Source organism: Anas acuta, chromosome 1, assembly GCF_963932015.1.
Source record: "Anas acuta chromosome 1, bAnaAcu1.1, whole genome shotgun sequence".
Classification (NCBI taxonomy): domain Eukaryota; kingdom Metazoa; phylum Chordata; class Aves; order Anseriformes; family Anatidae; genus Anas; species Anas acuta.
Window position 1 is genome coordinate 154,176,959 of NC_088979.1, and position 72,089 is coordinate 154,249,047.

Consider the following 72,089-nt stretch of genomic DNA (forward strand, 5'->3'; position numbering starts at 1 on the left):
ATAGAGGAATAAATATTTTTTAATACGGTAGCTAAACACTGAAATAGTTTTCCTGGTGATGCAATGAATTCTGTATCATCTGCACTCTTTAAATAAAGCTAGACCATTTTCTACAAAATGCTGTTGCTCAGATGGTAGAGGCTGGATATATTGCTTATCAGCTTAAAGTCTACAGTTTCTGCAAGCAGGTCAAGCTACAATGATTCCTTGTAGACTTGAAATCTGTTCTAATTCTCAAGACAGTTATTAAGTGGGATGGATAGGTTGAAAAAGCAAATGCCAAGAAGACTGAGCTAGGCACTAATTTACAGTGAGGTGTTTGCAAAGGTGAAAAAGACAAATACAGATTTGTTTGCTAAGCACAGGTATCTACAGCCAAACAAAACCTGTGGATTCTGTGCATGAATAGTGATTTTCTTGTGCATACATGTATTATTCTGACCACTGTATTGTAAGGGAAAGATATACTAGAAAGCTTTTGGAGAAAAACAACAAATCCAAAGGATAGTGATTCTTTTGTGTTTTTTAATTACTATTATTTTTTATTACAATATTTGAGTTTGATTATGTACATTGCATATCTAGATAGTAATTGTGAAGTAAAGGAACATTTTAGTAAATGGTTACAAATTACAAGGAAAATGAATGCAACATAGTTCAGGGTACTCATCAACCCATTCTGTATAATTACCTCCCATACCAACCTGTAAAAATAGGTTAACTAGAATTTCAGCATGTCCAGTGTTGTCTGGTAGATTCCCAATATCTTCAATTTTCATAATTCATTTGAAATTGGAGATTGAAAATTGGATTTGAAATTGAAATTGTTGGAGAAATGGATCCAACAAAAGGGTAAAGCCCTTATCACCAACCATGTTGCACATACAGTCCCATATCACTTGTTATGAGTCTATACATTTATAGTCATGGACCTAGATTTAGGCTGAAAGTTTCCCTGATTTTTTGGAGATATTTACAGGACATTTTGAGTAGCTATGGAAGAAATCAATCATAGGTGTGTGCAGCTCTGAATAACTAGCACAATATTTTTTCCTGACCTTTTAGTCAATAAGAAGCTGACTTTTACACAGTTGCTAACAGCATCAGTAGAAACCAGCGAAAATAAGGTGTCTGCCATTAAACATAAAGCAGATTTAAATTAAACAGTTTGCTCTAACAGACTGTTGTGGTTGGCACCATACAAATGGTTTCTCACTTTCCAAGCTATATCTTCCATCAGAGTAAGCATGTGTTCTTTTTATATTAATAAAAATGATCTGGTTCAGAAAGTAAAGCTGATTAATGATTAGCCATTGTTCCATACTATACCATGTGGTTCCTACTGTGCTTCAATTTAAATGTAGGCTTTACTGATAACAACTTTGTTCCACTTCCCACAAAGCTTGCTTTTGCACAGTAGGAATAGCAAGGAAAACTGCCAGAGGAAAGCCAAACTTTTCACGTGGCACCTGTGTACACAAGAGCTGCACGCCACAGGTCAGACACAGAGCAAAACAAGTTGATCAGTACAGTTCACCATTTCTTTTAAGGACAGTGTGTCTCATGGAAGATCAGTGTCTGAAGTCCTACTGGGTCTTTCTTAACCTCCTGTTATGTAGTTCTTAGTTTTTAAAGAATGAGTATAATCAGGCCATCAACAAATAAGTGATAGTTTTTCACAGTTCATATTAGGGCTGTTCAGATTTCAGAGTTGGATGTAGTGTGTGTTAGTTGATATTGTCTATTCTCAACCTACTTGGTCTAGCCAACTAAAATCTCACCTTTTCTGGATGATGTTTATAAGCAGTTTATTTGTTGTCTCCATGATGGAGTAGAGGTTTGTTCCTCTCTGCAAAATTGAGGATGATGGCTCAAATGTTCATAAAGCTTTTGTTAAATGGATTTTGGATGGTCTCATAAGAATAGGCAAAGCTGAACACTGATCAGGATGTATTGTATGAAAATATGGAGAAGTGTTTAAGGTTTTTTGAAGGTTTAATTCAAATTATTTATTATGTCTCCTGTTATACATGAAGAAAAAAGTCCTTTCCAAATATGAAAACAGAACATTTTTATATCAAATCATTCATCTTCCTCCACAAAAACAAAAAGCTATTCTGCTTTCTTAGAAAAGTTGCAAAATAGACCTTGCAGTCAGTTTAGGGAAAATTGAGTTTTGCTCATAGCAATATGTGACCTCCTGCTAAGTATACATTTCTTTGCTGCAGCAGAGAGAATGAAATCTCTTTCCATTTTATGCTCAGCTATTGAAATAAATGGTGTCGTGGTTTAACCCGGCCGGCAGCTAAACACCACGCAGCCGTTCACTCACCCTCCCCCCTCCCTCTCTGGGACGGGGGAGAGAAATGGAAAGCGAAGCCCGTGAGTTGAGATAAAAACAGTTTAATAAGACAGGAAAATAATAATAATAATACAATGATGATAATAGGACTACTACTAATAATGTGTACAAACAAGTGATGCACAATGCAATTGCTCACCACCCGCTGACCGATGCCCAGCCTAACCCCAAGCAGTCCGGTCCCCTCCCCCGCCATCCACCCCTATATATTGTTTAGCATGACGTCAGATGGTATGGAATACCCCTTTGGCTAGTTTGGGTCACCTGTCCTGGGTCTGTCCCCTCCCAGCTCTTACTGCACCCCCAGCCTGCCTGTTGGCAGGACAGAGCAAGAAGCTGAGATGTCCTTGGCTTGGTATAAGCACTGCTCTGCAACAATTAAAACATCGGGGTGTTATCAGCACTCTTCTCATCCTAAGCCAAAACATAGCATTCTACCAGCTACTAGGAAGAAAATTAACTCTGTTCTAACTGAAACCAGGACAAATGGCTTCAAATTTCTCAAGGTTCTTGTTCACCTTTATAAATATGTCTCCTTCCATATATTAAAATGAAATTCATTTTCTGTATATAGAGAAAAGATATTGAAGATACATTGATAACTGGCTTTTTCCGTATATTGAGAGGTTCCTCTAAGCCCTTGTTACTTGACAGAATGACTACAGCATTGAATGTAATTTTTCTCTCTTTAACTTATTGGGTTAGCAGTATTATAAATTTTCAGGAGCTACATGGCTATGCTGTAGTCTCTGTGTCCATGAGTACGACATTTCCACAGATCAGAAGTCTGATTTAAAGAAAATGCATAGACAGCAGCAAAGACAAGCTGCAGTATCTTCTGTGGTTCATGGTGAATTTGAACCACAACTTCTGACTCCCTTTATTTTGCGTGGGTGGTCATTTGACAAGTTATTCGCAAGGATATTACTAATACATTGAAACTTTTATTTGAAGTCCAGGCCTAACAGTCAGAATGAAATCATTCCAAGAACAAACATTTTATGATGACAGGGAAAACTTACTTTCAAATGAAATTTAGCCTCATGAAATCCACAGCTCTGGCAAATGTCTTGGATTGGCTGACCTACCCATCACTGACAGTTTCTGCAGTGGGTTGAGAGAAGAACTATCAACAAAACACTTAATTCCCGTGAGCATCAAAACATCACAGTTGCCAAAAATAGCCTTGTTTTTATGACTGTAGAACCTGCCAGAGTCTAAATAGGACTATTAGCCACAATATTGTGGAGAAAACAACTGCTTTGATATGGTGAAAAGATTAATACACATAGTTCCCCATGATGTGATAGTCCTAATAAGAAAATCAGGCCTGATATGGTCTGTGGTTACCTGAGAAGAGCTACTCTAACAGAGGTTCCAACATCTGCACATGTGGTAACTGTGGCCATGCTATTTCAATAAATAGAAAAAGTATTATGCTGGCATCAGTCTACATGTGGTAGAATTTTTCTAAGAAAGAGAAATATATCTTCTCATTACAAATAGAATCAAACCTTAGTATGAGTTACAAAATATGATGTTCTCACCCTGTCTTCTGGAATGGTTTTACCAGAAATAGCTGGGAAAATAAATAAATAAATCTGGAAATTTCAGTACCAACTGAACATTTTTCTTCCACAAAATTTCTAAACTACCAACTTTAGTTTGTCTTTTTTTTTTTTTTTTTTTTTTTTCAGAATGTTTATGAAATTCCAAGTCCTCCTTGAAACCATTAACATTTTTTTCTGTAGTTTTCTGGAACTTCCCCTGCATTCCCCTCACTCTAGTCATATGTAATGTTGACTAAATCAAACCTACAGTAAGACTGCCAAATTATGCTGTTAAACTGCTTGAGAACTTCAGCTAATGCCCCCGGCGGATGTTTTTCAAGTTCCCTTTCTGTATGGGGCACCATTATGCATTGTACTGTCCAATCCACTTTACACTTGATTACCTCAAGCCTGTTTCCACAAAACTGAAGTATTATGCATCAGTCTGTATTGAATGAGCAGGATGCACACTTACGCTTCAGAAATAAATGGGTATACGTGCTGCCCAGAATATAGTGCTCCATACTAACATAATGGAGAAAATGAATCAGTGTCATAGACAACTCAAGCATTTCTGTCATTGAGAGAGGTGGTTTTCATAGGGATTGACTGACCTGTCAGTGTACTACCTATCTGTTCTGTCTTCATTGATTTATTGCAAAAGAGGTGTGTTTCATAGATTGAAAACAGTGTTCTTAGCAGCAAATCTTTGGCCCAGAAGCACTTTAACAGTATTTGGTGAGGGGAGGAAAGACAAAACACTTTGTCCTTTAATAAACTAATTTACAAGATACGAAAAGGTACTTTTGTTAACAAATCTATTAATCTCAGCTTTTATTTTACTATATGGTTTTGAATTTATGAGCAAGCTTTTGATTGAAATCTTAAAATTTATGTTAATTTCCTTCTGCCTATGAAGGGGAATAATATATTCTGCAGAGCAAATCATTATTGTTGTTGCAATGACAGGATTTGTGGTTGTGCTAGTCCACTCTCATTGTAGTAATATTGGTAGAAAATTGGAACTGTTCATCAGTGATTCCTGTGCTTACAAAAATGATTTCTATCCTGACTAGCCACAGCCTAATTAACAAAATGTTAAAAGAAACGTATACACAATTACAGAAAAACAAAGCTAGTTTCCTTCAGAGACAGAGATCATATATTCATTTATTCACGTGGCCTAGCACGTATCTAGCTTAAGATATAAGCACCCTGAGTATTACCTGAGATCCCAGGCTTCAAAAAGTCTGTGTTACACTAAATTAGACAGTGGTGAATGTTGGCCAGGGAAAGCAAAAATCAAAGTTATCCCTGTTGCCCGTGGGCCCCTCCAAATCTAACAGTGGCTGTAAGAAATGTAGCACTTTATCTCTACTGATGACAGCATAACTTTCCTCCATCAAGTGCAGCTGGACCCCTTTATCCATTACTGAGAAGAATTTAAATCTTAAAATAGAAAACATTTATTAAACATTATCTTATCTATATTATATATTATATATTATATATTATATATTATATATTATATATTATATATTATATATTATATATTATATATTATATATTATATATTACATATTACATATTACATATTACATATTATATATTATATATTATATTTATATTTATATTTATATAAATATAAATATTATCCTGTCCTGTGTTCAATGTGTCAGTAAAAAAATCACAGTAATGGTAAAATATGGTTTGCTATACATTTATATTTTAAGGATAAAATAACAGATATCAAGAGAGATGAATCAAAACATTTCACACAAGAAATCCATGTCAAAGTTAGATTTACAATTGCCTAATTCTGTACTTGAAACTTAAGAAATTATTTTTCATATTGTAAAGGGAAATTTTCTGCCAGTTATTTATAATAATTGATTGTATATGCTTGTGTTATGGTTTAACCCTGGCAGGCAGTTACGTACCACACAACCACTCGTTTGGTCTCCCCAGGTAGGATGGGGGAGAGAATCAGAAAGATAAAAGAGTGAGAGCTCGCAGGCTGAGACAAGGACAATTTACTAGGTAAAGCAAAAGCCATGTATGCAAGCTAAGTAAAACAAAGCATTCATTCCCTGCTTTCCATTATCAGGCAGGTGTTCCGCCACTTTCACGAAAGAATGTATAATGGTTTCTTGGGAAGACAAATGCCATCACTCCAAACGTTCCCCCTGTCCTTCTTTACCTTGGCTTTTATTGCTGAGCATGATGCCATAAGGTTTAGGACATCCCTTTGGTCAGCCTGGGCCAGCTGTCCTGGCTGTGTCCTCTCCCAGCTCCTGGTACGCCTTCAGCTTCCTTGCAGGCAAGGCAGCAAGAGAAGGTGAAGAGTCCTTTGCTCTGTGCAAGCGCTCCTCTGTAACAACTAGAACATGAGTGTGTTTTTACCACAGTTTTAATCAAAAATCCCAAACACAGCTTTGTGTGCACCTCTACAAAGAAAATTAACTCCATCTCAGCTAAAACCATGACAGCTTCATGAAGACAGCATCCAAGGAAGCCATGTGTAGGTTGTGCAACCGTCTTTGTGCTGCACTGTATTTTCCAGCAGCACTCACAACTCTCATTCTGACAAGGGCAGCATCAACAGAGGAGTGGCTGGCAGGTCGAGGTAGGTGATTGTGCCCCTCCACTTAGCCCTTGAGGCCCCACTTGGAGTTCTGTATCCAGGCCTGGGGTTTCCAACACAAGCAGGTTGTGGATCTGTTAAAGCAGGTCCAGAGGAGGGCCACAAAGATGATCAGAGGGCTGGAGCACCTCTCCAATTAATAAAGTCTGAGAGAGAGAGCTGGGGCTGTTCAGCCTGAAGAAGAGAAGGCTCCGGGGTAACCTTATTGCAACTTTTCAATACTTAAAGGGGTCTTATAAAAAAAGATGGAGAGCAACTTGTTGCTCAGTCAAATAATAGGAAAAGGGGGAATGGTTTTAAACTAAAAGAGGAGAGATCTAGATTATCTGCTCAGAGGAAATTCTTCCCTCAGGAGGTGGTGAGGCCCTGGAACAGGTTGCCCAGAAGAGCTGTAAGCCCCTCCACTGGAGGTGTTCAAATCCAAGTTGGATGAGGCCCTGGGCAACCTGATCTACCGGGTGGCATCTCTGCTTATGGCAGGGGGATTGGAACTAGATGATTTTTAAGGTCCCTTCCAACCCCAGCCATTCTATGATTCAAGACTGACAGTGCCCTAACTTCCGTAGGCTGGTACTCTACCCTTTCCAGGGAGAGTGTGTTTGATGGAAAGGAGGAGCACCTCGTAGAAAATGCACAATGTTTTATGCATTGGGAGAATCCTCACTCATGTTGTCTGGGAGGCTTTTAAATCAGTATCAGGCATGAAGGACACATAACAAAAATGAAAATCTCACAGATTTGATAGCAAATCCAGGCTCTTTAGAATAAGTTCACAAACCTATTTTTATTCCTATCCTGTCTAAAAAGGTAGAGATGAAAATTGAGGAAGGTGAGGAAATATCACTTATGCAACCACTTACAAATCACACTCTTCTTCCCTCCCATGTTGCATGTAGTTTAGGCCAACATTTTTTGTTTATTTGATTTTACAAATGGAATATTTTTTTCTTAATTGCACCTACTAGTGAGTAGGTACAAGAAAGGAAGGAAGAAAGCACTTGCCAATGCAGATGAATTCTTTCTAATACTGTTGATGATGCAGCTACATTAGTTCAAGACTAGGCTGTCAGCCTAAATTAGGAGCCAGAGCACTGAAAATAAACAATATACTGGCACATTCTGCACAGTTTGGTACAAATATATGGCATGTGAGCCAGGATGCATAGTACATGAAAGATTCAGAAATGAAAATCTTCATCCTTAATGGTTGCATAGGGACACGTTTTCCAGGGTTAAGCTGCATGACACCCACTAATTAAACAGAAGTTTAACGCTTAAATCTCCTGTCCCAGTTTCAGTACTTCCCTCATGGCAGTGTACATAGGTGTATATCTAAGAACATTATATTTTCCCCTTAAGACTTTCAGTTAAAAAAAGAAGGGGTTAATTTGCTTGGTTTATTAAGTAACACTTGACTCACCTTAACATCATGCAAGAAATAAAACAATGAATTTATAGATGAATTATTTATTTTCTCAGTAGGAAGGATTTCCTCCTGTGTTTTGTCTGTTGAAAGAAAAAAAAAAAAAAAAGAAAAGGTAGAGGAATGTAACCAAGTGTCTTATCTGGAATCTCATTTTGTTGCTGTTGCATTTTTCTCAATTTTTCTACAATTGTAAATCATTGGGACTTAGGGAGATGCATGTTGGGGGGGACAGAGTGTAGCTACCCCATGAGAGTTACTTCTGACACAAAAAGCAGTGTTCAAAACTTCTGAGATGTGCTGAGGTTCTCTTGGCTTTTGTTCCATTTGCATGTAAGAGTTGCATCTAAGTCTCACTAATGCTGAGCAGAGTACTAATTTCTCCTTGCTATTTTGAGGGAACAATATATATCTCACACTCTGCTTATAGCATTGCTTGCTAGGCCAGATTGTGAATGGTAAGCTACAATCCTTTATTAAAATAGGCTGTTTGTGTGTAGGGACTGATCTTCCTTATGTGCATGTGTGTGGCATGGAGTATTTCTGGTTTCATACTGCTTTCCATAATGGAGTTCATAACATAGCCAGGATCCTGAGACGTACCAGAAGTATGAATGCATACTTACAAAATGACCCACATTCCTGATACTCACAAAGGTTAATAACACTGGATTTTTTTTTTGTTTACTTCTTTAATAATTAAACTAAAGCAAATATATTCATATTTGATCCCCATTTTTCCTCTGCATTTTAATTTTCATAGTTTTACCCCATCGTACACCTTTCATTTGTTGATGTTGTTCAGATGCAAATATTTTTGGAGTACCAGTCAAGATATTGCATTATTTTACATAATATAGCTATAGTGGGCCTATCCCATTTCATCTGAAAGTTTACATACATAATTTTTAATGTTGCTAGTGTAGGATTTCTCATTGCCTAAAGTGATCACTATATCTCAATCCCAGTGACTTTCCGGCTATTTCTGTACTTTCCAAGGAAAGCCTGTTACTGAGGAGCTGATTCCGTCCACAATGTTAAAAGAGAAACCTTCTGCCCAGTAACTGGTCCTGATGTTTCAAGACAGGGTATGCTTATGCCTATGAGCAATATACTTGGAAATTTTTTCAAATCTTCCATCTGAAGAAACTGAGCTGTCTACCATAACTACAAACCCTTCTGTATTTTTTCTTGATGTTGTGTCTTCAAGTAATATCTTCTGCACATTATATAGTATAAAAATAATTATGCATATAGCCAGCAAGGACACTGAAGTGTTACATTTTCATTATGCATCTTTCTTCATTTTCAGACACAGTCTGAAAATCTGTTGCACCACATGCTTAGTTTCTGAAGTATTTTGCCTGGACAACACTCAAAACTTTTTATATATTTGCAAATGCACTAAAAGTAAAATCTAAAATCTAACTTAGATACATTTGTATTGTCCCTGAAGAAATCATAGAATCACAGAATAAAGTTGGAAGGGACTCACAAGGATCAGTGAGTCCAACTCCTGGCTCCACACAGGACCACCCAAAAAACAGACCATGTGTCTGAGATCATCGTCCAAATGCTTCTTGAACTCCAGCAGGCTCAGTGCAGTGACCACTGCCCTGGGGAGCCTGTCTCAGTGCCCGACCACCCTCTTGGTGAAGAACCTTTCCTTAACACCCAGCCTGACCCTCCCCTGTCCCAGCTCCATGCCATTTTCTCAGATCCTGTCACTGTCCCCAGAGAGCAGAGCTCAGCACCTGCCCTTCCACTCCCCTCGTGAGGAAGCTGCAGGCTGCCATGAGGCCTCAGTCTCCTCTGCTCTGGGCTGAAGAAGTCTCAAAGGCACAGAAGCAGACTGTCCCCCTGTGCCGTAAGAAAAGCCGATGGGGAAGAAGACCAGTGTGACCGAACAGGAAACTTTTGCCAAGTCTCTCTGAGAAAAGGAGAGTTTATGTCCAGTGGAAGAAGGGACAGGCAACTCTCAGAGAGTAGAGGTATGCAAGTTGCTATCATAAGCAGGGAAAATATCAGAAAGGCTCAAACAGAACATGAGCTCAACCTGGCCAACATAAAAAATGTTTTCACAAACATATTAACAGAAAGAGGAGCGCCAAGGAGAATCTCCATCCTTTACTGGATGTTGTGGGGAACATGATTACTAAGAAAAAGAAAAAGGCTGAGATTCTCAATACCTTTTTTACATGTCTTTAATAGTCAGACCACTTATTCTTCGGGTACTCAGCCTCTTGACCTGGAAGCCTGGGATGGAAAGCAGAAGAAACCCCCCACAGTTCAGTTGGAAACAATTAGAGACCTGCTGCACCACCTGGACAAGTCCATGGGACCAGATAGGATCCATCCAAGGGTGCTGTTGGAGCTGGCGGATGTGATTGCTGGGCCACTTGCCATTATCTCTAAGTGGTCATGGTCACCCATAGAGGTCCTGGATGACTGGGAGACTTGCTAATGTGACACCCATCTATGAGAACGATTGTAAGGAGGACCCAGGGAACTACAGGCCTGACCTCAGTGCCAGGTGATGGAACAGGTCATCTTGAATGCAATCATGCAGCATTTGGGGGACAAGCAGGGGAACAGGCCTAATCAGCGTGGGTGCATGAAAGGCAAGTCCTGTCTGACCAACCTCATCTCCTTCTATGTCCGGGTGACCCACCTGGTGGACGAGGAAAAACCTGTTGACATAGTCTACATAGACTTCAGGAAGACCTTTGATACGGTCTCCCATAGTATTCTCCTGGTGAAGCTGGCAGCCCATGGCTTGGACAGGTACTCACTTTTCTGGGTTAAAAACTGACTGGACGGCCAGACCCAGATTGTGGTGGTGAATGGATTGAAATCCAGCAGGTGACTGGTCACCAGTGGTATTCCCCAGGGGTCGGTGTTGGAGCCCATCCTCTCCAGGAGGATGAGAGAATTGAAGAGGGAAACTCAGTAAGTTTGCACACGACACCAAGCTGGGGGGGAAGAATTGATTTGCTGGAGGGTGGGAAGGCCCTGCAGAAGGACCTGGACATGCTGGGTCGATAGGCAGAGGGCAATGGGATGATGTTCAACATGGATAAGTGCCAGGTCCTGCACTTTGGCCATGACAACCCCATGCAGTGCTACAGGCTTGGGGGAGAGAGGCTCGAAAGCTGTGCAGAGGAGAGCATTTCAGGTGATGCTCACCTGAAATGAACCAGCAGTGTGCCCAGGTAGGCAAGAAGACCAACAGCATCCTGGTTTGTATCAGAATAATGTAGCCAGCAGTACCAGGGAAGTGATCGTCCCCTTGTATTTTGCTCTGGTGAAGCCACACCTCAAGTACTGTGTTCAGTTTTGGGCCTGTCACTACAAGAAGGACATTGAGGCCCTGGAGTGTGTACAGAGGAGGGCTACGAAGATGGTGAAGGACCTGGAATACAAGTCCTGTGAGGAGTGGCTGAGGGACCTAGGGTTGTTTAGTCTGGAGGAGGGGAGGCTCAGGCAACCTTATTGCTCTCTCTACCTGAAAGGAAGTTGTAGGGAGCAGGGGGTCAACCTCTTTTTGCACATAACGAGTGATAAGATGAGAAGGAATAGCCTAAAGTTGTACCAGTGGAGGTTCAGGCTGGAAATTAGCAGACATTTCTTCCTAGAATGTGTTGCTAAGCATTGGAATGGGTTTCCTGGGGAGATGGTGGAGTCATCATCCCTGTAGGTGTTTGAGGAACATTTGGACACAGTGTTTAGCAATATGCTTTCATGGGTTACAGTGGTAGTTGGGGGATGGTTGGACCAGATGATCTTGAAGGTCTTTTCCAACCTTAATGATTTTGTGATTCTATAATTCTAAGAAGCTAAGTGAATTCAGATTCTCTTTAAATGTCTTGCCCTCTAGACCCTCTGCCATGTTTTCAGCCTTCCTTTGGACACTCTCTAACAGTTTTATGTACTTCTTATATTGTGATGCCAAAAACTGTTCACAGTGCTTGAGATGAGGCTGCACCAGCACAAAGTAGAACAGGACAACCACTTCCCTGTCAAGGGAAAGCTAGCAATGCTGTCCTTGAGGCACCCCAGAATATGGTTGGCCCTTTTAGCTGTCAGGGCACACTGTTGACTCTCATTTTGCCATCATTTTGCTCTTTGATATCACAATATTCCCAAAGAAGGTGCTTGGGCTTCAAAATATTACAGAGGATGAGAATTAGATCCCAGGGTCCTTAAACCAGCCAGTGCAGAGAGATGAAGCATGTATACACAGGTGTGATCTGGACCAGATTCATTGTATTCACCTGTACAAAAAATTCCTGGTACAAAAAAAGATTGGGATCTCCTGGAAAGAGTCCATCAGAAGGCCACAAAGATGATACAGGACCTGGAGTATCTCCCCTATGAGGAAAGGCAGAAAGACCTGGATCTGTTCAGCCTTGAGAAAAGAAGACTGAGAGGGAATCTTATCAATGTTTATAAATACCTGAAGTGTGGGAGACTGAGGGATATGGCCAACCTCTTTTCAGTGGTCTGTGGGCACAGGACAAGGGGCAATGGCCATAAAATGGAGCACAAGAAGTTCCACACCAATATAAGAAAGAACTTTTCACAGTGAGGGTGGCGGGGCACTGGAATAGGCTGCCCAGGGAAGTTGTGGAGTCTCCTTGTTCCGGAGATATTCAAGACCCATCTGGACACCTACCTGTGCAATTTGCTCTAGGGAACCTGCTTTGGCAGGGGGGTAGACCCAAAGATCTCTGGAGGTCCCTTCCAACCCCTATTCAGTGATTCTGTGATTCTGTAACCTTGTGCAGCTTTTTCTTAAGCATTTTCAGTCCAGCATAGCAGCACAGGTTTAGTTTCTCTGCATTCAGGATTCAAAGGCAATTAAGTAATCCAGTGCAGATAGTTACAATGTAATTTACATGTGACTGATAAATTCTGCTATGTGCCTTCTGCAAATTCCAGATACTTCACTGAACTGTTCAATGAGTTTTGAAGGCTGGTTATTGTGCAATAGGGAAATGATAGATGTGAACAGATAGATAAAAAGTTATCCTTAATAATAGAAAGGAAAGTCTGTGGAAAGAAGTATATGAATTTCAATTCAGTCCATTCTGTGGATTTTGTCTGTTTGTTGTTTGGAAGAACTTATGATCTAATGTCACTGGCTCTTTTTTATACAGATAGGAGCACATATATCTGTACATTATGTGATGGCTAATTTTCAGCTACCTGACACCAATAAATTATGTAAAACTATTACAGAACTATTGATATTTTTGCTAATGTTTTATTGTCTATATCACAGTTTGCACTGTTGAAATTTAAATTCCATGTTTCTTTCTTCAGTGCCAGTGCAAGTTTAAGCAATTTCTCTCAGCCTTTCCTTTCTGTCTCCACACCACCAAATCCATTGTGCCAGCACAGCTGTTTGTGCAGTCTGTGCTGAAATGGGAACCATCTGAGAAATCCTGGGGCAGCAGAGAGGAATCAAGAAAATCAAAAGGAAGCTTATAACAATGTGAGAAATAAATTGTATGAGCAACTAACCTTGTGTCGGGACTTCTACAGTGTATATGGAGGCCTTGTTAAACTGACCCTAGAGGATCTGAGGTCTGGGGAAGATTTTATAGTTTTCCATGAAGTTTCAAAATGTGTCTCAAGAACCCTCTTATTTCTCTAATTCAAAATCCCTCTCTTTAGTACCTTTTAGCCATTGGCCACTTGTAAGACTCTTTATGGAATAATCCATAAACTTACTTGAAAATAAATCTTCTTGATGAGTAAAAATAGATCCTTAAGTGCCAATTGTTCCATCCCTCTTTTGCTGTTCTTTGAGGCAGTTAGCTGACTTGTAGCTAAATGTGTATGTACATGCTTATGCATATATATATATACGTATATACACATATATATTGCTTACATTTTTGCAAGCCACTTCATTTTTGTGTCACATAAGCAGGATTTCTATGTTTTAGCTGCCTAAGGGGGGGAGACCATTTGTGACATATTCATTAAATGTAACATCAGCTATTATACACTATTTTTAATTCAAAATATACTTTTGTTGAACAAAGATCTAAACACTCAGTTTCCATAAAGACCCACAGACATAAATGTCTCAACTGTCTGATTTGGCAGTTTCTCCAGTGTGCCTCAGTTTCTCCTTTTTTGAGAACAAGGGGTTCCTTCATAGCTAAGTCCCCACAAAAAATAAATAAATTAAATAAATAAATAAATATGTTGACCATTTATAGATCTATACTTTTGGAACACTTCACTGACCAGATGCATTGCATATGGGAGACTGGGTATCTGGTTTCCATTCCAGGGACCAGGCAGTAAAATGTGTATCATTTAGGTGCTTTAAGTTTTTGGCTAATTTCAAGTCTATGAGTAATGACTGGGACTATTCATATCCTTGACACTAGGCAATGCTCAGGAGATTTACTACAACGTTAAATTGCAGTAATGCAGCAGTCTCCAACTCAGAGCTTTTAGTCACAAACCCTCTTTTTTTTTTTTCACCTCATCTCCTCATAGAGTTTTCTGTGCTTTTAAGTATTTATTTTTCTCTGTAAACCTTAAATTTATCACACAGTTTACCTGCTATCTTACCCTGATAGTTCTGTCTTCAATTCAGACAGCTAAAATAAAATAATTTTGGAAGCCTGCATTTCTTTAGCATCTTTCTCAGACTATCTCAAAGTACTTTATGAAAAATAACCAAGCTTTTCATTATGCCAAAGGCACTGCTGTACTTAAACAGAAACTGATTTTGCCATAGCCCAAGTCTTTCTTCTCCTGTCCGGATTCATTCCTCCTCTCTCACTCCTCATATGCTAACATAACTTCAAACACCTTTGATTACTATCTCACTTTAACAACTGTACCTAACTGTGGGTTGTATCTTCTAAAGATTTGATTACTCTCTACTTCGCATAGACATCAAATCCTGTTTTCTTCCTGAAGTACTTCTTTTTTTTTTTCCTTTTTTTTCTATAGCTCTTCATCTTTCTGATCACCTGCTACCTATTCAGTTTACTCTTTGTCAGTCATTGAGCGACCCTTATTTCCACTGTATATTTTTCATTCCTTTTATTCTTTCTTCTTTTAATGAGCTCTATTTCAATTCCACCTCCTCACTACTCTTTTGTTTACACTTTTTCTTAATTCCTTTTTCTTTGAACTGTAAACCTGATCTTCCTTTGCATGTATTTCCTTTTTGCTCTAATCAGAAATATGAAAATCAATTAGACTTACTTTAAAGCAAATTTCTTTTTTTTTTCTTTCTGCACCATTTTTCACTAATCTGCTCTACTTTTAGTTAGAGTGTCTCTTACCCTAGAACTTTTAGGGATGGAAAACAGTCTTATTTTTCCACCTGTAGAGATTGGATTGGATATAAGATATACAGAGGGCATCTCAAAAAATAAAAGAAAAAAAAAGGGGGGGGGGGGAGAATGTCTACACCCATTTTTTTTCTCTAACATCTTCATGTTAATATCATTTAACACCATAATTCAAAGACGTGGGCATGGGAGCTCACATTGCCATTCTGTGTGTGTCATTGGGAAAAAGTCAGCTACAAAGACATCTGTTGATGCTCATTTGAGACAAGAGTGTCTTAGTTCATGCTTTTGCTCATTTACTGTAAAGTAATGATGCTATAGCACAGATGAAAGACATAGTGGTTCTGCCTTTACCAAAAGATTTAAACAGCAGCCCGAGACATGTTTTAGCAGCAACACTACTTTTAAAACACACCAGATGTTAGTGTTAGATGCTAGCTTTCTTCAGAAGCAGTTACAAGCTCAAGTGACTCTATCAGCTATCAGCTGCTGTCCTATCTCGGGGGACTGTCCCTTACTCCCTCTGCTTTACAGTGCATCTTTCAGCATTTACTGTTGAAGGCAGAGAGAAACCTAATAATATAATTGCCAGTTTTAGTAATCTTATAGTCTGAGATTATCATATACCACTAATTAATTTGCTAAAATCAGAAATTAGAATGGCTAGTAAAAGGATGCTTCAAAAGGCATGTTAAAAATTACTGATTTCCAAATATTGAATCAAGAAGTTGCTTGCTCCCAGGACCTAAAACTGTACTGCTAGACAGAGAGATATGAACAGCACATTGTTGTTTCCATTAACATTAAAGATTTGTCATCTTTCATTTCTGGATATATATATAGAGAGAGAAATATATATATATATATAATATATATATATGAAGGCAGTTGAAGGTCCAGAAGATTACTGAAGTTGTGACTTTTGGTGAGAGACCATGGTCATTCTGAAGAGTACTCTGTTTTAGTAGAAAATAAAAATGCATCATTCTCCCCTTTTAAAAACTCCGAACATGCCACTTTGCCAGCACATATGAAATGCGAGCACCATCCAGTGGCAATGTCGGTAAATCACATCTGATATGTTCTATTTCCTCCCTTCCATTTACGCCCCCTCCCCCCCCCTCTTTTTTTTTCCTTTTTTTTTTCCTCTCATCCATTATTATCACAAATATAAATTAATCCTGCCCAGAATGATAAAATCACTCTTATGCCAGGGTGATGATTCATCAGTTTGTATCAGCTGTCAACATCAGTTAACTTGTATCAGCTGCTCCCTAAGAACAGGGTTATGATTGTTCAGATTTTTTTTTCTTCTCTGCATGACACTCTGTAAGGTATCAATAAAACTTTGGTATATCAGGAAAGACTAGAACTAGACATCAAAACTGTATAATCTCTGTTCCACAACTCACCAAATTTGAGAACTTCTTGAAAAATATGGAGGTAATGACATGGCCTTCATTTGAATCATACTGATTCTGCCTGATTTTATTATCTTCCATTGAGGAAAATCAGATCTCATAAAGCATATTTGTTTCAGAAACCTTAAGCCTTCTGCAATAAATTGTATTGGTAATGTTATTTTCGTCTTCTACATGGATGATTTTTTCTTAGGCTGTTTCTGATTGTGTAAGACACAAATTGGAGTTTCTTTAATTTTAAGCAAGAGTGCCTTTTGTAATGATCTTTTTCTTAACAAAAGGTACACTAATTGTGATTATGATCATCATGACATACAGACATTCTGTCTTATAAAGTGATAAATATTTGAAACGTCTCTTTCCTGCCCTCTACATCTCTTTTACTTCTTTTTATCCATAAGGTCAACAAGTAGCAATTTGCACCCAAATTAGAAGTATGAAAGGACTGTGAATTCCTTTGGATTTAATAGCAATTTTACATACAATTTCATACCATACTTCAACATTATTTTCATCAATATACAAGGATGCGGGTGTTACATTTTATAGTGATTTCTAATGTTATTAAACCTCCAAACCTAGCTTTTTGGATTGGTCCTGTTTCTTTATGGAGCAGATAATGAATTTATTTTTAACCCATCAGACTAAACAAGATTGCAAGGAACTTCTGCGCTTCTGATTGTTCAGTCATGGACAAGATCAAACCATGAATCAAATATCTGGAAGTAGAAGGGATATATATCATCCTAAAGACAAAAAAAAAAAAAAAGTTGTACTTTGGTTTAGGGTTTTCTTCCTAAGCATTTGTTTGGCATATTTTTTTTCACATTTCCATACTCGAAATTATACATTTGAAACCCACAGTAGCAGTGTTGGAAAAGAGTATTTCCCATGGGCAAGCAGAAGGCACTTACCTCTAGGGTCACCAGCAGTGTAGAAAGCAACCTACATCAACCTTCACAATTTTTCTTCCATATCAAAGGGCAAGATTTGGGCAATACATGATAAAGAGTAATCAGAGCTATGTAAGAAATCTGTTTCAGTTTTTGGCCTCTGAAATAGTTAAACTGGAGTCATGGAAAGTAGAACAGTGAGAAAGCCTTACCTGGTTATGATTCTGAGACTTGCATTTACCTCAGATTAAGTAATTTGTTTATTGGTCTGATGCTGGAACAATGCAACTAAGTTCTGCCGTTTGCTTATTACAGGTAGCAGTCAGAATTTACATCTAAAGACCTTTGAGGTACAGAATAAACTACCTTCTAACTTTCAGAGTATCATGTCAATTTACAATGATACATCAACTATTGTGTTCATAGTAAAGTCCATGTCCAATAGTTAAATAAAAAGAGGACAGTCTGATTTACCACATTTGTTTTCAGATTCTTTAAGCACCTCACCTTAGTTGGTAAATGTAATTCAGGCTGTGTTCTAGGAAGTGGCAAAGGAAATTACAGAGAATGCCTTGTCAATCTATTTATTAATAGGTTAAAATGTAATGCCATACAGTTCTTAACAATTACTGACTGAAAAAAATTATCTGCATAAAACAGAAGCAAAAAACAGGAGAGTAATTAAAAAAAGCCATCTTGCTTTAACTTTTGAAACAATTACATACAGAATAATATACATATTTACATTACAAGTATATTATATAAATATAATATATATGTAATCTTGTAACCACAATAAATATCAAGTTCATTTTTAGGCACACAGAATAGAAAAAAATGCAGAATCTGCACAATCCTTAAGATTCTTGGAGTGACTCACTCTTACATTGTTTTCACACTGAAAAAGCAAATATTTTACACAAAATATACAGACAGTTTATGCAGTCCCCAGTGAACAGGGAATCTTTCTTTACCTTCCCATAAGTCTACTCCTTGATTTTCTAATACTACTGTTCTATACAGCTATTACATAAGAAAATAGTTTGCAGGTTTCTTTTTTACTCAGCTAATAGCCTAAGTAATTATCAGTGCTAACAAAATAAATACAGCATATCTACATAGGGTATATACAAATGTGTGCACAACATGGGTTTGGTGAACTACTTCAGAGCTCACTTTTAATACTGGGGAGTTAACTTGAAAGCAGAAACAATACAAAACAAACAAACAAAAAAGGATTTTCAATGATATTACCTCAGAAATATTACATCATTTGAGTGAGACCTGGGCTTCAGTGATAGAAAGCTTAAAATTTAGAAATTAATTAAAAAAACTAATTCTCAGCTATGCTAGCAGATGTAGGCTGCCATTGATTTTTCATTTATTCCCTTCAGTGCAAATGAAAACCCACAGAACTAATCCAAAAGGAGTTTTCTCAACCTGTACGGTCAGTCATGGTATCTTAAAGACTGCCACTACAGAGCACCTGAGAGCACCCTAGTAAGTGAAGCTGATCACCTCTCTTAGGAAAGCCATGATCAGCAAGAAGAAAAACAGAGAACATTTTTTCTGTAGTTACAAGTCGGATTCTGGCATATCAGGCATATCTGCCATTAGGTATCCAATACCATAGCGTCCATTTGGAGCAGTATCCAGAGTTGGTGATCCAGTCTGTTTTCGATATATGTTTTTCCCAAAATTTGGAGATGGCACTTCACTTGGACTCTTCCCATGAATCAGACTTGTATTATCTCCCTCCAGATTAACAGGCTCCTTTATTATCCGGCCCCTTTTGTATGATACGGATGCCAAGCTACCAGAGCTGTCATCAATAAGGTTGCAGCGACGCACTATGAAGACTATTGGGACTGGCAGTATGGCCAGTACCATCAGAGATATACAGACAATCATTCCCCATGTTGGATAGCTGTGGAACTCTTCTGTAGCCTGAGCAAGACAAGAGAAAAAGACTATTAATACATTTTTACTTTAAAAAGAGAAAATCTGCGGTCCTTACCAAGGCCTGCAGTTTTCAAACACATGCTCATCTTCATGTTATCTTGCACTCACAATGTAGGCACTACTTCAGATCTCAAAGTTGAACAATCATAGAAATAGATGATTGCTGTCTTCCTGACAGTGAGCAGGACCAAAATGCCAACCCAAAGTTTCTGAGATGCTCAGAGCACTGAAGCAGAGCCCAAATCAGGATTTTCACATCAGACCTTGAGCTACAGCTTGTTTGTAATTGTTCCATGATCCTTTAAAAGGTGTTTAGAACATATTCTAGACACAAGACAACATCACAGCAGTGCATAGTGGCATCTGTAACTATATCTGCAAAGTTCTGTAGGCTAACAGCTAGCGTAGGCAGGGACTGTCTCAGATCACCTTGCAGGATTGTTCTACTTCATGTAAGCTTCATGTAAAATAAAATGCATTTACTGGGACAATGACTCTACCTCACAAGCATGCTTCTGTTGCAAGCATGAATCTCTGGAGAGCAAACTTAGTTTGTCTAATAGCTCAATTAACATTTAATTTTATACAGGAAAAGGAGCAGCCCAAGCCTGTGAGGTAGAGGCATGCTGAACTCAAAATTTGGACTGTTGGGGTATTCATTTAAGATGATCACAGGACAGATTCAAATCCGCATTCCAAATAAGGGACAGCAGACACTACCTGCCTCCAAGTAGGAAAAATTATGACGTGGCTAATCTTAGTATAATCCCATCAATAAAAATGATGGGATATCTGAAATGATTTATTCATCATTATTACCAACTGCTTTCTGCAATGAAATAAAATTTAAAGAAAGTCAACAAAATCTCTCGTCCTTAAGAACATCTCCAACATATAACAAACTAAAACTCGCAAAAAAAACAAACAAACAAACACACACATAAATTCATGTCAAGCAGTTATATTTTAAAGCAAAAGAAGTACTTTAAAGTTAAAAAGATAGTTAAGCACCATGTCATTATTTCTAATGATTTGAATTTGCAATCATAATTTTTTGTCTTTTCATGTACTTCTGAAATACTTCATGTATGATCATTGTGATAGTGATGGCATCTGTTACATACATACCATGTCTTCAATCCATGCATTGTAGCCAGGAGGACTTAATCCCATTTGGACAATGCTAGCTACCAGCAAACATAACAATACTGAAGGTGAAACATACTTCCACATGTAGTAATAATACTGACTTGGAGAAAAACCAAGCATGTCTTTTAGATCCTCCATAAATCTGTGAAGGGAATAAAAGGTTATTGTTACTCAGTACACTTAAATTTCAAGTAATATAGTTGACACAGAGCACCTAATTTGAAGGGACATGCTGACAAAATTTATGTATACAAATGGCTGCACTTTAGCTGACTTAATGGGCTGACAAATGGATCTTCTATAACCAGTTCTGAACAGATGAACAGAAGGAATTACTCCACAGTGCTGTGAGTTAGTAAACTAGCTTTGACTTCTAAAGAATCAGACTTAAATCCTAATACAATTGGAAGTAAAATACAGAGTTGTGATGTCCTTCTATTCAATAACAGTTTTGAGTCCAAGTTTAATGCCCAATCCAACTTACAATGCTAGACTTCTGAAAAGAAAATGGAAACTGAAGGCATCTTGAGGTGCATTAAATGCATAATGCTCTACTCTGCGCTGGTGAGGCCTCACCTCGAGTACTGTGTGCAGTTCTGGGCACCACAGTATAAAAAGGACATGAAACTGTTGGAGAGTGTCCAGAGGAGGGCTACGAAGATGGTGAAAGGCCTGGAGGGGAAGACGTACGAAGAACGGCTGAGGGCACTGGGCCTGTTCAGCCTGGAGAAGAGGAGGCTGAGGGGAGACCTCATCGCAGTCTACAACTTCCTCGTAAGGGGGTGTCGAGAGGCAGGAGACCTTTTCTCCATTAACACCAGTGACAGGACCCGCGGGAACGGGGTTAAGCTGAGGCAGGGGAAATTTAGGCTTGACATCAGGAGGGGGTTCTTCACAGAGAGGGTGGTTGCACACTGGAACAGGCTCCCCAGGGAAGTGGTCACTGCACCGAGCCTGACTGAATTTAAGAAGAGATTGGACTGTGCACTTAGTCACATGGTCTGAACTTTTGGGTAGACCTGTGCGGTGTCAAGAGTTGGACTTGATGATCCTTAAGGGTCCCTTCCAACTCAGGATATTCTATGATTCTGATTCTATAATTTTAGTTCTGGATCTTCCTGGATGAGTAGAGTGAAACTGAAATATCCATAACTTTCCTGTCCAATGAGATTACATTTTCAGACATTCCCTTGAAACACAGGTTCACCGAATTTGTGAATTCAAGTGATATTATGTGTTAAAATTTTCTCAAGAATAATCTTTCTTGTAGATGCAATCAGCAAAGCAAAATTGGAAGACCAAGCTACCTTCTGTTAGCTTCCATTAACGAGGTTGAGTGGTACCAGAAATACATAAAGATAGCTTGCGTTTTATGAAAGACTACACTGCAAAGATTCTTAACAATTGAGCCTTCTCCTCTATTCTGAATAGTGGATACTTCAACTACTTGAGGACTCTGCTAAGTGTGATTACAATTCAGAAAACTGCACATATCCTTTTTATTATTTTTTTTAAAGCAATATGGATATCAACATTATTTGAAGATACTTATTAGAAGATAGTGATGGAAAAATCATCACATCTGTCACATTCAAAGATCATTTAGAAGAGGATGATCTTGGAAGCTGCACCTCCTGTTCCATATTGTAAAGGCTGCACTCCCCTTCTATTCTGTGAGACCACAGGGCCCCATTTGTATGCAGAGGGAGACTGCATAGAGATCTCCCTTCTCCCAAGAACATCTACCCCTTCCTCCCACAAGAACAGTTTGCTGCAAAAAAGATCTGAGAAATCAGTCTGCCCCACCTCCTCACCTCACAGATTGTACAAGAATCCTTGCTCTCTTTCTGCTTTTGCCCTGACACTTTTACAGAGGCTAACACAGACTTAAGCTCCTGTGCCACCTCACATGAAAGGCCTTATGCTGCAATGAGAAGACACGAGTAGTTTAGGTACTCCAGGCAGTAGAGAACAAATGAAATTACAGAGGCAGACCAGACTACCTACTATGTTGATGCAAGTAGAAGTCATGGATATAGCCTATGACTGTTTCTATTTTTATGTGGAGGTATAAGAAAAAGGAGACACTAATTCTGAGGTAGAACAAACCTAGCCATAGCTACAATTCACCTACTCTTTCTTGGCCATACTGTCAACATGAGCAATAGAAAGCAGTAAGACTACTCTGTTGAACATCTGCCAGGCAAAAGATGATACCAGTCCTCTGCTCCTTCTCAGAAGCAGAAGCCAATGGGAGCATGTATTGGACCAAATTTAGCATGTGGGCTGCTTGCTGGACAATGCTAGAAAGATATTTAAACTCACCTCTAATTTACAGGATTCTTTTTCATATCTTTCTATATTGTCTAATGAGTTGTTTGCTAAGGTATGTGTCATCACGTTTGAGCACATATAAAAAACAGCACATATCATCAATTTTGCAGGATTAATTTTGAACCTATATGTGTGTTGCATTGTAAAAAAAAAAAACACACACACAAAAAAACTTTATATATAAGCTCTGGTTTGCATCATATAAGCCACTGAAATAAAACTGCAAAGTTTTTAATCTGCCTCCTTGTGCCTCAAAATTGCAAATTATGAGCTGAACAAAACTCCTATTTTTGTATTGCTGATGGAGGAGTACATTGTTCCAGAGCCAGAAGAAAAAGGGAGAATATTTTTATAGCTAACTCTTTTGGAGTGTGCACTAGTCCTGATTCTGTTTTAACTTCCTTGTGATCCCACTTTCTTTTGAAATTTGTGCATGGAAAATGTTCTTATAGCAATAAACATGTTTCGAAAGCAGTTACACATGTAAAGTCACTGTCAAATAAACACTCAAAAATTTTTTGAACCACATAGTTTGGGGTATTCTATCCTTTGTTTACATTGCACTGAAACATATTGTTAAAAAGAAGCTGAATTTACAAATGGTTTGAGCTCTCTATAGAGAGCACACAGCCTTTTCTTTCTGCTCTCTCCAGCTCTTCACCCAATGAAACATAAATCTGTTCTCTTCATTTTCGAAGTCTTTCACCATACTTCACTTCTTCACCCTACTAATCCTCTGTCATAAGCTACCAAGCTCCTTTAACTTCACTTATTTCAGTGTTTATCTCCCACTTACCTTACACTTTCAATCAGGTATCTTCAGAAGCATTGTCCCCCATCTATAGGTGATGTATTCCATAAATCTCTGGTTCCATTTCCTTATTTTTTTTCTGTGAATTTTATGCAAAATTTGATATCTGCTGCTTTGCAATACCAGGGTTCATGATGTTAACTGATAATTATCTAACATTTTATGCCTTCCTGGCTGCAAGGATCCACATGTTGCCTTTTTTTCTACCCTTCGGCTGTAATCCCTTTCCATGCTTTTTTTTTTTTTCCTTCTTTTATTTTATTTTCTTTCTTTTTTCTTTTCCTATTCGATCAGAGATTTTAATATTACTTATACACAAATCTTTATCTATGAGTATCCCCCATGGGAGCTACTACAGCTAATAACAATGTGAGGTTGTTCATTCTGGCAGTTTTTGCAAACAAGAATGCTGGGTTCATGAAGAAGAATATTCTGGAGAAATTTATACATCAGAAGAAATGAAGGAATACTCCACAGAAATAATCAGGTGGTCATTAGGCACAAGAAATCTGTTAGCTGATTATTGTGTTCTGCCAGAACATCTGAAAATATCAAGCAACGGCCCTCTGATACAGAAGCAAAGTATTACCATATTTTAGCTACTCCTAAACACCAAGTTCATCACTAGTAAATTGGTGATTCTTGGAGTGTCTACCTCTCTGCACAGTGGAACTCTATTTGATTAGACAATAGCACCTTGATGCCAAGGCCACTTGTATCATCTTTTGTTTGCATGAGTAAAAACATCTACATGGTATTTTGTATGTGTCCAATTATAGACTTACACACTTGGCCTTGGTAGAAATTCTGTATTAATGAGTATGTAGTCCAGACACTATTTGCATAGACCAGAAAAAATGTCTAGAATCCATATGATTATATTTTCCTATATTGTTTTTCATTATAGCAAGGGACTAGTTGATTACTCAGATTGAACAGATGAAAAGTCAAAGAAAAAATACCCATTTATGTCACCCTTTATACATATGAAAGAATCACCAATGTTTAAATTACTGCAACATACTAATATAGCATGCTTTATCTGTGGATAACATGAGTTATTTTTGATACAAGCACCTCTATTCCTTAAAAGTGTAGCACTTAGTGAACACATTCTGTTGATCTCTGTCATATGATGTAAATAAATTAGAGACATGATGCTCTTTACTCTTCTCTTCAGTTATCACTGATAGAAGGTTACTTAATTTTATTGCCAAATGTGCTGCTTCCATGTAAGTTTTGATCCTGTTCTTTGCTATCATTTCCTCTATTTCCTCTCTCACAACAAATGCAAAGAACAATTAGCTGCTACAACATCAGAAGCTAAATCTAGATAATAAATTGAAACTTTCTTATTTTACTTTGTTCCTCTCTCAGGCAAAATACTGCAGATCTGTTCAAAATGCTCCTCCTTATCTGCTGCTTAGACTGCTGTTATTACTCCTTGAAATCCTTCTCTTGGTGTCCTTTCCATATATAAATTACTCTTACCCATCCAGACTCCTTTCTAGCTCTATTTTATCTCTTTTTTGCCTCATTCTCCTTTTTGTGGGCCTGTTGTAGTTTATTCTCTGAGCTTCACTACACTGTCCTGATGCATTATGCCTTCTTCCTAAGGTTCTAACCTGTTCTTAAAGGAAGACTTGATTCAAGTCCAGATTGACAAACTTTGACTCCCTTATCATACCAAGAATAACACCTTTACAGTTGCACAAACCAGCAAAGATAAATTCCTGTTTTCATCCTTAATTCCTACTGCTTTCATTTTGGTTTGCTTTCTTCCCTATCTCTGTGTAACAGTCAGTTTGCAAGGCTCTCTTTAGATTGGGATATCTTTCTATTGGCTTGAATTTGTGTGTATATACAAAATAATTGGTGCTATAAAATTATAATAACAATAAATATTGTATTGAATACTGTTGATGTAGACAGGGAAATAGATTTCCTTCACTTACTTTTCTATTCCATAAATGCGGGTAACTGCAATGTTCTCCAAAATGACCACAATAAGCAGGGGCAGAGTAGCTGAGTAGTCATCAAACATCGTGACAAAATAATTTCCAGAGCGCTGCACAAAGATCAGGCCAATAAAAAATGCCACCGAGCAGCAGATGACTGGAATGAAGAATTGTAAACTGTAATAATTACAATTTTCACAGAAAAAGAGGAAATGAAAAGAGAGTTTGATATAGCAAAGTTGTACTTTAACACATTATTTCATATAATGAAAGTTGTTATCACTTTCCTTATTTTTTGGTGGCAATTTTGAGAATATTAGGAATCCTACCTCTCCCTTATGAAACAGAAATGTCATGAAACCAGAAGTAGTTACTGTAATTACTGTATTACAGCAGGCTCCATTAAGCAGCACAGATTCATCAAAGGACTATATCTCAATAAACATTTCACTTAATGTGACTGCAAGGCTAAAATAAAGAAAACTGTTGAGCATCTTATTATTTGATCACTAGATGACCTACACAATCAATCTCAATATAACTTTTTTTTTCCTACTAAATCCATCAAGAATAGGTTTGAATGCTTAAGCAGCTATAAAACAAGTCAAATTTCAATAAATTGTGAAATCAGCTGTAGGCCGAGCAAAACTGATTCTCCCACTTGAAGTGCCCTTTTCTTCTTTTCCACTGAGAACTAAGGTTAAGGCTGCACCTACACAGTCTAAAATTAGGTGAGCTAAATCCAAGCAAAAGTATAAAATACTCTTACAAATAATATAGTCATTGTATTAATTCCAGCTATTTGTAATTGATTAAAACAACAAAAGGAAGACAGTGACACTTTTTTAAATATTGTGGTATAATATGATCACTTTTTTCAACACAGATAAAATCTCCACGATGTTTGTCTCATTAATTACATTAATTACACTGAGTTTTTTTATTAACCCTGAGAAAAGAATTTTAGAACTGTATATAAGCAAATTTAGAAATCCTTGTTATTTTTATGTTCTCCAATCACGTCATACCACCCACACAAAAAACATGCACCTTCAGTTGTAAACTACACTCTGGTAGGTACACTTTTCAGCACGTATACATGCAAACTCCAATTTGGAATACTGGAGCACAAAATTAACTTTAAGCGTATGACTTGGTTTCCCTGAAAACTGAAGTGGAACTATAGTGAAAAAAGTTGCAAATGTAATACAGTACTTCTATAAAATGACAATTTGTGGTTTTTAATCACAAACTATAGTGCAAGCATAATTCTTATTAAGTCCCACAGATATTATATGAAGCTTAACACAGGCATTCCAGTATAAAAATAAATTATAAAAACATTATCACACAGAATCACAGAATTGTCTAGGTTGGAAAAAACCTCAATATCATCTAGTCCAACCTCTGGCCTAACACTAACAAGTCCTCCACTAAACCATATCAATAAGTTCAACATCTAAATGTCTTTTAAAAACCTCCAGGGATGGTGACTCCACCACTTCCCTGGGCAGCCCATTCCAATGCCCTCTCAGTAAAGAAGCTCTTCTTAATATCCAACCTAAAACACCCCTGGCACAACTTTAGCCCATTCCCCCTCATCCTGTCACCAGGCATGTGGGAGAATAGACCAACCCCACCTCGCTACAGCCTCCTTTAATGTACTTATAAGGAGTGAAAAGGTTGCCCCTGAGCCGCCTTTTCTCCAGGCTGAACAAGCCCAGCTCCCTCAGCCGCTCCTCATAGGACTTGTTCTCCAGACCCCTCACCAGCTTTGTCGCCCTTCTCTGGACTTGCTCGAGCACCTCCATATCCTTCTTGTACTGAGGGGCCCAAAACTGAACACAGTACTCGATGTGTGGCCTCACCAGAGCCGAGTACAGGGGGACAATCACTTCCCTAGACCTGCTGACCACACTGCTTCTTATACAAGCCAGGATGCTGTTGGCCTTCTTAGCCACCTGAGCACACTGCTGGCTCATATTCAGCAGACTATCCACCAATACTCCACAGGTCCTTCTCTGCCTGGCAGCTTTCCAACCACTCATCTCCCAGCCTGTAGCTCTGCTTGGGGTTATTGCGCCCCAGGTTCAGGACCTTGCACTTGGCCTTGTTGAACTTCATACAGTTGACCTCAGCCCATCGGTGCAGCCTATCCAGATCCTCCTGCAGAGCCTTCCTACCCTTGAGCAGATCAACACATGCACTTAACTTGGTGTCATCTGCGAACTTACTGAGGGTGCACTCAATGCCCTCATCTAGATCATCGATGAAGATATTAAAGAGGACCGGCCCCAGCACCGAGCCCTGGGGACCACCACTAGCGACCGGCCTCCAGCTGGATTTGACTCCATTCACCATGACTCTTTGTGCCCGGCTATCCAGCCAGTTTTTAACCCAACGAAGCATACACCAGTCCAAGCCACGAGCAGACAGTTTCTTGAGGAGAATGCTGTGGGAAACAGTGTCAAAAGCCTTGCTGAAATCAAGGTAGACCACATCCACAGCCTTTCCCTCATCCACCAAACACATCACTTTGTCATAGAAGGAGATCAGGTTCGTCAAGCAGGATCTGCCTTTCATAAACCCATGCTGACTGGGCCTGATCACCTGGTTGCCCTGTAAGTGCCGCGTGATGACACTCAAGACAATCTGCTCCATGAGCTTCCCTGGTAGTGAGGTCAAACTGACAGGCCTATAGCTTCCCGGGTCTGCCCTCCGGCCCTTCTTGTAGATGGGTGTCACGTTTGCTAGCCACCAGTCGACTGGGACCTCCCCCGACAGCCAGGACTGCTGATAAATGATGGTAAGCGGCTTCGCCAGCTCCTCCACCAGTTCTCTCAGTATCCTCGGGTGGATCCCATCTGGCCCCATCGACTTGCGTACATCCAAGTGTTGTAGCAGGTCGCCAAACATTTCTTCATGGATAGTGAGGGCCACATTCTGCTCCCCATCCCCTTCCACCAGTTCAGGGTACCGCGTATCCAGAGAGCAACTGGTTTTGCTGCTAAAGACTGAGGCGAAGAAGGCATTAAGCACCTCCGCCTTTTCCTCATCTTTTGTAACTAATTTCCTCCCCACATCCAGTAAAGGATGGAGATTCTCCTTAATCCTCCATTTTGCATTGATGTATTTGTAAAAACATTTTTTGTTGTCTTTGACAGCAGTAGCCAGATTGAGCTCCAGATGAGCTTTGGCCTTTCTAATTTTGTCCCTGCACTGCCTCGCAACATCCTTATAGTCCTCCCGAATGGCCCGCCCTCTTTTCCAAAGACCGTGAACCCTCTTTTTCCTGCTAAGCTCAAGCTGCAACTCTCTGTTCAGCCAGGCTGGTCTTCTTCCCCGCGGCTTGTCTTTGGGCACGTGGGGACAAACCGTTCCTGCGCCATTAAGATTTCCTTCTTGAAGAGCGTCCAGCCTTCCCGGACTCCTCTGCCCTTCAGAACCGCCTCCCAAGGGACTCTACCAACCAGTGTCCTGAACAGTTCCAAGTCAGCCCTCCGGAAGTCCAATACAGCGGTTTTACTGGTCCCCTTCCTGGCTTCTCCAAGAATGGAGAACTCTACCATTTCATGGTCACTCTGCCCAAGCCAGTTTCCAACCACCGTATCTCCCACCAGTCCTTCTCTGTTTGTGAAGAGAAGGTCTAGTGGGGCACCTCCCCTGGTAGGCTCACTAGCCAGCTTTGTCAGGAAGCTATCTTCCACACTCTCCAGAAACCTCCTAGACTGCTTTCTCTGGGCTGTGTTATGTTATGTTTTAATCCTTTGAGTACAACTAACTGAAGTAGTAAAAATCATGCATATATAACACAAAAATAGTAGCAGAGAAAAGCGGTTCTTGTATATTTCTTTATATCTTCTTTATATTTTATAAGAAGATATTTTCATTTATATCTTCATTTTATCTTTACATCTTTATATTTTATCTTCTTAATATATTTTTTTTCAAATTCCATAAAAAGGAATTACTATACTATTCCAGAGTAATAACTGTATAACATAGTATTTGCATATATACTTAGCCCTATATATATATATATATATATATACATATATATATATATATATATATATATACATATATATTTGCATATATACTTATAGCCCTAAAATTTCTGAACGCCACTTTGGTTTTTCAATATGAATTTAAAAACATATTAAAAAAAAAAAAAGTGCTCAATAGTTTAAGACTCAAGAAAAATCAGCTGTTTAATCTTTAGAAACAATTTTATTCTTAGACCAAGCAAAGCAAAAAATAAAAAGTAAAGTTAAAATTTTTATATATATCCATGCGTTCAGTTAATTACCTATTACCTAAGAACTCAGCAGTCAGAAAAGTGTTCTGCTGTACCAGGGATTAACTCTTAGAAAACACACTATTTCCACCATAGAGCTAGAAAATATTAAAACAGTTTATAATTTTCTATCCCTCTTGTCATAGCTATTGATACAAAATCCAAACCTACCATTATACCAAGTGCCCTGCAGCTGAAAATTTTCAGAAACCTAACTTTCATATTTTATGCTTATTTCATATTTCAAAAAGAAACTGCTACAAGACAATCATAAATACATGAACAAGCTGTACCTCACATGATTTCAGGCATTAGAAAAAGGAAAAGAAAAAAATCCTTGTTTAAGACCCTTTACATGTTCAACAGAAAAAAAATATATATATATATAAATAAATATGTATATATATATATAAATAAATATAATATATATATATAAATAATATAAATATATATATATTGTTCTGGAAAGCAACTGGAGTAATTGCACTTATTTTTAATATAATAAACATTTCATCATATTTTAAGATTCCATTTAGCTTTATTGAAATAGTTTGTCATGATTTACAAATCATGACATTTTTAATCATTCCTTTGGCTTTGTTTCCCTGATCTGTGACACAGGCTAGAATGGAAAGTATTCTGGAAGAGCTCAGAACAGCTTAACATAAAGAAAATTCTAACAGAATTATTTAATTCTTCATTAAATTGAAGAAGAGTTGAAGAACTGAAGAATTCCCACTCTTGTAGCATTCAGAAATGTGCATGGACGTACAGTGATTTCCTTGTCTGTTAAATGTAAGTACTGAAAACTTTCATGTCAAAATAAAATAAATAACCAAACAAACAAACATACAAACTTCATACTCCCTGAAACAATTTTAAGCTTACTGCTCTGTTGAGAAAAGAAACGCTGTGAAACTCACCAGTAAGAATTTCTTTCCTAACTTTGAAGGTATCAACAATGGGTGTGATGATGCCTTCAATGGTTCCAAACATACTTCCTAGTCCCAAATTCACCAACATGAGAAAGAACATGACTGACCAGAAGGGAGAAGCAGGAAAGTGGGTCATTGCTTCTGTAAAGGCAATAAAAGCTAAACCAGTTCCTTGAACAGCCTGTCAGTGAGAAAGTAAAATAAATAAAAATCACATTATAATTCACACAGTGTATTTTTTTTTTTTTTTTTTTTTTAGAGTGACAGTTTGACTTCATGTTTGTCAACTGATTAAATCTTGAAGGGAGAGTTAGCTGCTATCTAACATATGATTCTCCCATCCATGCAAACTTAATTAGTATGGACATACTGGATTTGGCTGTACATTGATTGATATTAACAATATATTTTTTTGCTCTTTCACTGATAATTTTGCACAGAGCTATTATACTAGATGGCTATAAAACACAGTCTAGTCTCTCCTGTTAGTATATAAAGGATTTCATTTCTATACTTATTTGCTTCAGATTAAAAAGGTTAGAAACGGTACTGAACTTTTAAATGTCTAAGTTGCCAATTTGATATTTTAGCTTCAGATGCTGATGCAACTTCACAGAGGTCAGTGTTTAAAACTGGAAGTCCCTCCAAAGTGAAGTTCAAAAAATTTCTTTTACAGATCTGGTTTATAATAAAGATTTTAAATATGATAATGTTAATTAAAAATATGTAATAAAAATAACTTTTCATTTCCAATAAAATCATATTTATATTTAGCAATGATATCTTGACATTGAAAGATGTCATAGTTTGAGATGTTGAATAAATATATCTCTATTTAGACTTTGAAAAAATGCCTTTGGTGAAACAGAACTTTAAAATTGTATTGCCTCTTAAGGAGCAATGTTATGATCAAAATACACTAGAAAGTGGACTGTATTAAGACATCAGACACAGAAGTGCTCTCATCAGCTCCAGTGAGAATCATGTTTTCGTATCAATCTCTATAGGTACACAGTATTAATAGTCTGTGTGGGTATACACCACAGTTTATTTTGGACTTGCAAATATTCCTCCATTCATAATCTTTGTAATTAATACATACTTATCACTCTCACCTTGTCAAGTTCATCCTCAATTTGACAAGATTTCAGACCAAGAGAATCAAATTCTTCTTCCTTAACTTTCTGAATAATGTCATAAACTAAATTGTAATCTTCTGCTGTAATGCTTGAGAAATTGATATGATGTGGAATCATATCCTGGCTCAGATTGCCTGTTTTCAAAAGTTTTAAAATCTTCTCTGAATTTCTGTGAAATACAACAAAATAGAGAAATCAAACGTGATGATCTGTGTGCATTCATAAATTAAATTTTCCATTAAAGTAGTAATTAAAAATGGATATTCATACTGGATAACACATTTTTCATTTATGATATTGGCTTTGAAGCCCAGAACTGCAAACACCACCAAGGTTGCCAGCACAGAAGTGAAAAAATTGATGAAGGACACCAGTACAGCATCAAAATGGCAGTTGTTGTCTCTCTTGTTGTAGCTTGAAAAGGCAATGACTCCACCAAATCCGAGCCCTAAGGCAAAGAACACCTGAGTAGCAGCTTCTCTCCAGACCTTGGGCTCCAGCATTATTTCAAGCTGTTTGAAATTAGATACAATAGATGTCAGCTACAAAATGCATTTCTATTACATGAAAAGAACACAAAAACATGAAGACAACCTATATCATAAAATGCTAACACTCCACTACGAATATATTTTCATTGTGATAAAGCTGAATGTGACACCTAAAATTGGGTGCACTTATGGGCCAGAATTTCCATTGATTTTATGCAATATAATCCTTAAAAAGAAACATGCTATACAGTAAGTTCCAAAAAAATGAGATACTAACGGATCTATATGATAATTTAACTTGCAGCTAGTTACACAATGAAATCAGAGAACATCTGTTTGGGGTGTTTTTTGGTACTCTCTTTTCTTACACTACCTGTACTGATGGACATTAGAATTAAGATTTATTTTGGGACGGCCAACCCTTTTATAAATGTAATATGTATGTTGAAAGTTGTTTTGGTTGTTGCTACCTTTTTGTTTTGTTAAAAAAAAAAAAAAAAAAAAGGTGACTATGACATACATACACATGTTTATATGGAATTCTACTACAGTTCATGCAAATATGTAAAGAAAAATGCAACATGTAAAACAAATGTTGGCCACCAGAATCTGCACAGTGCAGAAATCAAATCTCCCTTAAGCTAGATGCCTTGAAATTATCAAGTAAAATGAGTGATATGTTTGAGGGACAACTAAGCCTTTCATCTAAAAGCTTAAATGTTAACTTTATAAAATTGCTCTTCAGATGACCAGACTTCAAGAAATATCTTTTAAATTATGAGTCATCATCTACCTATTTAAGATATTTCTCAAGTCTGCACTATAACAAAGAAGTGCATGAAAAACTTCAACATTAGACTGTCGGAAGTTAATCCAGGGCCTCCAGTCGTTTAACAGTAAAAGACTTACTTCTGGAAATATGACTTTTTTTTTTCTGTAACCCAAACCTTATTGAAAAGTGTAAATCTAAAAAGCATGAGAATGCTAGCATCAAAAGACTGTCTCACTCTAAGAATAAAAAAGTCTGCTACTGTGATAGATAATAGACACCTTCTTTAACCTTTGACATATACAGCTAAAATACATTTGAAATAAATACTTTTATTAGAGTAAACTTATTCCCGACATATTTATTTTTTATAATGACATTGTACATATATCCGTTACACCTACTTTAACCTGCCTGTTAACCTACCTGTATCAAACAGTCATGTTAGAGTTTTTCCACTAGAGGGAGCTAGAGGAATAGTTTTAATTTCAAGGAATCTGTAAATGGTTTTTAAAAAACACTTTTCACTTTCTTCAAAATATTGTTTAGTATCATCAAAGGTATTACGCTCTCAGATAAACATTGCCTAGTGTTTCAAAGCAAAATTGTAACTGATTTGTTATTGTAAGATATTAACTATGAAATTTAGGGAGCTCTGTATTTAAGCTATATACAGCCCTATATTTTAATTTCATTAATTCACTGGTCTTTTCATACACTTTTCTTTATTTATTTTCTTTCATTAAGGCTGTTATTTTGAATTTCTGCTTTGGTCAACAGCCATGCCCAAGAGAGAAATTTGTTCCTTCTTCATTAACCCTGTGCTCTCACACCTGTACCAGCATGTGCCAGTCCTCTGCTGTGCTAACACAACTGTTTTGTGGAAATGTGTTGTGATCTATTTGTTGAACTAACAGAGGCTAAATCAAAGACCCTCTCCTATCTATCAACATGGATTATTTTCAACCCAGATCACTTTACCAGTCCATTTTAGTCTACCTGGAGCAAGTGGAAATTACAACAGTCTAAATTCTTTCAGGTAGTTTTCAGTGAACCTAAGGTCCAAACTATTGTTCAAGTACAGAAATATATAGAGAGGAGATTGTAATAAAATTATAATAAAAATATTTTTTAAGGCTTATATCTATACATACTCTATCTGACTTATAGACTTCCTAACCTCAAATTTAAACCACAACTTTTTGAGAAATACAACCAATGGCAGCGAGGGGGATTTCTTTCAAGATTATCTGAACATTTTAAACAATTTAACAATTTTAGGATTAAACTACAAAATGAGCATCAACTGCAACTTATTTTAGGAATAACTCATGGAAGACGAAATAGTTGAAGGATGCACGGTTTATATTAAAGAGGAGTTTCAGTATACCCTCTCGGTATCTAGTGGTATCTAGGGGTTCTAGTTAAAGAAAGTTTTAATACTGTCATTGAGAAACCAAATTATAACATCTAAAGGTATGTATTCCACCTCAGCTATAGAATTCATCTTTGTCTATAAGCACTGCATTTCTCTGTTCCTCAAATTTCCTCAACTTTGACTGAGCAGCCTACAAATTCCTGCAGAACCAGAACTCTGTAAAGCAATGATAAGCAAGTTAAGTTTATTTCTAAATAAATGAGCAACCTTTTCAATAAGGACAAATTAATTATGTAAATCCATGACAGCATTTGAGGTAATGCATTTCACTTTGATGTCCCAGAAAAAAAGCATTCAGAGAAGGCTCTGAGGAGGCCCCACTGCAGCTTTTTATTAATTAAAGGGGGCTCATAAAAAAGATGGAGAGCAACTTTTTGCTTGGGCAGATGAGGGGGAATTGCAAGGGGAAGTGGTTTTAAAATAAAAGAGGGGAGATTTAGATTAGATATTGCAAGGAAATTCTTCCCTCAGAGGGTTGTGAAGCACTGGAACAGGTTGCCCAGAAAAGCTGTGGATGTCCCATCCCTGGATGTGTTGAAGACCAGATTGGATGAAGTACTGGGCAAACTGATCTACTGGGTGGATCTACCTATCCATGGCTGGGGGTTGGAACTAGGTGGTCTTTGAGGTACTTTCCAACCCAAGCAGTTCTATGATTCTGTGATTCTTTGATTCTATGATTCACTTCTCTTTTAAGCATTTGGCCAACTTATGGAGCTTTCTAAACATCTTAATTCTTAAAAATAGCACTTTTAGTTGCTTAGCTTTGCAAAGGCAGCCAACTCTGGGAAGGTTAAGTCCACACATACATCCTTGGAACATTTTTGAGCCTTTGGACCTTATGGCTTGATATTGTGTCGCTGAGGTCAACAGCAATTATGCCAGACACAAAAATGGTCAATCTTCTATGAAGGCAATAAGCTTATCTGAGAGCACTCATAAATGGTCAAGTTGGCACTTAAAGTTTAAACACACTTCAAACAGAAATTAAGAACATACCTTAGGTGTGAACATGTGACGAATTCCATCCAGTGACCCATTAAGGAGCAATCCTCTGATCAGAAAGCATAGAAGTACCACATAAGGAAAAAGGGAACTAAAGTACATGATCTGAAATACATTAAGAAGAAATTTAAAATGACACCCATTAACTTTATTTTCAAGAGTCTCATTCTCTATCCTGTATCTTTTGGAAATATGTCTGAACTGAAAACTCTATATTCTCAGAAATATATAAAACATGTTCCATTCACCTCATCTCTTCGGAAGAGAGCAAGATTACATGACTGTACTAGAAAAAAATAAAAATCATACTGTATTAAAATGCTACAGTTGCCATTGTGTTGACTGATTAACAAACTATAAGCCTTCCAGGGAAGATCAGTGTGAATTCAATGAGAATATGAGAATAACAGAAGTAGACTGTTTTAGAAATGTTTCTCTTTACACTTAGATTCAAGTACATAGTATGGTAAAGATGCAGCATGAACAGAAATTCAGGAAGGAATGAGGGAGGGAAGAAGGGAGGAAGGGAGGGAGGGAGGGAGGGAAGAAGGGAGAGAGGGAGGGAGGAAGGAAGGAAATATGGGTATATTCTCCAATGTACAGAAGCGATTCAAGATGTCATAGGTTTGAATCATAAAAACAAGAAAGCAATATTGCTTTGACTACCAGAAAGACAAAGAGAGGAAACACGAAATTAATAATCAAATATGATCTTTCATTCTCCGTCATTGAAAAGCACGCTTATTCTGTGGTTTAAAGTTTATGTAAAATAATTCTCTTGCTAAAGCTGCAATTTGTTTCTTTAACTGAAATACACTAAAAAGGCCACAGAAAGTTCTACCTCAGCTAAAAAATTCCTAATAGCAAAGAATTTTGTAGGTGTCGGGAATTAACAACAGATTAGTCTTCATCTGAAAATCCCACTGAGATCAACAGAGCTAGCAAATCATTCACTAGCCAACCTATCTGTCAGTATGAACAGGAAAGAAGACTAAGTCATGTACTCAGATCCAAAGGGATGGTTAACCATTAGTCAAAAGAAACAATCCAGAATTCTGAAAAGAAGCTGTGATGATGAATGTCATCATGATGATGATGAATCATCATCATCAATGAATGATGATGATGAAGCTGTGAAGGATGAATGACAATGACATTAACAATAAAAAGCAAATGACAGTGAATTTTGATGGCCTGGGTGCACTGCAATCACAGTGAGAGTATAGATATACATGGAAACTTAATTCCTTAGATATTCAGAAGCATGCAAGCTCATGCTGCATTAACAGTTCAACAATGCTGAGGTGCAGTTAATTGCAACTGTTATGCTGGTAAGAACAAAAATTATTCTTCTTCACATCTCAATTCCCACTAAATTAATATTGTTCCCATGAAAATTACTACAATTTTAATGCTTAACTACTAAGAGAGTAGAGGTTATACAAATACTGGGGTGCGTCACAGCTTCCATCTTACTCCTACACATTTCATGAAAGAGCAGACAGAGAGTGCAGTGAACAAAAATGTAGTGAAGTAGATCTTAAATGTTTCAAAGGAAAACACTGTCATTTAGGTAAACAGCATACGCACTTTGCCAGAAGACTGAATGCCTTTGATCATGGCTAGGCATACCATGACCCAGGCAGCCAGCAAGCAGATAGTCATCTTCCAGTTTAAACCCCCACTCTCTGAAAGCGAGCTGGAAATATTCAGTGCTTCTCTGTACCAGTAATAAGTTGTTGCAGAACTTTTTTCACACTCTGGCTCCACAACTGTCAAGAGACATTAGCAAGTAAAGAATGGGTTCAGGACAGAGCTATTTTACCAACACTTTTTAGCATGGTTATATTAATTCCCAATACTTGCAATTGTCCTACCATCATTTACTTAGAAACTGAATTCACAGAGTCCTAGGACGTTCTCTAAAAGAAAAAGAAACTGCTATTGGTTAAAAGCCCTGGATATAGCTTTTTCAAACACTTTAACGCATTCCTCTGCATGTGGTCAATCCAAGTCCTAGGCAGAATTTATCTATGAATTAAGTACTAAATAATAGGAAGAGCTAGATAAACACATACATTTATTTTTTTACACGTAAGAATAGATTTTCGATATAAAAAAACTGTGACTTACATACTATGAAAACTCTCTGAATTCGAAAGTTGGATTATTTTAATTTTGGAAAAAAAAAAAAGAAAAAAAAATATTAAAAACTTTCTCAATTGTGTCTGCTTTAATATGACACTCAAATCAATTGGAATGTAATTACAAATGCAAAATCAATAAAATAATGATATCAAAGTGATGAGAAAAGGAGAAAATGGCTCCTACACAGCTATGTGCAAATGAAAGTTTCTTTCTGTTCCAAAAGTGATTTTTTTCATTATACTAAAATTCTGCCTTGTTCATGTTAACAGCTTAAGACATTTTGTGCATCTAGACATGTAGCACATAGAAATAGAACAAAATCTTCAAAGAATATACATATACATATTTTAATAATTTATCTTTATTTGACAACAAATCATATCTTTAAGATAGGTCCTAAGTCAAGGTAATTAATGAAAAGAATGGAGAAATAAAGCAATTTTAAGAAACTTAACACAGTTGTCAGGTCTTCTCCAAAATAAAATGTCAAAAGTGATAGGATGTTATCAAATGTAATGTTTTTCTGTGTTTTAGCTTAGTTTAAATGATCTCTGCTATAGTTCAGTTGAGACTTTATGTCTTATGATTTGGGCAGGGTAAGAGAATGTAATCAGACAAAAACTGTGGCTTCATTAATGGACAATAGCTTGTGGAATACAGTCAATTTAACAGAGTAACAGCATTCACAAATACTGACTATTTGTTTCAGATAACTGAAGCAAACAACTCTGGGAAAGACTATTTAAAAACACTGTACAACTTTCCAAATGTCCCTGGTTAGGTTCTTCATTAAAAGGGGAAAAATACAAAATAAAAATTTAAGATCCAATATAAAAAGAAATGAAAATAATAACAAGAATATTTCAAGAGCATATTTCAAATGCGAAGTGTGCAAATATTATGAGATAACTAAAACTAAGGCATGTGGAACTTCTCCTGCTGTTGCATAATATGTCATATTATTGCAACAAACAATGATTCTATTGCTACCGGTTTACAAAGCAAACAGTGCTTTTATTATATGCATTTCACTGTCGTTTACAATTTTCCATCTTCTGCTTTTTTTTGGTAATGCAATGCTTCCTGCTTTCTCACGAGGAAGTATACTAAACTAAATGAAATGGAGATGCATACTAAATGAAATGGAGAAATACCCTTCTTGAACCTTTGCTTTTTGTCAAGTAAGCATGAAAAACAGTATCAAAATCAGAAAAAGAAAAATTAAAAATAAAAATAAAAGTAAAACTAAAAACTAGATTTTTCTTCCTGCAACACACTAAGTAACACATAATTTTATTACTCTTTAAAATCTTGTTCACAGTGATGTTCCTTTCAAAATATAGTATATATATTAGATGAGTTTGTTTTAAATTTTTCCAAATATCATACAGTGAAATCTTATTAAAATTCAATATCAGTTTTGTATACAAAAATTTCTCTTTGATTCTCTTCAGTTATGTTAATAACAACCAACTATGTGTGTATATATATTTATATATATATATATATTTTTAAAGAGAGAGTTCTGAAAGCAGACTTTTAATTCATATTTTTTTCTCCAGTAAACCTTTATGGAAATCCAGTGAAATTCAGCAGAAAGACTTGCTTTTACTTAATGAGTAGATTTGTATTTGGATGATTTTTAAAACATTAATATATTACAGACTTACAGGTATGCGATGTATTTTTAACTAAAGGACACTGGTCCCATGGTAATGGGTGCTGAAAAGACTGGGAAAAGTAAAACAGACTCCATCCAATAATGACATTGTAGTACAGGGCCACAAAGAAGCATACCTATAAAAAAGAAAAAAAAAAAAAAAAGACATAACAAAGAAGTTACATTTAATAACTACATTTGTAAATTCAAACAAACAAACACGTACTGAATTTACTTTTACATATTTCTGCTCATCAGACACTGAACCTATTTTTCATTAAAATAAGAACTTAATGGTTTCTATCATTACAGTGTCTAATGTCAATTTGTTACACTTTCAGTTTTCCCTGTATTTATCATGAGACACCTATATTCCTACAGGCTATTTTTCTCCCAGATGTCTAAGGTGTTCCATAGTTCTTAATTTCAAAAATACAAAAATACTAGTTAACGGGTTTTACAAATATCCATATAACCATTTTAATGTGCTAATATAAGTTTTAGTATCTTCCAAAAACATTGTACATTGACCCTGAAGCCCAGCTACAGATCACTGTCCATTTCTTGCAGCAAAACAGTTCGGATCACACAGATTGGACATAAATCATACAGTTAAGGTAAAAAACTTACTACACAGCTTGCAAATCCAATTCCTCCAAGTTTGGGGCTGATATAATTCCATACACCAATACTCCCTCGGCGGATTCTCTGCCCCACAGAAAGCTCCAAGAAAAAGAGTGGAATCCCTATGACCAGTAGCAAGATTAAGTATGGCACAAGATAGGCACCTACAAAAGGAACAAAGTAGAAATCAGAGACAGTGTAGGAAGAGTCACAATCTAACACAACTCATATGAGACCATCTAATATCTTTAAGTTTGAGCTAGTGTCATTCATGATGAAGCTCTCTCTACTGCATGCAAAGTGTAATTTTAACTGGATCTTGGCCACAAATCTTGTAAAATAAGAAAAACACAGAGATATCTTATTTCTAAAGCACTGTAATATTTTGAGGCAAACTTTACTAAAAGTGAGTCATTACCTAATCTAGTTGTTTGCTTGCATGAAAATTTGGGCATATTCACAAATGTTTTAGGTCAAACTTTCAGGAGCTAAATCAACATTTCCTAAAGAAACTCTAAATCTGGGTTTGTAACAGACCAGCCAGACTGAATTTATAAGGGAAATACAGAGCATACTGTGCTGTTACAACACTCTGAATTACATCCAATCTTCAGCACAGTTTCAGAAGACTGTAGTGTTCCTCTCACCACGTGCACCTAAGATGCTCGAAAAGGGGATTTCCCAGTGTGCAGAACAGTGATATTATTCAGCTAAGCAAAGAACTGTATGGGCTCATTTATACCAGGCTCCAGACAAATACCAGAGACATGAGGTGGAAATGAAATGGTGTACTGTAGATCCAGATAGCCCCCTTCCTGTACTCACAAGCTCTTCTTAAAGACATTTGAAAACACAACTCTTACTTCATCTTTGGACATATATAAGTGAAACAAATCCCCTTTTCAATGTTGTATTTCCAGGAAGTGGTTATATACTATTCTAATCTCCATTTATTTCAGCAAAACTACTTCCAAGCAAAATATATCCATATGCTAAGTGCACTGGCAGTTCAGAACCAAACTTGATCCTTTCTGATGAGGAGTATTTAGGACTAGAGCTAACACAACATTTTGACATGAGCGATTAGCAATATGGCACCTAATTTTCACGTAAGTGACAATTACGCTGCAATATAGGGAGGGTACTATGCTGTCCACCCAGCTCAAAGGGCCTAAGTCTGTTGATCACAACCATTGTAAGAGAAGCACAAGAGGTGCAGACTGTAACATGTCAAAGCAAGACTACAAATTGTTAACCCAGAGACAGCTATGAAGTTGTCCAATCAGCCTATTCACCTCTGCGATGAGAGAGAAGCTGAGCACAGTTCAGAAGCTGATTTTGGATTTATCTTCCTCCAGCTAAGTCCTACTTTAAGTTCCTTTACTCAATGCCACCTTTCTAGTTTTGTTTTTTTCATGAATCTATCAAAATACACTGAAATTTACATATCCTTGGTAGGTGGCTTATTCTCATGGAATAGGCTTTATTTAAGAAAATTTAAAATTTTGTAAACTGTGCAGAGGCCTCAGATTTTCTGGTGCCATCTGCTCCTATTTAAGTCCATTTGCTGTTTTGCTCTTCATGAAATATTCATGAACTGGACATCAGTTTTGCTTATAAAGATTTTATAAAGATCCAAAGCATGGAGTAACTTAAGTCTTGATCCTAAGAAAAATAAGGAAGAAGAGAAGAGGAAGAAAATCTAAGAAAAATTACTGATGGACCAGAAAAAAAAAACTATTGATCTTATTTACCCTAGAGTCTATACACTATTGTTAGCAATGAAGTAGCTTCTTGAGATTTATTTGCATGACAATGCAATGATAATGCTTGATCAGCATTTGTTCAAGAAATTATGTTCTGAACAAAGTACTGATTTTGACAATACAACGCTACCTCACAGAGACAAATACTATGTTGTATCTACCTATATCAGTACAGTATATACTGTCTATTTAAGTATGCAATTATAATTATTATTTGTCCTGCAACAGCGGCTACATTCTCAATCAGTACTCTGGCATCTCTTCTGGTTCATCTTGTATGTGCACATAATGGAATGAACACAAAGGACTTACTTTTAACAATGCAAAAAGAGACAAGAGAGACAGATATAAATGTGATGAAAACTGAGAAACAGAGTAACAACATTCCCAAATGAGGATGACTATCTGTCTAAAAATATATCAGACATATAATACCATTAAGTATCCTTGATTTATCACCATCATTCCCCAAAATTGTCTGTGAGACAGAACTGTATTGTTAATTCACAATGTAAACAAAATACAGAAGCTTAGGCATCACTAGCTCTCAAAATGTGTATAATTCACTGAAAACCAACATTTTTTAAAATAGTGTAACACTACTGTAAATTATACCTGATGCCTTAATTAGATAGGTGTTTCATGGCTAGCTAGAGAAAAGCCTAAACATCTCAAAAAATTGGGGCCTAAATGACTTACCCAGTATCCCACTGGATGACTGCACTAGAGCAGGAACTGAACCCAGCTCTTCAGTGTCCCAGTCCACAACCTTAATCACAAGGCTGCAAAGTTAAGCACATGTTTAAAGACTGGGCTGATGTGGGTGCTTTAAGGTGCAGTATCAACTTAAGTAGCAAGATTTATCCATTAAATTCAACTAAATTAGTTAAATAAATGTGGTGTTATATCCACATTACACTATACATTACACAACCCTGTAATTCAATCTGGATGGCCAGCAGAGATTATCCCTATACTACAGAGATTGTGCAGAGGACCTGACACACTGGCCCCTCTGATCACTCAAACCTGCTGAGCTCCCTTCCAATCTTGTATCCCTCCCCAAAAGAAGGACATAATGGACAATGGTGCACATCTGGCTTTCAATACAATGCGGATTAGACACAGCTAGAATATACAGCTGTGTATCAAAGCTTCAGAATGTTTCTGTGTCCTGTAATTCATGTGGAACCACAGAATCTCTGAGCAAGTATTTTGTTTCAGCCTTCTCTTGAAGCAAGACATACTTCAATAACCTGTAAGATATCTTTACTTCATGATAAAACAGAATTACTATGGAAACAGTTCAGCATGTCTCTTATTTGCCAGTCCATGAAAATGTGTCCTTGGAGTAGCAGTATTGAATAAGGATCATTTTTATTTGAATTAGAACAATAAATTATACATGCTGGCCTTGAACAGCCTACTAAAATTAGTTACATACATATTGTCTGCCACATCTGCCAAATAAACTATTTATTGTGGTTACAATTCTGTAGTACAATATCCCCAGATTTGCTTTCTACAGTTTAAAAATTCTTCTACTGTAAAGTCACTTTTTTGGCATATTTTGGCCTTAAACATTGACTTTTATATATATATATATATATATATATATATATATATAAAATATTTTCATCTCAATAAGAAATAAAATATATAAAAAATATAACTCATACTTCTTCACTAGAATTAACAGCAAAAATACAAATTATTTATTGATTTCAGGAAACAGGGAGTACTGTGCACAACACAGCTTTTTTGTTGTTGTTGTTATTTGTTTGTTTGTCTGTTTGTTTTTGATTTTTCAACAAAATACCAAAGGTTTACACTGAATTTATTCACAATTACAAAACGCTAATGGCTCTTATCAGGATAACTCTAATAAAAGGTTTTAGGTTTTATCAGTATATTTATAGTCTATCCAGCTGATAGGATGGAGTTCCTGTCAGTAGTCTTTCACAGTTTTAATATGTTCACATGTGCTTACTTACAAAACTGTGCCTAAAGGATGAAAATCCTCTTGCCAATCAACTTTAAAGAAGAATTAGGCTTCCAAAATAAAAATCAGACATCTTCAGTGCACTGAATAAGGTACAATGGAATTTCGTGAGTCTGATACTATAGGGTGAATGAGAATTCAAAAACTAATATTGAAGATCACAATGAATTCTAGCCACTGATTATAGATTATTGATCTACATCTAAATAACAAAGTCACAGAGTCCATAATCAGTGTTGGAAAGACATGAGTATACTTGTTTTGCTCCCATTCACTAAAATTAGACAAGACTAGCACCTAGTCACTACTTAGTCTTTAAGCATTTATATATTGTTTCCTCAGTATTTCTTAGAAATAGCTGCTTTGGTTTTATAAGCCCACAGAACTTAACCACTCAGACTGATGGTATTTCAGTGTAAAATCCAGACTACATCACTATAGAACATCCTGATATAATTGCATGTGTCAATCTTTTCAAAATGTATTAGCAAGGTAATCCTCTATAGATTTATTCATGCTACTCACACCTTTATCTGTTTATCATCATTTACTAGTTCTTTTGTTTTCTTATACTACAGAAATATTAAAACAACTGATCTTAACAAAATAAAATAAAATAAAATAAAATAAAATAAAATAAAATAAAATAAAATAAAATAAAATAAAATAAAATAAAATAAAATAAAATAAAATAAAATAAAATAAAATAAAAATAAGTCAATTAAGTTAATGCCCATGAAATTACAAAACAAAATATATTTCGTTTACTTCTAATATGTGAATGTACCATTTGAGTTCAACTTTTTACTTTAACCAAACAGAATAAATATTTCTTTTGCTTGAAAAAGGTGGAAGTTGTGCAAGCTACTCACAAGATGATTGCAATGAACAGCACAAAAATATAGGTCTACTTTGTCACTATTTGTTAACCTCATTGTTTGACTGAGTAGACCTGATCCTTATTTTTCAGGCTCACTGTTAATCACAGGAAACTGAGGCAGCTTTGAATCTACAGCATGCTAATATAGATGAAGGCCAGGATCACTTGTCCACATGAAGGCACAAGAGATATCACAGCTTAATGGAGAAACAGTTAGGAAGGGAAGAGTCATCCCAGTTTTGAGGTCAGTCGATGTATTAGAAAGTCATCCAATAACAAATAAAGTACACTAGCAGAGAACAAAATAGGGATCAAAAAACAAGTGAGTGTGTTAATCATCAGGAAAAGGTCTTCCTGCTCCCCTCTTCCAGTTTATCTTCAGTGTCTTGCTCTTCTGTCAACTTCCTGAACTTCAGTATTCCTCCCTCATCCAGAACAGCCCAAATGCGATTAGGACACATTCATAAAGATGAAATGTGGATTGAACCACTTCAGATTCCACTGAATCCAAAGACTGACAAGCACCAAAACCAATGAAAGGAGGCAACAGGACTGAGTGCATGAGCAAACTGGACAGAGTGTATGAGGAAGAACTGTCCTGTGTGGTGCTAACAGATGTTATATCTGTTCTTCTACTTCATATAACTTCTCTCTGACTCTGTAATTAAATATTGTAAGACAAAGACTTGTATCAGTGTCTAAAAAACAATGATTTGTTATCATACTGTGTTAATTATTGCCCTTCTATTCACACTGGCTTCAGCTCCAGATGATTTAAAGAATGGTGTGTTCTCTGAATTCACTGAAACTTTGCTCATTTTCACCAGCATGTGATATTGTCCACCCTGAGTAGTCAATTTTCTATTGGAATTATTACAAAAAATATTTTATTATTAAATTTTGCTCAAAGAGAACATGGACTAAAATACAAAAATAAAAATACAAATAAATAAATAAATAAAAAGCTATAATTATATATTATTTTTACTTTCTAACTTGACATTTATTCTTGAAATTCTGTTTTGAAGTTGTTATACAGGAACTGCGCCTATCTGTAAAAGCATTTGTCTTCATATAGGAACAAATTAGTGGCATAGTGTAAAAATAATTAATATCAAAAACTTTTAAATTTAAGTATACTCATTTCCAATGCAAATCACCTTTGTGAGGCATTCAGAAAGAAACAGATTTTTAATCTATTAGTCTGCAAAGAGTGAAAGAGGGGCATTAAGTGCTAGACGGGGGTTAGGCACTGCCTACCAGGGAGAAGAGGGACCTACGGGGAGGATAAAGTTGAAGGAGACATAAGTCTATAGTCAGTTCCTCAAAACTTTATTGAACACTTTCAGCCCCCCTCACTCACAGATCCTAGAACTCCTTTCGGTGCTCTCTTATCCCAAGTCAAGCAAATGAGAACCCTGAAGGGCTCTCAGTCTCTTCCCATCCTTTTTCTTTCTTTTAATACTTGCTGTATTCCAGCTACATCCCAGATTAGAGTGAAGTTCATCACAGGTGCATACCAGCCTCTTTGGTCACCTCTTACAATAAACCTTTTCTGGGAGAGCCAAGCGTGAAAGCCAGCAAGGAGCTGCCCAGTCTAGTTGTAACTTAAATAAGCATAAAAATAACATTAAATGCTTATGAATTTGTATGAATTAAGACAACAGGAAGGACTGTTAAAGGATTTCCAAAAAGAAAGTGGAGGAAACTTGTTTTCATGCTACAGACCAGAACTAAAACTAGAGATTGGAAAGGTATTTATAGATGTTCAAATAGTGTAGCATTGTACCAATAAAGAAGTTACATTTAAACCAAACACAGATACTTCACTGAAGCGGAATATAGTTCTGATGTCAATAGTGTTGGCACAACACAGACCATAGCCACAAACAAGGAAAATCTCTACAGTAAGCAGGGTGGTAGACACCAAATATTGTCTCCACAAAATCCCCTAATAGTATACATCCATTCAAGCTAACTTTTCTGTGTCTGTTCTATGTTTATTTTGTTGTTTATGTTTCGTTAGTTTGAAAAAAAAAATAAGGAAAAAAAATAAGATTACTACATGGTTAAGTTTACCTTTGTTTACTGGCTTTGGAATACTTACTATTAGAATAAATTTGTGAAGGAAAATCTTTAATGAGTAACTATGTTTCATTTCCTTCTTTTTGTTTTAAGCTTGGAGTGCATTTATTGTTTTTTCCACTATTTATTAGACTCATCTTGCCTGATGGTATTTGCCAGATAAAAGTTGTTTAAAGATAGGGAAGAAAATGAAAAATGTTTGAACATGATTAAAGGTGGAGACATTACCATATACTCCTCTGAAGCAGTTGTATTAAAAATCCCCGTTAAGTTCACATTATCCTCAGAGACTTCAACAGGAATTTACAGTAAAGCTTCCTCAGCAAAAGGCTACAAAACAGTTCTGATACTGATATTTTGAATGGGTTGTATAAAAACACTAATTTTGCTTGGAATGAAACATATATAATAACATTCCTTTAGCAGAACACTGTAACCTCAAGTAAAATTTGTGTAGTTTTTTTTACCATGTGTCTGAACTTCTCCCTCCTTCCTTCCCCTTCTCCCCTTATTCATTTACACATCTGTGAGAATTATCTGTCCATCTACATGCTCCAGCGTATATGCTTCAATGTTTTGTATCATCTTTTCTATCCTGCATTATAGTTAACTTGAAAGCCAAAGTTTTCACTCAAATGATCACTTGCTTTCCACTGAAGCTTGTAAATTGCTAAAATGATGCAAAACTACTGTTAAAAGCAAAATGCCTCCTTGTTCTGGCCATGTGTAGAAAACATTGCATCTCCACAAACCATTCTACACAACATAGTTCCTGAAATCACTGTGCACATAAAATGATTGCATATTTATTTTTTCAAGTTTGATTAATGAAATACCTGACTCCCTTAACGGTTTTTGTTGTTGTTGTTTTTAAAATGTGAAATTATAATTACTTTTAATACATTTATATTTGACCTGAATTAAATTTGCATTCACTGTCAAAGTAACTTTAAAAGCTCCTGATAATATGAATCCAATAGTCTAAGGAACTTACCAACATACCTTTTTCTGTTGGTTTGAAGCAAAATTCAATGCACTAACTATATTAAATGCAGACTTTCAGAAAGAACACAAATATCCAAAACAAATCACTGTAATGCATTAGTCTTGAGCTACATCCTTACACCACACTTAGAATGAAAGGATATAGAATATAAGTATTTTAATAGCTACAACTGTAACTAGAATTAGTTTGTTTTGAAACAATTTAACAAACGGAACAAGTAGTAGTGGTCAAGTCTATAGTGTCTAGTAGACTAGAGGAGGTTGTCATTCAGTGACAATAAGTTTTTTGAGAAACTACATTCAACTTCTGTTTTCTCAGTTAACATCACTGTTACAGATGGAAAAAAAAAAAAAAGGTTTCACACAAACCATTAAATCAACCATTAATGATGTTCTCTCCAGAATAAAGGAGAAACAAAAACGAAGTTAAATGAGAGTGAAAAAATCTTACAACAGCTATAAAAGAAATTAGATTTTATCCTGGAGAAAGAAGATGTGAAAGTAAAACCTCAATTTCTACTGTTTAAATTGAATGAGAGAACATATAGAGAATTATACTCTGATTAGGCTTATTTCTATTTCTCAGTTACATCAGTTTTGCCATTCAACCACTGAAATCCAGCATGAATAAAATGTTACTCTTTATTTTCTGTTCTGTAACACAGATTCAGTTTTTGTATAAGGAAAAGCAACAGTTTTGTTTCAAATTCAGCTAAGTAGTTGGCTAGAATAGGATGAACATGAATGTAGCATTAATGTAGTATTAATGTAGTAGGGTACAGTACAGCATAGGATAAAACATTAAACCTGGAGGAAAGCCTCCAGTCAACTACTTCATTCTACATTCATGACCATAGAGCTAATAAATAAAATGCTTGATTTTATTACTTTAAGTGAAAGATAACTTATTTAGGAAAATAGAACCATGTAACAGAACAAACAGATACATTTTCTTAATGTAAATTTTATTATCTATATAATTAATTATCTATAAAAAATGGCCTAGGAGCTAAAGGCAATTAAAAAGCAAAACTGTGAAGCTTAGTACTGCTAAATACTAAAGACTGAATACTGCTTTGCTCTTTAAAGTGGATGCATATTTAATGGCTTGATTTATTGTGCAAGTACAATGCAGAACATTTTAGCACGATAACCAGGTCCTAAATAATGCAACCCCTCCCGAAAGACCTAGTATGGTTTTGCTTAACCCCTGGTTAAATTCATTTCAAAAACTGTAAGAAACGTTCTGCCCTGAAATCTAAGAAGAATCTGCTACTTACTTCAGCCGATATGTCTCTAAATAAAAAGAATATGCTTTATTCCTCGTAGGCTCTGGCATAAATTAAAAGAAAAATCTGACAAGCCATAGCAGGTTCTACTGTGATTATCCGTGTTAACCTTGAAATCTTAAAGGTTAGCTTCATCACTTAGCTACTGCTATCACAAGACTTACCTCCACCATTTTTCTGACACAGATATGGGAATCGCCACACATTCCCAAGTCCCACAGAAAATCCAACTTGTGCCAGAATATATTGGAGTTTGCTGTTCCAAGCTGGTCTTTCATCTTCCACATCTGAGCCTTCTTCAACATCTACATCTTTTTCTTCCTGATCATCAACCATAAGCTCACTCTTCTTAAAGGCATCATCTGAAGAGTCTTCATTAGAGAGAAGGTCCTTAACAGACTCAATGACCTCATCGTCTAGTTCTCTTTTCACTACCTTGCTGTTCTTAGGCATTTGTACTCTAAGAAAAATACAGAAGTTCAATTGAAACAGGTGGAGAAGCACTGAAGAAAGCTCTCCCTCTGCTTGGACAAAAATCTTGAAGAAATAGATTTATGATGTAGACTGAGTCCTTGATAGTAGGAAATCAGAATAAGCACTTCTGTTCCTGATTGTTTGTCCTATTGAAAGTATCTGTGGAAGAATAATAATAGTAACAATAAAAGAATATTATTATACCATGCAGAAGAAAATTAAGAAATTATATGCTCTGTTTTACCTATTTCTGCTTATCTCTGATTTGAGGACAAAAAGAGAAGAAAGGAATATTAAACTACTTTCAAATTGTAAGACTTAAGTTCACATATTGGTCTTAAATACTTGTATAGAATGCATTTCATTCACTTGAGGGCTTTGTTTAGACTGATAGACTAACTTTTCATATTTCGATCTGGCAGCATAACCAGATTCTTCTTAGTAGGCACATTTGGGACATGCACCTCATATAAAATTTAGGAACCCAGTTCCATTCTTTCCTGACAATATCTCTACTTTAGCTGTTGAGTTTATTAAAAATATAGTTTAAACAAAGTATATTAAATTTTGGGAGCCATTTCTGAAAATCGTACTTCAATTAAGATTTTAATGTATAGTATGAACCCAGTACTTCAAAACCAAGGGAGACTTTTTCTCCCATATTCTTTTTCTAGGAATATATGATCACAATCATTTTACAATGAGGGAGGCTCATCTCTTCAAAGCTTTGATGTTTTAGGTAGTTTCTTGGAAATATGAAATAATTAACCATACATAATCATCTGAGGAACTGTAACCAAACACATTTAAAAAGCATACTGTTTCAAATGTGCATGTACAGACCAAAAAAAAAATCACTATTCACATAAGACAAAACTAATATGTGTAAAGCCATCTGCACAATTAAGAGTCTTAAAAGGGATTTAGATTATGTGTTAAGCTTCTTCAAAACCCTAAAGTGAGAATAGATTTACATGAGGAGTGTAACCAAAACTCCTAACTGATGAGAATCAAAAATTAGTTACAGGATACCTGGGAACTTTCAGGTGTTGCTTATGGACTTGCTGCATCATCTTGTCTGTAGAATGAAGACAGTACCCTATGCTGAACTCATACATAGCTGAGAACTCTATATGTTACTGGACTAATAGCACAATAATTGATTATCATAAGTGATCAATATCTCATGAGATCAAGCACCTCAAGGCTGCTTGAGAGTCCAGTGACAGATCACACAGAAAGAAGTTAAGCCACTGGAATGCAGCCCGCACCTTATCCGGAAGATACTTCAGAAAAGCAGAACTAAAATCTTTGTCAACAAAAGTATCACCAACCTCATGGCTGACAAGACAATTACCTTTCCAATAATTTCCTAGCATTTTGAAACTAAACTTCACTCCAGTTGCATACTGCAATCCTTTCTAACCTCCTCCCATTTATTCCCTAGACTTGTAGTCACTGCCATGTCACTTTTCTTCTGCTTCCCATTACTGTCTCCTCTCACCATCTACACCTCTGGCACACCACCTTACGTCCTGTTCTAGTCACTGTTCAGTAGTTGTGACTGAAATATTTAAGTAGAACCAGGATACAGACACTAGTAATGCAGTTGAAACATTTATAATAACTAATAATACAGTTGAAGCATTTAAATAATCCTAATGGAGCTTTGGGACTCTTGTACTTCAACTACTTCTAGTCACATTCCAAACTTTTCCTTTCCTTTTGAACCGCCAATGTAAATTTCTTCAGCTTCACAGTTGCAGTAATTAGTAATAAACTCTGGGATTGCAAGTGAAAATGAAACAAGTATTTAATACAAAAGTTGCATTGGTGAACCTACATCGGTATTTGTCTGTATGTCTGAAATCCTTTTCTAACTGTAAGCAACAAATGGTATTTACAGTCTGAAAGACCAGCTATTTATCATAACTTATTAAAATACTTTAAAAGGCCTATAATGTTTTAGATATAGTGACTTGCAGGGCAGCAATATGATTTATCTGCTGCTCTCACAGATGAGTCACTGCATTGCTATACTTCACAATAAACTGAAATAAAAAATATCAAGCCCTAGCAATATTAATTTGCATTTCATTAACTTTCCATTAAGCAGGCTGTTATCAATAGCAATATTGCAGATAAATCATAAAAAAATTGCAGATAAATCATAAAAAAACGCTCAAGTTGTGTCTGGATATGAATGCCCTTGAGTAAAGGCTCAATAAGGAGATATCTAGTTAAGTTATTCACCGGCAGAGCTGGCTAACCAGGAATCACTGAATGAGCTTTGTTTTGTAACATACTATTGAACATTAGCACTTCTACCTATAAAATACTATTTTAGCTTCCCACATACTTTGGCTCTAGTCAAGTACAGAACTGAAGTTCTTCATTAGCATCAAGTAGTAATTAGGAAATATCATGCCAAATTCTGTTAAATTGTTCTTTCAGTTCCAGTTCTAGCTACCTTCTACAGAGACTTCTGCAGTAATACAGCATTATGTGATTGGACTGGTTCTCCTTGATGATATCATTAACGAATGTACATAACAAACCACCACAATTACCAACAAGTTACAGAATTTGGTAGAATAGACTCAGACATTACCTTCATCATTTTAAGCTCCAACTCCTAAATCTTGCCACATATGGTAAATTATTACTACACGATACTATTGACTACCAGCACTTTGGATTAGAAGTAAAATGCCTAAAATGTAATTTAGCCTTATTAAAGCTGCTGGTTGTTGTTGTTGTTGTGTTTTGTTTTGTTTGTTTTGTTTTTCTGTATTAGATCTGTGTCATGGAATTAGGTGCACTGATTTAATTCTGGTTTCCAGGCAGTTTCACCCACCCTTTTCATAATTCAACTGATATCATACGTCAGATGAAAACATCGAAAGGAAATTTTTATTATCACATATACTGGAGAATATATTTTTTCTCTGGACTTTTCCACAACTCAAAGCAGAAAAGAAAGATGCTATCCCTTTTCTTATGTAAAATCCTTCAACTCCAAAATTAATCTTAAATTGACCTGACAACTGTCTTTATTGTTTGAGGAAATTTAGAAGAGCAGAAATTGCTGAACAGTATCACAATTCAGTTAAGAGAAGTTTAGGAAAAAAAAGTCATTGAATTAACAGTAATCAAAATCTGAGCTAGCATGAGCAAAATTTGGGGAAACAAGTTGCTAAGTCAAATTAGCTGGATTTTTATGATGTCTTACTAGTATTGTTCTTGATATGTAAAAATTCCTATTTCTTTCTGGTAGTGAAAGATAAAACAGTGAGTCTTCTCTGACACATCAAGAAAAGTGAAGACCCAAACTTTCCTTCTCAGGAGACAGTGGGAATTTTGTTATTTTATTCTGTGGGAGAAGAATCAAGCCTTAATGGATCAGCATGCAGAAAGAAACTTGATTAGACTGCCACATTATTAGCAGATTAAGCAATAATAATCCCTTACAATATGGAATTCAGACCTAAATTATCTCCTTAGAAGATCTGGAGCTTAGCTTGCTCTACAGCTTTTTACTTCAGGTTCAGGAACAAATTCTGAAATGCTAGCACAGGGAGATAAAACCTGCAAAGGCTCTGCTGACCAAACTGCAGGCATTTGCAGTAGTACTCACAGGAATTTTGTGAGCCAAAAGAGTGGAAGACACATTCAGAAACATTTTGTTGCATACCCTTTTCTCATAATTTTTCTTATATGTATTTTCTTGTAAGGGATTTGTAATTGTTCTCTTCAACCCTGCCTGTTCCTGTTCACCTTTACTCTGGATATAGTGAGGGATTCCTTTCTGACACATTTTCATTAGACACTGTCAGATCTGCATGCCAATATATAGACACTTAGTAGACCAACACAGTACTTCCAGTTTTCTCAATTGCATAGTACCAATAAACAATTTAGTTATGGTGCTGGAGACTTTCAAACCTGTACAGAAAAAACAAACAAACAAACAAAAAAAAAAAAAAAACACAACAAAAAAACACTCGCTGGCAAATTTGAAAGTAGAATGAGTACAACTGCCCCATGCCTATTCTTGCAATTACCAAACAAGCCACTATAAAAAGCCATTCTTAAAGCAATTTTGTGTAAAACATCCCACAATGCCATAATAACAACTGATATAACTTATATTAAGGAACTTCTAAGAGATGCTTTTCTGACAAATTAAAACATGACTATTTTTACATTTTTAAAAGTAATGCATTCTCCTCTGAAAAGGAATTCCAATAAACCCTCCATTCTCTTCTAACATTGTGTAATTTATTTCTGTTATCATGTTTTTACATCTGATCAAAACATCTCAGTAGAATTATTTACATTCAGATTTTAACAAATGACAAATAATCCTCAAATCTTTGATCAAAAATGGTTTTAATTTTCATCTAAATTGGAAGAAGGAAAATAAATGTGTCTGTACGTCATAAAGGAATATAAAACAAGCTCAGGAAAAAAAATCTTCTAGCAGTCTTAATAAGCTACTGTACCATCATTAAAAATAAGAAAAGGGAAAGAATGGATACCATTTTAAATATAATGTTTGACGTTAAAGAAAAAAAAAAAAGTTATTTTCTCTGGAGCTCATTGATCTTCTCAGATGAAGTGGTTAACATACAACCATGATGCTGGAGGGATACCAAAAAGCAATATATCTCTCAGATTTGAGGGTAGACTGTTGCAACACACAGTGTATGAGTATTACCACAAGCTTATATATTCCTATTGACAAGACCTCTACCTTGACTCCAAGTGAAGAAAAGGGTGATTCAGTACAGGACACAGAACTAAAAGCCAAAACGCTCACCATGGCAGACATTCAGAAAATATCTTGACTGACATTCATGTCAAAGTTTTCAGTCAATGAAATTATATGCCAAAGTGAAGAGGAGCTTTTGCACCATAAAGGAAACCTATAAATCTAGGCAGTGTATTGAAACAACCAATACTGAAAATGGGAGGACTAAAAGACTGCTGTGACTCGGCAAAAAGGAATCAGATAATTGGTGCAGCTAATGGTCATGTCTGAATAAGAGAGAAAGAAGACTGCAAACCTGGTTTTGTGGGATTACTGAACTGTGAAGAATGGTTATTTCTGGGGGAATCTGTGTACAGACAGATAATTATTTCAGCAAGAGTTACATTGTGTTACAGTATGCACTTAACAGACTGAGTTAGTGCTGCAATGCAGCACTATGTCTTTTGGCGGAAACAAGAATATGCACCGTACTCTTTCTGCCTAGTCAAGTCCATTTTACCTACATACTAAAGCAGACATTATTCTGCTCTTCAGTATATCAAACTACATGATACAGGACTTCGCCCTCGTCCATTTAATGCAGCCTGTTAGTAATAGATATAGATTCAAGAGGTACCTAACCCTACCATAATGAAAGATAATTATATTTTGTGCAATGAAACTTAACATCACTAAAAAATGTAGATAAATGTATCTGAGACATACTAATGCACACTACAGATAATACATTATAAATACATTATAGTATATCAAAATAAATAAATAAATAAAAACCTGTGGGGTATGGAAAACTTGAAAACAATAAAAAGAATATTTTTGATTCCACTATCTCTATAAAGTTAAATCATTTAGACTATAGCAATTATTTTTTGTTCTTTTTGTTGCATGTAACCTTTGAAATTTATTGGTCTTAAAGTAGTTTCTCACCAGCTTTCATAGATTTCTCAGCATTTTCTTCTCCCAATCAACTATATTTAAAGGCACAAGGTTAAGTTCGGTCTTGCTGTAAATATGGGTAGTTATACAAACTTCAGTGACATTGGGTCTCCTTAATATTACTGGGAAATTTTTTCTCAGTTTCAATAAAACATTCTTCCAGTCATGCATCAAGAACCTGATTAAAATTTCTACCCCAGACTAGTCTCCCTGAAGTATAGTTATTGGAGAACACCCTACAGTTTTAAGAAAAACGCAATGGTTTGATAAGAAGAGTAATCACAGAATTTCTAGGTTGGAAGATTTCTTTCTTAGAAATGTTCAATTTCTTCAACATCAACATCCGAAGAGAAATATCTGAGAGAGAATGTAACAACCTAGAGCTCCTGAATGTCCATTTTTTTTTCATTGCATGTAATCTTTGAACTTTATTCATCTTACAGTAATTTCTCACCAGCTTTCATAGATTTCTCAGCGTTTTCTTCTCAGTCAGCTTCACTGAAATACTTCACAGACTTGGGGGGTGTGCTGCCTGTAATTTCCTATTCTAATGGAGAAAACTCAAATTTAGTAGATCCTGCTCTTCCAGCTGAAGTTGTGTGAAATAATGCTAGCAATTCTGAAGATACTTCACTTTTCACTGGTAAAGTAAAAAAGTCATAACTGTCAGCAACATGAAATAAAATCTCTATTTTCTATATTAACCATATAAACTACACCATGACCATGATTTTATTATAAAATCTTATCACACTTTTCAGATGGGAGAGGAAATGAAAATATATTAATTAATTTAAGCACTGAAGTTATTAAGTTTCAAAATGTAGTATTGAAAGCTAGACATTATCAGATATATAGTTGCCCTAAGACCTTAATTTTCTTCCCTCTATGCATCTGAATTATCAATAAGTAAATCAGGTTGTCCTTGGGGAAAAAAAAAAATATATATATATTTATATATATTTATATATATATATGATTTCTTCTTTGTTTTTTTTCTACATATAAGCAAAAAAAAAAAAGAATTGTTCACAGACAGGTTATCACAAATCTTGGTTCTCCTCAGATCTGATTGTTTAATTTCATGATATAATTCATGCTTTTAAATTAGAGTAAATCCCTGAATTTAAAAAGAAATTGATTAATACAAATTCCCTTATAGAAAGTCCTATATTGGAAACTCCCTATTCCAATTTCCCATCCCTTCTCCATTTTAGCATAAGAAGAGCATGCTGAATCATTAGCACTGCAGTATGAATTTCTGGCACTTGAAATACAAAAATAATAGCATCTGCCAACAGCAGGTCTATTTTCCCAAAGTGGGAGACAGACTACTGCCACCATGAACTAGATTCAAGGCTTTTCTGTACATAATATTACACAACCTTATCCTTTTCTTTCTTCCATATAGCAAATATGGAACCACAAACCTCAGAGTGAAAAAGAATTACATTTCAGTGCAGGCTTCTGGGTAGCTCAGATCAGTTATTACCACTCCTTTAAAACTCTTCTAATAGCTACCAATGTTATTTCATGCTACTTAGTATGCACTTGCCACATTTTGTAAACCCAGCTCTTTAGAATAACATTCAGCTAACATTTGTCATTGTATTTTTCCTAGAACATTTCCCGAGGAACAGCAAGGCGTCTTTGAATTCAATTTCAAGGAAGAATGGAGTTGCTTAAGTTTTGAGATGTTACCTGATGATATGTCAAAGTTCTTCTGCAACTAACTGAGAATACAGAGATCTTTAGTCACGTTGAAAAGCTGGTACTGATCATTTATTTATTTATTGGCATGCTGATATATAAAATTTATAAGCAAAGGACTCAAAACTGTTCTTCCAAAAACCAACAGATACTATGTCTTTTCAAGGAAGAACTTTATATGAGTTAAAAAGTCAGTGCAATGGATGATCTGGGGATGTAGGTGCACATGCACTTAAAATTGTGGACACTCCTGGCTGTGCACTAGAGATTTTCAGAAGAAAATCTATCTTCCCAAAAAGATTCCTGTTGCAAATACTTCTCAAGCAATTTTATTCTATACCACACAAACAGCAACTATTCCAATAAACCATAACAATGCAATTTATACCAAAAGAATTAGCTATAATTTGTAGATTGTGTGTTTCTTGTTGCTATCTCCCAAACATTTTCGTGAATAACCTGTGATTATTTTTTCTTTTCCGATAAATTCAACATTTAAAAAGTTTTGTGCATACACGCTCTTGCAATATACAAAAGAGAAAAAAGAGTTGAGAGAGTTGTTCAAACTATATGGTCCTCATCTGCACTACTACTTTTTCTCTTGCTTGACTGTAAGAAAAAAAAGAAAACTGTAAAAATGACAAGACACTAGAGGTCAACATGAATCAGCTCATCCCACAAAAGTAGTTTTGAGATGTCTCAGCAGTTTGACTTCTTCAATTTCACTATCAGTGGAAGACTTGAACAGCAATTACATGGCTTCATTTTTTCATCCACAAATCAAAACCAATGGTATTTTCTGTTCTCGAATCTGAAGTGCAAAACTGAATCCAAATGGAATTGTAGAAATGCATTAAATGTAGAATCACTTTGTAATTCTCACATTATCTTAACATGTTCTATGTGTAGACCAAAATCTTGTATATTAGCAAAGACAAAATTAAGCTATCTTTACCTATTTTTGTAAAGTTTCCTTTTCAATAAGATATTGATAATGACTATCTAGAAACCACATTGCTAAACAGAAAAAAAAAAAGAAGGGGGGGGGGTAGGGTATATAGATGTACATTTTTATCAATTGGAGAAAGCAGAATTGATAATACATCCAGTGCAAATGTACATTACATCAGATAATTACATTTTTATTTTCTTCATTTATACTTTCCTTTGGAGGGGGGAGCAGAGATTTGGATTCCAATCCTAAGGTATATAGCATAATCACAGTGACCTACTATTTGAAAATAATTAGGCTTCTCTTAGAAATCAATACTACGTCAGTGAGCTTGATATGTTAGCAATATCATGCAGGCAAAATAAAATGGCTGATAAGGGTGAGGTCTTGGCTACATCTTTTACAAATAAAACATAGTGCAATTTGCTGAAATTGAATAAATCCCATTATAATCTCTCTTTGGCAAGACTGTAACAGTGAAGGCATATTTCAGTCATCTCATTTACTTCCACAGCAAAAGCAAAGCACCGCAAAGAAATCCCAGCTCACTCGAACACAAGCGAAATCGGAACAAAACCACCAAATGCGGGAATAGGAAACTAAAAGGAATAATTAGAAATTAGCGAAAAAAAATAATCACGGTAAGAAAACCGTTGGCATGAACCCGTTGCCGTGCAGATGTTGCAGTGGGCTGCAACAATTCTTTCTCATCCTGAACGGAAAACAAGCCCCAGACGCCCCGAGGTTGGGAAAAGGTCCTCATTATCATACCCACCCAAACATGGCTGACACCGGGGCGCACCAGCCCCGAGCCCGCCGGCCCCTCCAGGGATGAGGGATGAGAGCGGGGGGCGGCGGCGGGAGGCTCCCGGCCTCTCCCCTCCGGGCGGCGCCTCCGCCCCTGCAGTGCCGGGCTCCGAGCCGGCCGCCGCCCAGGCCGCGGGCGCTGCCTTCGCGGCTGCGGGAGAAGGAAAGGAGCGGAACAAGGATGCAGGCGGCCGCTGCCGGCGGGACTGCCCGCACCCCCTCTTCGCGCCTGCCGGACGTCGCCCCGTCCTTCCCCGACACGCACACTGCACAGTCACTACGTGCGCCACGCGAGGGAGATGAATGGGGTTTCTGTCACTCGTGGTATGCAAAGGATGTAAATCCCTCGCCATAGCAATGAGAAAAAAAAAAAAAAAAAAAAAAAAAAAAAAGTACCGCGCTCCCTTATAACCTAACCCACCGGTGCGTTAAAACCGCATGGGCGGCTGCGGCTTTCAGTGGGCGTTCGCTCGCTGCTGTCCCCGGAGGGGGACACCGCGCTGTACCCCCGGCCCCTCCTGGTGGTCCGGCGCACGAGCGAGGGACCCGACCGGCCACTGCCGCCTGCGCCTCCGCCTTACCTCCTCAGCCCGCGGGGCTCGCCGGGCGCCGGCAACGGGAAGGGGCCGGATGCCCCCGCGGGCGCGGGGTGGCGAGTGGGGCTGCGCGGGCGCGGGGCTCAGCGGCGGCCGGGCGGCGACGGCAGGCACATGTGGCCAGCCCCGGCTGCGGCGGCGTTTAAAGACAGACATAAAAGCGGCGGGGGGAGAGGAAAGGGGAGGGCAGCGGCGGGCCGGGGGAGCCGCACCTCCTGACGCAGGGAGGAGCGCGCCCCCCCCCCCCACCGCCTGCAGCACCGTCTCCTCCGCCGGGGGCTGACGGGGAGGAGGGCAGAAGAAGCCGAGGGAGGAGGAGGAGGAAGAGGATGGAGACGCCCGCCGCGGGCGCTGCCGCCCCTGAGCCTCCAGTGCTGCCTCGCCGCAGAACCCCGCTGCGGGAGACGACACCGCAGTGCCCCCTTGGGCTGGGGGAGTGGGACAGAAGCCAGCGGGGGAGCCCCGGCACGGCAGCATGGGCGTGGGTTTCCTGGGAGATAGCGGAGGTTTTCCGGAGGAAGAGTGAGGGGCTCGGGGATGAAGAAGGACGGGAATCGGTCAGGAGAAGGGCGGCCGTAGCGGGTCCATCTGCGTGCTGGGAGGCGGCAGGCAGCTGGGGGGGTGAGGGATGGAGAGTGAAGAAGGGATGGAGAGAAAGCTAGGGGAGGACAGAAGCACCAACCATCGCCCGTGGTGATGGCGCACAAGTCTTGCAGCTCAGGCTTTCACCGCTGCTACAAACCGCATGACGATGAAGTTGGGATATTCCTCTTTAATCACCCCTGAAACTTCCTGTCATTAAGCCTGTCCACTGGCCTTCTACCAGTTTTTGTTGTTGTTTGGTTTTGGTTTTGTGTGTGTGTGTGTATGCATTTTTCTGGAAAAAATAATAAAAAAAAAATGATAATAAATGATTCTGGCTATAAAGTAAGGCTTGTAATAAAATCAAGAAAGTAAGCAGTTCAAAGGCACAGCAGCCAGAAAAGAAAGTGATATTTACTTTGATGAAGATAGGCATGATGAAGTGAAGACCAAACCTTTTTAATGTTGTCTGAATAATTATTGCATCAACTTCAATCTTAACACATGCTGAAAAAAAAAAAAAAAAAAACACAAAAAAAAAAAACACCAAAAAACTTTCTTACAAACAAGAAGAGATTTTTCTTCAGAGTTAGAAATTTGGGCTCGCCAGCTGATTTGCACTTCCCACTTATCTTACTCAGAAAGTTGTCATGCAAACTTATGTTCTTATTTCATCTTCATCATCAAAAGTAATTCATCACACTATGGTGTATTTCTCCGTGTTGTTACTAGTACACTGAACTAAGAATTTCCACAGGCTGTATTTCAGTTATGTCTGAAAATACTCCCGTAAGCAATATATTTTGCATTTCATGATTTAATCTTATTTGGAACTCAGTAAAAGGGAACTTACCTCAAGAAGGTTCTAATTGTGAGCTAAACTTCTTTATACTAAAGGGAAGGAAATTATGTTTTCTACTGCCAGATTATAAGAATTATACTTTTTCAAATAAATTAACCAATAAAGGTAACTGTATCATATGACTGCATAGGTAATTGACACAGCAAAGGTCATTCCTGGATTCTTTTAAATTCTGTGTACAGTGAACAGCGAGCTTAGAATCTTTAATGATATCATCAGTCATTGACTGATGACTAATTTTGCCATGAGAAAGGCATCATGAAGTTTGTAATGTTCACCAACAGTTATTTAGAATTTGTTTTCATCAGTTATTTAGAATTTGTTTTCAGCAATTGCAGTTCTTCACATACTATTATAATTAAAGAGGTAGATATAAAACAACACAGTAGTAACCATTCAGCAGCAATATTTTCATCTTCTATGAGCTATTGCAATTTAGAATAGCGTGTAAGCTGATTTACCTCCGCAATTATCCACTATGCTAGATATTTCACCGGTCTACTACACCTGTACCATGCTGACTTAAGTCTCTGGGACACTGCTTTACACTAAAGCTTTATTTTTGCTACACAATAAATAAATAAATAAATAAATAAATAAATAAAAATAAAGCCAGGTATGTTGTCAATAGGAAATCCAGAGTTTTGTACATGGACAACAAGTTGATTGTTCTAAGGAACATGTTCAGCCTGAATTTTTATCCTGTGCTGCTTTCAGACTCAGATAGAAATCAAACAGGAAAATCTGTTGTTTTTGTTGCTGTTTAATGTAATTTCTATATGTTTATTGTCAATCCCAAATAGACAACATCATTTGTTAATGTCCTGTCTAACTCTCAACCAGTTTGAAACACTATTTTTGGAGAACTGAATAGCTTTTCAGTTTATTAAAGCATGTCCAAATATTGGTGTTCACATTTCTGATTGCATTAATGGGAACTGGTGCATAGGAGAGAAGATTCTTGGATTTTTTGCTTAACTTGGCCTGTCCTTCCAAAAATAAAATATCAGACAAGATTACATTCAATCTGATCCTGCAAAGCTTTTTCACCATGGAAAACCCTGATGACATTAGCAAAGTTGCATGGACAACAGTTAAGTATTTTTAGCAGATGTACAAAGATTATTGTACATTTCAGTATGATTCTTCCATAAATGATGAGGTACAAGCAAGATATCTTGATCAGGTCAGAAGCCATGGTGTTTTAATATCTGTCTAGGGAAAGAATCTGTTGAGATTTTGTCAACCAGTGGGAGCAGTGATAAACTGCAGCTGTTGTTCCTACATGTTGCAGCAATGATGGAATCCTTAAAGTCTGTCTATACTTAAATGGCTTTTTGCATTTTCATCTCTAAATAATTGTTTTAAAATATCAACAGATATAAGAGATTTGCTCCTTTTTGCCAACCTCATCAAAGGACACATCTCTGTCCATGTTGTCAAAAATGTGGATTGTCTACTACATTGTGTATAACTTCACTGTAGTATCAGTCTCCTCAGAAGATGACTGAAATATTTTTACAATTACACCCAGAAATTCTAACTACTAACTTATTTTAGAGGACAAAACAGAGGAACATTCTAAAAGTTAAATCTTGTCTGCAGGCTTCATGTCTTAAATATATACTTAAGCAACTCAGGAAGCTGGGTTTGATGGTGACTTCAGTGTCCAATCAACCCAATTAAAGAAGTTGCTGCCTACCCCATTCTAGGAGAGGATAACATTAGAAATTAAGTCCTAGAAGTTTTGAGCTTTCATAGAAATCTGGCCAGATTAAGTGTGCCCTTCTGTCACCTACTGGAGAAGCAAAACATCATAAATACTTCCTAATGTGAAGCAGTAGCATCCTATTAAATGATAGAATACTGGAAAGATAAACAAATTCCAGCTGCTCAGAGCACCACGAGATTCATTACAGATCAAATATATATTAAGCTAGCATCCAAACCAAGCAGAAGACTCATATAAAATCATATTTAGCAGTTATACCTAACAAAGATGATTATGCTACTTGTGAAAATGTGGAAAATGAAGATAGAATTTTGATAATGGAGATATTCTCTGTACCTTTGACAGTGTAGAAAGATATCATCAAAACTAGGTTGATGGCAGCAACATAAAAAGCTAGCAGCTACTTAGCCAAATCTTCTGTTATTGAAGATATAACAAGTATAAGTACAAGAATTTATATCACAGTATACAAATGAATTTTCCAGACACCAATCTTAAAAATAATGTGGTTGAGTGGGTTGAGAGTAAGTCTAAGGAGTTAATAAATCACACAAAAAGTGCACAACAAGTAGCAAAATAAAATATACTATGCTAAACGTTAGCCACAGTTGCAAAACACTGAAATAGATCCTAGACAAAGAAGAAAAAAATATGAACTTTTTAACATATTGTATAACAACTACAGTTTTCAAGCATCTGTCTTTTTTTTTCCATGTTTTTCAAAAAGCCTCGTGATCCAGTGACTATAAATCACATCTGAACCTTTTTAACTTTTTGTTTGTTTGTTTGTTTGTTTATTTTAAATGTAAGCCTGTTTGACTTTTGCTCAGAAAGCAAATATAATGAACACCTGACAAGTCCTCAGGACTTCTTATTTCAGAATTTGCCTAGCTGTTGTTAGTCCTCTAGGAGGTGGCATCTCATTGGGATTTGAAGGAAATTTGCATGCCTTGGGACATGAATTATCTCTTTGAACATAGTGAGCGTGGGTCTGCTTACTGTGCAATTGCATTTGTGTTCTGAAAATATTTAGGAATGCACTACACTCTACAGTTTGAGGCAAGTCCAAATGCATTGCAAAGGTTGGATAGGTATAGAGATTAAAGTATTCAGTTCCAAGAACACTACAAGTTGAGGGTTTTACTACTTAGTTTTCAAAATCTGTATTTAAAATTTAATTTTCTCTTAACTTGAAGGTATAGGTATAATAGATGGAACTTTATACTGACTGTCATTTCTCCAGCAGAATAAATTCTAAAATTACTCCATTTCATTCACAAAAGAAAAAAATAACATTCAAAGTATTGTTCAGCTAGATACAAAGCATCAGTAAATTGTAAGCATAGCTATAACTTCTGAATTTTGGTTTTGGAAATACAGAAATTACTGCTTACTAAGGATTGACTCTATGTATTATGTTCATATGTATAAGACACTGAGAATCTCAGAAATTATATTAAATCAACACCAGTAGGTTTACTATAAAATCATAAAATCATACCAATAAAATCATACCATAGGGAAATTCCTTCTGATTCCCCAAATTCACTGAGACTAGAAGAAAGAAAAAAAATGAAACAGATAAAAATTGTATGTGAGTTCAAAGAAGTTTCATTTCATGATATGAGACATTTTCCAGAAAAGTTGGGTATGTATTTTTTAAATAAACTGGTACTTTGATAGTACAGTGTAACAGGTAGAGACTATTATTTCAATTAACGTAATTCAGAATTACATGTAAAAAATAACTGATCAAATTTCAAATGTATTTAGGCAAGTTTATGTACATTTCTACAGAATGTTCTAACATGGCCACTCAGGACATGGAGAAAAAAAATAATTCTGCTGCAAAAGACTGAAGAAGATGTCACTGTATGGATGCCATTGATAGGTCTGACTTAAGACAATAATTTGAAAAAGAAGAGGCCAGAATTTTACTGAATTACACAATTCTGCATCAGCAGTCTACGTAGGTTTGTGTTGCAACACTGCATTCATAATATTAAATGTCTAAATAAAAGTCTAATGCTTTCACCTTGTCATATCCTCATTTTTAACATATTTACAATGAAGCTAATAAAGACATTATTGTTATTTTTAGGCCACACATATATATGCATTAAATCACATAAAATATATAAAAAAGCATAAAGATGATCTGTTCATGAGTATATGATAACTCATGGAAGAAGTGATAAAACTGGGGAGTAAATATGAAATCTGTGTTAGATTTTCCCCATTCCTTACACATGCCACTTTATTTATTGATGGTTAAGGATGGAAATTACTTTTTAACTCCTTAAAAATCTGTGGTATAAGGGGCTGTTTTTTTTTTTTTTTTTTTTTTTTTTTCAGACTGGTGTACTCCATATTCCTTAAGCAGAATACCTTAAGAATCAAGCACCTCTTGATCATCCTGTAAAAAGCCACAAGAAATTCATTTCAAATCATTTAATTTGAAATCATTACAGTCATAAATCTGAGGAAAAGTAATTTTATAGGATATTCACAGAATTATTGACCCAGAAACTAAGGTCAGTGAGTGGGAACCAAGATATTCTGTTTCGTTCACAGAAGTAAGGAACCAGAGAGAACTTGCATTACCAAATCCACTTCTATTATATCATCATCAATTTACCTTCATAAACACATCCCTGAGTTTATCATGTTTAGTCTTAATACTACTTAGATTTCATGACCACATCTTACTGAAAGTTGGTCCCAAACTTCTCTCAGTGGTGGTGAAGAGGCTTTATTTGAGTATCTAGTCACGGTCTATTCATTGGCATTTGTTCTTGTGCCAAAAAGTTCTTAAACAGTTTTCTGTCCCTGTATTTCATGTGTATGAACCTGTATTTCATGTATGGAGAACAATGCTATCCCTTTCTCCCTTTGTTTTGGCAGTGTATAAAGTAGGTCTTTTAGAGCAATGAAAGATAATATAGAAAAATATTCATGTATCATGTACACTCATTTGTCATGCATGGAGTGAAGAGACTTTAGCATGGGTCTTAAAAGCAGCAGGCATTGAAACAGCTTAATACAATATTTTAATAGCAAAGTGTTATACCTGAGCTAATTTATTACATCTCCATTAAAGACTAAGTAGTGCACACACAAAGCAACACAGATGTAGCATATGTTGTTCCTAGTTATATATGGTACTTGGACATAGGCCCACCTGAAGATTGTCTGTCTCCGGTAGTAGTAAATAGAAGATTTTTATAGAAGGGTGTAAGTACAATGCATGTATGATTTCCATATTATAAGAAATGCTTAGCAAATTTCAGAAAATATTTCCAGTAGTTAAAAGAAAATACTATTTCATCAGATGAATATGTGAAACTAAAGGATCTTACTCATTTTTATTTCTTTTGACTGCCTTTTCTTCTAAATTTGTTTGAAAAATCTGCATACAATTGAAGTGAATGAGTAGTCTCACTGTTTATCCTGCTACTTGCAGGCATATTTACAAACCTTGAGTTTAATACATATTTATTTTAATTGCTAAGAAGATTCTTTAAAACATTTACTAAAATGCGTTTAAAATCATGCATAGTACTTTAGATATTCTGAGATGGAAATAATGCGACTTTTTCTTCGTTCAGCTGCCTTCAGCTACACAGAAATCGAACATTTAATGTTGAGGTTTTTTCCATTTTAATCATTCTCATTAGCAAAGCTCTCTTTGCCACCAGGAGTTTCACCATAAATTTCTTGAAAGCTCAGGCAAGCTTTCGTAGTTTTTGTGTATTTTACTTAAAGAGATTCTGTACTTCCTCATTGTATAAGTCTACAAGCTTTCCTAATACCTTTCCCTAAATTCTTACCCTTGGGTCCCCTAAGACCAATAAAATTAATCACAGAGTTACTTAACCATTCTGATTAGTCCAGTGCACTAGTTAATGATGACTAAACATGAGATTTTCTGTAACTTTCTTTAACTGATTTTTTCCCTTATCACTACACTATTCCCCCCAAAAAAGTAAATCACTTATTTTTGCTTCATTAATTACTTGTCAATAAGGAAATCCATTATATGTCCTGCTCAGAAACTGTTGATATTGAATATTGAGTAATAATTCCTCTTCAAATTATCCATGGTTTCTATCTGTATGCACAGTCTGCTCTAATATTTATCTTGCCAGTAATATTAATTTTTTTATATCAGTGTCCCATTTTGAGGGCTCTTAGTAGAAGTGTGACATTACAAAATGAAAAAAACCTCCAGCTTTCCCTCAAAAAAAAAAAATCTTCTCTAGAGTTGATTTTAACCAAAATATATTTTATTTATGCTCAGTTTTCATTTAATTAAGGATTTCAGCAGCAGCTTCCAGAATACTACACATAATCTTTAACTTGATTTCTGTTCTATATCTTACACTAGCTGTTCTAAGTCTCTCGTTTTACTTTCAGAGGTCTTTGCATTAATGTAAAGATATGTTGTTTTCTCTGAGGTTCATCCAATTTCCTAGCTAAATTAAGCAATCTTCCTCTAACAGCCTTGCATCCTTGATCTCTGCTCTTGCTACTGTACTATTCTAATCACTATTCATATTTTCTTTCTCCTACAATACTATTCTTTATCTTCTGTATTCTTTACCACTCTGAATATCATTTTTCTTCTTCTTCTTCTTTACTAAATGTAAGCAGATTGATTATCTGATACTCTCCCACCCCATTTTCTGAGGAATTGGCTTTGATCTTGGATACCTGGGCTTACTTGCAGAATCAGAATCAACTTCATCTGTTGGGAACAGTTCTTTCCCTGAAAATTCCTCCCAGCAGTTGGGTATCTCCTTTAAATCTTCTGTTCAGCCTCATTAGCTATATTTGGATTTCTAAAAACTGCTGCCTGCAGGCTCTGCATCTGCAGGGTTTATAACCCCAAATACCAATGTAAATACTCAAAGCAAGGCTTTGCTCTCACTCCAAGGTGCTAAAACTCCATTTGTGATCAGATTCCTGCTATGAGAACTGCTGAACTGGCAGAACTCTTGTGTTCATTGACTTTCCACTTCTATGAATATTGCCTGTCTGCTATTTGTCCATGCTTTTTAGTAGAAATCAGGAAGCTGTATGGCCAGACATGAAGAACACTCAGTTATTTTTTCTCCATTTGAGTTCTTTTCAGTTTACATTCAATATCTTAAATCTTTATTGTGTCTGAATCTGTTTGATGAGCAGGCCTCCTTATTCTTCTTCATTTGGGATTTCTAACCACAAAGACCTGACTCTTTTGATGTTATAGTGATTATCAGACTCTTTCCCATCTGGTCTATTTCTGTCTTCTGATCATTATGACTTGTAGGCATTATCATGTTTCTTAACGTACCATTCTGTCTTGACTTTTCATCTGGTTCATGATTGTCTCTTTCTTAGATTTTACTACGGAGATGAGCTTCCCTCCTCCTTTTTCTTTCCATCTTCTTTTTTTTTTCTTTTTTCTTTTTTCTTTTTTTCCTTTTAGTCATCTAAATGTTTTACTAAAAACAAACAAACAAACAAACAAACAAACAAACAAACAAAAAACCTTTTATCCCTTTTGTATTAATATTCCTTTGTCAGTTTTCAATGTATCTTTTGAACAAGTATTTTAAAGTTTTTTGTCTTTCAGTTTCCCTGTATATGAAATGAGGTTAATCACACTTGCTGTTGTAAACCCCCAACTAATAATGTACTGATTTATGTTATAGCAATTAATCAAAAGTTTTGGGGTAAGCAGTATCAGCACAAGTTTATTTATTCAAAATTTGGTTTTCCTCATTTTACATTTATTTCATTATTTCTATGTACCTATGAGAACAATACTGAAAACAAGGTTTTATCTCTGAACACATTTTTTCCCCCTCTTAATTACTGCAAAACTTCAAATAGAGTTAGTTATGTATATAAAAGTCCTGGATCCTGTATTTTGTCTATTAAATACTTTCTTAGCAAGAAGTTAATCTATAAAGACCATTAAATAGTAACACTGATTAATTTAGTAGTATTTTATCTATAAAGACCATTAAATAGTAACACTGATTAATTTAGTAGTATTTTATAATGCTTTTAATAAATTGCTTTATAATTTTATAAAACCATAACAATACTTGATTTTTTTTTATTATTATTTTTTAGTGAGGAAAAGTTGTAGCTACAACCATACACAAGTTAAGGCTGCTTTGTAATTAAAAAAAAAAAAAAAAAACAACTATTTTATGGTTTAATACTTTATTACTTTACAGGATGGTGCTTCTTTAACAGAAAGGTTAACCTCATACCATTACAAAGAAAAAGAGAATTGGTAACATCGGCAAATGACTTTTCATAGAAATCACAGAAATGAGATGCATTTGTTTGAATTATTAATGTGTAGGTAGAAGTCATAATACTGGAAAAAAAAAATAAAAGAAAAGACTGCTGGATTTAGGAGTTTGTTTGTTTGTTTGTTTTTCAGTTTTGTGAATTATAATGAATCCTATCCAATTAGTAATCTTTTAAAATTATATGTCTTTTTTACTGTTCATTATTCCTTTCCTTTCCTTTCCTTTCCTTTCCTTTCCTTTCCTTTCCTTTCCTTTCCTTTCCTTTCCTTTCCTTTCCTTTCCTTTCCTTTCCTTTCCTTTCCTTTCCTTTCCTTTCCTTTCCTTTCCTTTCCTTTCCTTTCCTTTCCTTTCCTTTCCTTTCCTTTCCTTCCCTTCCCTTCCCTTCCCTTCCCTTCCCTTCCCTTCCCTTCCCTTCCCTTCCCTTCCCTTCCCTTCCCTTCCCTTCCCTTCCCTTCCCTTCCCTTCCCTTCCCTTCCCTTCCCTTCCCTTCCCTTCCCTTCCCTTCCCTTCCCTTCCCTTCCCTTCCCTTCCCTTCCCTTCCCTTCCCTTCCCTTCCCTTCCCTTCCCTTCCCTTCCCTTCCCTTCCCTTCCCTTCCCTTCCCTTCCCTTCCCTTCCCTTCCCTTCCCTTTTTCCTTTCCTTTTTTCCTCTCTTTTTTCCTCTCTTTTTTTCCTTTCCATTCCTTTTTTCTTTTCTTCATAGAAAATGCATCACATATGGGTGTATCACAATTACTTAAAGGTAGGATTTATCTAACCTATATCAACCATCCCAACATTATTGGAACTTACATTCCTCTTATGGGATGGGTTAAGTTGCCCTGTGGATACCTGTTCTGTCAAGCTGCTGAAAAGAAGACAAAATCCTAGCTTAATCCAGACACCAAATTTCTAGGCAGCTGAAATAATTCCACACTCCACCCACGTGCCTTACATAGGTATGGATTTTGAGATCCCAGTTCTGTAGATTAGATTCATTGTGATAGAAATATTTTGACAAGCTCGAGATTTTAACTGAATAGTTGTATACTTTGACTAAATCCATATTTATGAAGAGCAAGGATTAAAAAAATGGTCGGATTAGAACTTATTATTTATTATTATTATTTATTATAATTACATGTTATTTTGCATTCTGTATATTATACTGATATAAATATTATATAAAGACAACGGTGATTAAATTAAGTCATAAAATTTGTTCAAATTACTTTTTTGGAGTACATTTATAAATGCTATAAATTAGCAACTAGTAGTTTCTTGAAAATACAATAAAATTTATTTTTCTGTACACAGAAATCAAAATATGCAGCATTTACATTAACATATTTGCAGCGTTGTTTATTTATAGAGCACTCTATTTTGGTTTCCCTTTACTGCTGAACAAAAGGCATCATATCAAGGAATTTATACTATTTTAGTGAGACTCTTCTGGTCAACTGTACATAGATCTTGAAGACTCATTCTTACAGTGCAGTTTAAGAACAAAGTTTCAATAAGTTTCAATAAGTTCAAACACATCGCTTGTGACTCAAAAACAAACCTCAAATGCAAGTCACACATGTGTCAATGCAATTTGTAAGTGCTGATACGAAAGAACAGGGTTTGGAGTTCTAAGAGGGTCTTTTTTTCTCTATTTGTTTGTTTGCCTGTTTACTTTTCCTAGAGCTGTTGATTTTCCCTGGTTGCTACTGTATAACTGAGAGCAGTATTATTCTGCAGAAATGAAATCACTAACTAATGAGTAGACTGTGAGTTTAATTCTCTGTAAATATTCTTTTCTTATGGTATTGCCTATCTTATGGGTTCTAGGTTATGAAAGTAGAGACTGATCATGTGCTTAGTGAAGTCAATGGCAACATTTCTGTGGTAAATAACAATTAGAATCTCTCCACCCTTGGCAATGTGTCTGTAAGTACATGTGAAAAAAAAAGCTTTAATTTGCTACAGGTATAAACTAGCAGGAGATAACTCCCCAGAGCAGGAGAAGTAGGCAGGAATGCACATCTCAGGAATGTGTGCCTCAGGGCAGATAGTTATGGTGCTGCTGCCTTATGCACAAGACTTGGTCTTAGCAAAAAGTGCTCCCAGTTTCCAAGGAAGTAAGAACTCAGACCCAACCACATTTTGAACTGCAGGATCAACCACTTCAGTTACAGGCTGAGGAAAGTACGGCAAGCATGTTACCTTTGTTAGGTGAGGTATACGAATGAGCAAACAGAAAGCTTATTTACAAATACGTTTCGTTCACAAAAATATTATGTCCAAAGTAATTAATCTATTGTTACTACTTACAAAGAGATGATTAATGTTGCTTTCACATGGAAACACCAGTTATAAAGCTGATTTTCCTGGTCTCTTTATCTTTAAATTTCTCTGGTATTACCTGAACATGACAAATGAAGACAAGACACTGCAAAACAAGCCTTGTCTACTTCGTAGTGCTGATACCATCAGTTAATTAATGAAAAGGATGGATTTTGTTATTAAAAAAAATGAAAATATATTATTGATTTCCTAAGGGATCCCAGCAAGAAAGTATGCAAATAATGTCATTCTCTTTTACCTATGAAAGTAAACAAATTACACACAAACAAACATTAGTCTTTAATTAGGAAAAATGTTTATTCTGATTGGGGCAGAGGATTACAGCCATGATTATCAAATTAAATTGAACTGCTACAGAATTAATCTGACTATTTGTCCAGCTGTTTGATGGAAGATTAAGTATTTCTGAAGTTTTTTAATAAATTTGTCAAAAGCTGGAAAAAAAAAAGAATTAAGAACAGAGCTTCTTGCTATAAAATATAAGCTTATTAAATTGTCAGGGGGTGAGGTTGCTATTGAGTTATGGTAGTGACTTGAGTTTTGTGTCATTTTGGCAGCCAGACACATATAGGCATAACAAGTAGAGCACTGACTGGAACATCAGCACAATTGATGGGTATGAAGAAACATCAGTATCCAGGGCTCAACTCAGCATTTAG

At 36.3% G+C, this 72,089-nt stretch overlaps 1 protein-coding gene across 2 annotated transcripts; it reads right to left on the reverse strand.

Moving 5' to 3' along the window:
• Positions 1-18,189: 18,189 nt before the first annotated feature.
• On the reverse strand, positions 18,190-59,867 carry SLC6A15 (solute carrier family 6 member 15). Of its 2 annotated transcripts, none has more exons than XM_068667527.1 (12): positions 59,603-59,867; positions 49,533-50,001; positions 40,348-40,505; positions 39,728-39,854; positions 37,500-37,681; positions 35,904-36,014; positions 32,477-32,718; positions 32,183-32,375; positions 31,056-31,248; positions 25,833-25,992; positions 20,712-20,874; positions 18,190-19,568 (listed from the first exon to the last, which is right to left on the reverse strand). In XM_068667527.1, exons 2-12 carry the CDS (start codon positions 49,819-49,821, stop codon positions 19,197-19,199), a joined length of 2,190 nt encoding a protein of 729 aa, XP_068523628.1. In that variant the 5' UTR covers positions 49,822-50,001; positions 59,603-59,867; the 3' UTR covers positions 18,190-19,196. The 2 variants fall into 2 exon arrangements, with proteins under 2 accessions (XP_068523628.1, XP_068523632.1); XM_068667531.1 differs by lacking the exon at positions 59,603-59,867 and adding an exon at positions 58,990-59,363.
• Between the last annotated feature and the right edge of the window lie 12,222 nt (positions 59,868-72,089).

Excerpts from the sequence above, each read along its gene's own strand:
- SLC6A15 (XM_068667527.1), bottom strand. The coding sequence starts at position 49,821 with ATGCCTAAGAACAGCAAGGTAGTGAAAAGAGAACTAGACGATGAGGTC. Across the intron at positions 40,506-49,532 it reads GTGTCAGAAAAATGGTGGAG|GTGCCTATCTTGTGCCATAC; the intron begins GTAAGTCTTGTG and ends TTCCTTTTGTAG. Across the intron at positions 32,719-35,903 it reads GTCACATGTTCACACCTAAG|CTTGAAATAATGCTGGAGCC; the intron begins GTATGTTCTTAA and ends AATTTCAAACAG.